Source organism: Panthera uncia, chromosome C2 (genome assembly GCF_023721935.1).
Source record: "Panthera uncia isolate 11264 chromosome C2, Puncia_PCG_1.0, whole genome shotgun sequence".
Taxonomy (NCBI): Eukaryota; Metazoa; Chordata; class Mammalia; order Carnivora; family Felidae; genus Panthera; species Panthera uncia.
This window is the reverse complement of record NC_064810.1, coordinates 102,146,392-102,218,480: the sequence shown is the minus strand read 5'-3', so window position 1 is coordinate 102,218,480 and position 72,089 is coordinate 102,146,392. Positions and strand designations below refer to the sequence as shown.

At 36.5% G+C, this 72,089-nt stretch overlaps 2 protein-coding genes across 4 annotated transcripts; one reads left to right on the top strand and one right to left on the bottom strand.

The window, feature by feature from the left end:
* The first annotated feature begins 11,749 nt into the window (after positions 1 to 11,749).
* On the top strand, positions 11,750 to 57,992 carry SMC4 (structural maintenance of chromosomes 4). Its single transcript, XM_049628622.1, has 24 exons — positions 11,750 to 12,046; positions 13,191 to 13,334; positions 14,216 to 14,394; positions 14,835 to 15,026; positions 16,508 to 16,684; positions 24,297 to 24,461; positions 24,726 to 24,853; positions 31,615 to 31,755; positions 32,572 to 32,722; positions 34,073 to 34,237; positions 36,763 to 36,996; positions 37,969 to 38,154; positions 39,974 to 40,135; positions 45,188 to 45,413; positions 45,731 to 45,810; positions 46,612 to 46,764; positions 47,965 to 48,091; positions 52,631 to 52,820; positions 54,069 to 54,213; positions 54,485 to 54,658; positions 55,097 to 55,279; positions 55,427 to 55,659; positions 56,188 to 56,371; positions 56,849 to 57,992. The coding sequence occupies exons 2-24, from the start codon at positions 13,196 to 13,198 to the stop codon at positions 56,999 to 57,001; spliced, it is 3,867 nt and encodes a 1,288-aa protein (XP_049484579.1). The 5' UTR covers positions 11,750 to 12,046; positions 13,191 to 13,195; the 3' UTR covers positions 57,002 to 57,992.
* Positions 57,993 to 58,531: 539 nt separating this feature from the next.
* Positions 58,532 to 71,284, bottom strand: TRIM59 (tripartite motif containing 59). 3 transcript variants are annotated; one of them, XM_049628626.1, is made up of 4 exons: positions 71,025 to 71,284; positions 70,100 to 70,580; positions 69,069 to 69,145; positions 58,532 to 61,815 (listed from the first exon to the last, which is right to left on the bottom strand). In XM_049628626.1, the coding sequence occupies exon 4, from the start codon at positions 61,810 to 61,812 to the stop codon at positions 60,601 to 60,603; it is 1,212 nt and encodes a 403-aa protein (XP_049484583.1). In that variant the 5' UTR covers positions 61,813 to 61,815; positions 69,069 to 69,145; positions 70,100 to 70,580; positions 71,025 to 71,284; the 3' UTR covers positions 58,532 to 60,600. The 3 variants fall into 3 exon arrangements, with proteins under 3 accessions (XP_049484583.1, XP_049484584.1, XP_049484585.1); XM_049628627.1 differs by lacking the exon at positions 70,100 to 70,580; XM_049628628.1 differs by lacking the exon at positions 71,025 to 71,284 and having other exon boundaries at positions 69,073 to 69,145; positions 70,100 to 70,991.
* Positions 71,285 to 72,089: the final 805 nt, after the last annotated feature.

Genomic DNA, 72,089 nt, shown 5'->3' with positions numbered 1-72,089 from the left:
AGAGAGGCCAGTTAAGATTTCACTAATCCACAAGAGAAATCAAAGTGGCTTGAATGAGGAGGGTAGTAATGGCACAAATGGTATGAAGTGGGCACATTCTGAAAATATTTTGAAAGATGATTCCACAGGATTTGTTGATGTATTGGGTTTAAGAGAAAGAAGAGCCAAATAATGACTCTAAGGTTTCAACAGGTAGAATGTAGTTGCCATTTACTGAGATGAAGAAGATGGAGCGAGAAACAGGTTGGAAGGAGGATATCAAAAATTCTGTCTTGAATTTGTTAAGTTCAAGGTGTCCATTATACATCCAAATGGAGAATTCAAGGAGAAAATGGATATCCAAGTTTGGAGTCAAGAGAGAGGTCAGAGCTGGAGATCTCAATGAGATATTAGTTTGTGGATTATCAGCACAAAGATCATATTCAAAACCACAGTGTAAGATAAGACTTAGAACATAAAAATGTGGTAGCTTCAATGGTCTAGAAGTCCTACGGAAGTCTGAAGAATTGTCAACATTAAGATTCAAGAGGAAGTGGGGCACCTGGGTGCCAGAATCTTCTGGTTAAGTGCCAGAATCTTGACTTCAGCTCAGGCCATGACCTCACGGTTCATGAGATAGAGCCCCACATCAGGCTCTACGCTGACAGCACACAGCCTGCTTGGGATTCTCTCTCTCCCCTTTCTCTCAGCCCCTTCCCCGCTCAAGATAAATAAACATTTTTAAAAAAAGATTCTAGAGGAAGTAAAACAGAGAAAAATAAGTGGAGATACATAGACAATGGGATGCTTAAAACAGATTTGGGGAGAGAATGTAGACATTGGTAATGATAAGGTAGGTTAAGACTGTCAAAGTGGGTGTATGAGATCAAGGAACCAAGAGGCCAGGGAAAGGAATGGATTTATTTGTGGATGTTAAATCACTGAGAATAATGATAATAATAGTGGTGGGGGATAAAGACAGCTAGCCAGGTGCTAAAATATTCATTGAATGAGGAAAAATAGAAAAGAGACCTACAGCTGACTACAAAAAGACAGGATAAAGAATGGTTTAATCTGGTAGGACTCCTTTTAAAGGGACTAGGGAATTTTAAAGAGGAAGAGAAAGAGACTCAATTGTCCAGATACATCAGTGAAGAACAAGGCCCTTTGACATATAGGATTCTGGGAGGCAAAACAGCCTCCACTTGATGAGGCCAGGGGGAAAGCAGTTTCCTTAGATTTAAGGAGATTTCCTTAGATTTAACCAGATTTAGGTTAGACTAACAAGGTAAAGCAATCATTCAGAGTAAAAGTTGAGGATGCAGATTTGGCCAATGACACACCGTGAGTTCAAAAAGGTAGAGTTTTAGATGGGGAGGAACTAAGAGTTTGGGACAGATGGTGGGAAATGGTAGAAATGGCCGGCTGCCCCTCCAATATTCACTCATCCCTGCTTCTGTGGTAGTAGAATCTGAATTTTTACTGTACACCTTGCTACCTAGAGTAAAACTATGTTTCCTAGGTGCCCTCAAAACTAGTGTGGCCACATAGGGCATTAACAATTCTGAAACCCACATGGAGATACTACAGCATCATCAACTTAGTGTCCCAATCTGGGATTTACACTCTGGGGGGTTAGATAACAATGCTCAACAGTTGTGGTTAGCCACAGCAGCAATATGAAAAGTAAATGAGTTACTTAAGGAAGCCATTTTATTAACTCTTATAAAAATTTTATAAATCACAATATAACTGACAAATAAAAACTTGGAAAATAAGGGGTGCATGGGTGGCTCAGTTGGTTAAGTGTCCGACTTCAGCTCAGGTTGTGATCTTGCAGCTCGTGAGTTCAAGCCCCGTGTCTGACTCTGGGCTGACAGCTCAGAGCCTGGAGCCTGCTTGGGATTCTGTATCTTCATCTCTCTCTGCCCCTCCCCTACTCTCTCTATCTCTCTTTCTCTCTCTCTCAAAAATAAATAAACATTAAAAAAACATTTTTAAAAAAAAATTGGAAAATAAAAGTAATACTCCTGGGGCGCCTGGGTGGCTCAGTTAGTTGAGCGTCTGACTTCACCTCAGGTCATGATCTCACAGTTTGTGGGTTTGAGCCCTGCATCAGGCTCTCTGCTGTCAGCTCAGAGCCTGCTTTGAACCTTCTGTCTCCCTCTCTTTCTGCTTCTACCCTGTCCTCACGTGTGCTCTCTCTCTCAAAATAAATAAATAAACAATAGTTTATTTTGAGAGAGAGAGTGAGAAGAGGGGAGGAGCAGAGAGAGAGGGAGAGAGAATCCCAAGCAGGCTCCACACTGTCAGCATGGAGCCCCACACATGGCTCATCTCATGAGCCATGAGATCACAACCTGAGCCAAAACCAAGAGCCCAATGCTTAACCAACTGAGCCACCCAGGCACCCATCAAAAATAAAGACATTAAAAAAATAAAAAGAGTAATACTCTCAAGCCATGTTATCAAGGCCATGTATCACAAAGCAGCAACAAGATAGAAGGAACCAAGATTCTTGACCTTGTGGAGAGTCTTATCAGCCTTGTATCACCTATTCGCAGATAGAGAATAAAGTTTTATCACGTGTAAGTTACCATCATCAATGGCTAAACCTAATAATGAACTAACACAGGGAATTAAGAGTCATAAATGTGGAGACTGATGTATACACGGATGTAAGGTATGCTGGAATAGTTCCAATGGTCTTTCAAGGGAAGGTGGATAGGCAATTTAAATTGTTGCCTTCTTTCTGGAACTGGCCTCTTAGGTAGCTTGTAGTTTGATGCAGCATTTTGTAAGGGAGGAAGAAGCAACCTTCCTAAGAGCACACGGAACTCTGTGGGATTCCTTTTCAATCTGTTAGGATCTACTTCCATGGGCAGTTTAGGGAAGGAAAGGAATTGCAGAATTATAGAGTAAATAAATTTCACCAGCCTTTTCTCCTAATTTTCCCAACCTTAAACTGTGGGCTCAGTCTCTGTACCTCCTCTATAACTACACTCATCACCATGGTGATATCACCTAGTTTCATGGCTTCCTACAAAGTCAAATATATTGACTACATAGTGACAACTTACAATTTCTTATCTCCAGTTCAGACCTCTCCACTGAACCTGACTTTTATATCTAACTGATTATTTGACAACTTATCTGAATGTCTAACAGACATCTCAAACTTGGGATCCAAATAAAACTCCTGATCTTTCCTCCAACTTCACTCCTTCCACAGCCTTACCCATCTCAGTAAATGGTAATTCCTTTCTTCCACTTGCACAGGCCAAAAACTTTAGAATTACCACTGACTCTTACATCCAAATCCAATTTTTAAAAGTGAAAACTTTTACACTTTGTCTTCAGAATATCTGATTTTCACCACTCCCAATGCTATGACTCGAGTTCAAGGTGCTACCATTTGTTAACCTGAATTATAATAACCTCCTAGTTGGCCTCTAACCCCTCATGATCTGTACTCACCATGGCAGCCAAAGTGACTGCTTTAAAATAGATCATGGCATTTCTCTGCTGAAAATACTCTAATGGCTTCCTATCTTACTCAGAGTTAAAACAAAGTTCTTACAATGGTGTTCAATGCTTTTATTAATCTAATTCCTCTAATGGTTAATTTTATGTGTCAACCTGGCTACACAATAGTGCCCAGCTATTTGGGCAAATGCTAGTCTAAATGTTGCTGTAAATGTATTTTTTAGAAGTGTTTAACAGTTACATCAGTCAACTTACAGTAAAGCAGATTACCCTGCATACTGTGAGTGGGCTCCATCTAATCAGTTGAAGGCCTTATGAGCAAAGACCATAGTTTGCTAAAGAAGGAATTCTGCCTCCAGACTGCAACACAGAACGTTTGTCTGAGTTTCCAGCCGTTGGACTCAAGACTACAACATCAACTCTTCTTTCTCTGGAGAGCCCTAATATACCCATTATTTCTCTGACCTCACCTGTTTCCTCACTCTTTTCACTCAAATTGCTCCAACCACATGAACCTCTATTTTTCTTCTAACATACTAAGCATGCTCCTGCCTTGGGACCTTTGTACTTGTATTCTTTGTCTGAAATCCCTGCCCCTCCCCCATAGCTGCGTGGTTTACTCCTCTACCCTCATTTACATCTTTCCCCCAAAGTCACCTCAGTAAAGCCTTCTCTGTATACCCTATTTAAGGCCATTTGCCATATTATGCATTTTACTTACCGTTTCCCCTTCTAAAATGTAAGCTCCTTAAGTGTAAGAATTTTTGTATTTAGTTCATTCCTATATCCTCTGCAACTAAAACCATCCTTGCATACAATAAAATGGAATCAGCAAGCATAGCTCATAAGTGTAGAAGTTAAAGGTATATGAGTGTACATATAATGATATTTAAGTGTAGAGGCTAAAGGAAGAAACAGAATAGTAGCTATAAAGGCCTTTTAAACTAGGATAGACCTCAGTATGTTTGGGAGCAAAGGAGGAAGTACCAGTGGAGAGAGAAAGATTGGCAATACAACAGAAGTAGAGGATAACTAAGACAGCATGGTCCCCCATGAAGTCATTTGATCATGGACACTGATAAACACATAAATGAACAGTTCACAGAAATATATATACAGACCATCAGAAGGCAATCAAAAACATGAAACAAGCCTCAGTTATAATTAAAGAAATGAAAACTAAAACAACTAGATACCATATTTCTGTTATCAGAGTGGTCAAGTGCAAAATACCCAGAATCCAGTGCTGGTGTATGGAGAAACAAATACTCCCATACATTACTGAAGGGCAGGTAAATTAGTGCTAATGGTCATTCATTCTTTTGCTCTCCACTCCAAAACCTTTGACTGCTATGAGTCTTTTCCCCATTATAAAAAAAAAATTATTACCTCTCTAGCCTTCCTTACAGCTAGGACACAGGCAAGTAGCCCAGACTCCGCCAATCTGACACATCTGTGCTTTATTTTGGGTTAGAAGCTACTGATTCAATGGAAGTATCATATAAGGAATCTGCCTCAGGAATAATTCCTAGTCACAGGAATTTATCATATACATACAAATGTACACCAAGATATCTATGCAACTACATAAGCCTGTTTATTACAGAACTCTGTATAGTTCTATCAAAAATGAAATTTAAATGTTTATGACAAATCACACACTCATGTTGTGGATATATGTACTTATAATGTGAAACAGGGTTAGAACCAAGAAACTAGAACTAAGAATTAATGTTAAGAATTAGACTTAACATTGTGCTAATTGAAATAATCCAGTCACAAAAGAACAGATAATATATGTTCCACTTACATGAAGTACCTAGAGTAGTCAAATTCATAGGGACAGAAAGTAGAGTGGTGGTTGCCAGGGGCTGGGGGCAGGGGAGAAGAAGAATGAGAAGTTATTATTTAATGGGTACAGAGTTTCAGTTCTGCAAGATGAGAAGAGTTCTGTGGATAGATGGAAGTGATAGTAGTATAATAATATAAATGTACTTAATGCCCCTGAACTATACACTTAAAAATGGTTAAATGGTTTACAAAAAATGGAAAAAAAGAATTAGATTTAAGAATTAAAACTAAGAGGTAGAATCACTAACAAAATGAGAAAAATTTTAGGCAGGAAAGAGGGAAGGCATAATTTATCAACTTATAGATAAGAAATAGACAAGCCTCAGTAGTGAACAGGAATGTGAAGAATAGATAAAGCACAAGAGCTAGATCATACCAAGTTCTGTTTGGGTCATTTGCATACTGGCTAACCTTTGGGTATTGATTAAAACTAATACCCAAGTCCCTATTTTTGACTACCCAAGTCCCTATTTTTAAGAGCGCAATTTTTATGAACAGTTTTCTAAATTGATAGCTCTGATCAGACTCCTGTGACTCTTTCCCAGGAAAGCAAGGAGGGAGAGAGAGGCAGATCTTTTACTCAGGTTTGTCCCACCATAAAAATACTTGCAGACTTGGGGCACGTGGGTGGCCAAGTCAGTGAAGCTTCCAACTCCTGATTTCGGCCCAGGTCATGATCTCACAGTTGGTGAGATCCAGTCTGGCATCCAGCTCCGCACTGACAGTGAGGAGCCTGCGGGATTCTCTCTCTCCTTCTCTCTCTGCCCCTCCCCTGCTCTCTCTCTCTCTCTCTCTCTCTCTCTCTCAAAATAAATACTTTAAAAAAAAAAATCACTTGCAGACTAGAGCTAAGATTTCTTGCCTGGCAGGGAAGACAGAAGCAGGCTCATCATTTCCAGGGACAGATTCAAAGTCATAACAAGCAAAGGAAGCAGGCTTATGAAAGGCCATAGAGTTCAATTACTAAAGACCTCCAACCCCATCCCACTCCAATTCCTGTATGCATTTGCTAAAGTATATGTGTATGCTGTGGTATTTACATTTCCCTGCAATTCTAGCTATGATTATACCTAGCTCTCGCCAACCAGACTTTTATTATTCTTGTTTGCTATATTTATAATCCTTTTGCAGGGTGACCTGATAAATTCTAGCCTATAAACCATGTGATTCTCAAATCTGGAATAAGAAGTCATCTTTCGTTCATCCTTTTAATTCATCACCTAGCATAAAAGAACCACAGTCAGCAATATGCTAAAGTGCTGTGCAACTATTTAAAAAATGAAATGAATCTGTGTGTATTGAATCTGTATGTATTGATGCAGAAAGATGTCTATAATGTTTAATGACAAAAGCAAAGTTAGCAGTATTATATAAAACACACTTTTTTGTATAAATAAAAAGGGATATATGTTTAAGCTCGTGTATTTTAAAACATTTTTCTAGGAAGAGGAGCAAGACAAAGGAGACCTCCGTGAGGGTAGTGACATTGGGATGAGAAGGGAGGCTTTTAATGATCATTTTATGTTTCTGTACTGTTTAAAGTTTTTACCATGTTCATAGTATTTTATATGTCTATACACTTATATATTTAGCATAGGGTTATCTGATTGGATGATGGCCCAGTTTTCTTTACACATTTCTGCATTTGAAAAAAAAAACTAATAATTTTTTTTCATAGGATCACCATTCTCATTCTCTTTAAAGTCTCTACTGTATTTGACCCTCTTATTGAAACTTTTACCTACTGATCTTCCAGATACTGTATTCTGTTTTCTTCCTTATATAAAATAGGGCTAACAATACCTACTTCACAGGTTGGTTATGATTAAATGTATATAAAATATCCAGTAAAGTGCCTGGAACATAGTAAGAACTAAATAATTATTAGCTATTCATAGTGAAAATTGGTTTTTGTCACTCTACATACATTCACTCTTTTCCTAGCTACAAAGAATTTTTCTCCACTACCCCACTTTTAGCCCATGTGGCTTCAGTGAAGCCAGCATGAGAGAGACTAAAGCCAATTAGAACATTCCATTCCCTTTGCACAGAGACTGTTTCACAGGTGGCCCAGGACTTTTATTCAAATAAATGATGGAGAAGAAAAACTCTCCTTACCCCTGGTCTTTAATTTTAGAAGATTTGAGGCTGGAGTTACCATAGCCATCTTACCACACCAAGGGAAGGGCCTGTAGGTGCCAGAGACCACTATATGAGAGTAATGCCAAGACAACGGAATGCAAAGCAGAGCAAAGAAATCCTGTGTCTTTATTTGAACACTAAATCCAGTGACACTCACCTGATTTTTCGATTATGGAAGCCAATTTATTTTTTCTCAAGACAATTTAGATTAGGTTTTCTTGTTACCTGTAATCTAGAATCCTGAGACATTACATAATCATTTCTTTCTAGATTCTAAGAAGTGACAGTTTCTGGTGCTATTCTCTCTTTATTTACAACCTTAAAAACTAATCTATTTTTATGTTTCAACCATTCACATAGTATCATCTCATCCTATTTTCTTCCCTAACCTATATTCTCTTTCTCTGCTGCCCACTGGATATATCTTTCCTAATTCCAACCTACATGAATAAAAGTAAACTCATTTTTCAAAACAGTCTTTACCCAGAAAACCATTCCATTTCCTCACTTCCTTTTTTTTGTGTTAAGATAGGTGAGAATTTCAATAACATTAATGTACTAATATACGAAGTGCATGTATATACATATATATACACACACACGTATTATACATATGCTTATGTGTCATATATAAAATGTATAATATGTAAATGTATAACATTATATTATCAAGATGAATATACACCATTATCTATGCTGTTCTATAGTCAATTTATTAATCTTTCCTTTTTAAAGATTTTATTTTTAAGTAATCTCTACACCCAACTTGGGGCTGAACCTTGACCCTGAGGTCAAGAGTCACACGTTCCACTGACTGAGCTGGTCAGTCCCAATCAATTTATTAATCTTGAACAAATTCTCTAAGTATTTATTCATTACTTACATAAACCCATGTTTATTTATTCATTTTTATTTATTAATTAACATCTAATTAATCCAAATATTTATAATTAACTAAAACTTGATTAATATTTTTAAAGGTTTATCCACAAATCTAATATCAGACTTTATGAATGTTGAAACCACATTAGAAGACAGACAAAAAACATTTTTCTTTTTTTGGGGAGTGAAAGAGAAAGAGGGAGAGGGAGAGTGTGCGTGGGGGAAGGGCACAAGGAGAGGAAGAGAGAGAATCTTAAGCAGGGCTCAATCCCCTGACCCTGGGATCATGACCTGAGCCAAAATCAAGAGGGGGCACCTAACCAACTGAGCCACCCAGGAACCGCCAAAAACATTATTATGATGACAACAAAACTTAACTGTGCACTTAAGGAATTGCAAATGTGGATTTGAATTCTAATTCCAATTGTTCTCTTTGAATTTATTCTTATTTCTTCCTATGTGGTACAGTTTCACTTTTAAAATGTAAAAAGTGAGGGTTCTGTTCTCAGACTGCCTGAAATTACACATAATGGTTGTTACTAGATGATTTTGGATCAGAAAGATGAGACTTGCTTTACTTTCCCAAATGACTGTAAGTTAGTCATCCCAATCTGACCAGCTTCTTTTTATAATTAAACTGTTAATTTCATGAGAAGTATCCAAAGTATTGGAAGGGATCAATCAAGTCTTTTTTCTTGACTCTAATCTCTTCCCAAATCACTTCTTCACCTGTTCTAAGTGTCCTACTTTCACTTTAGATTTAAGTCTACTCTGTAGCTGTTTGCTATGTCTTTGCTACATCATACAATCTGGCTTAAACATGTTTTAAAAATACTTGTTCTGGGGCACTTGGGTGGCTCAGTCAGTTAAGCATCCGACTCCGGCTCAGGTCATGATTTCACGGTTTGTGGGTTCAGGCCCTGCATTGGGCTCTGTGCTGACAGCTCAGAGCCTGGAGCCTGCTTCGGATTTTGTGTCTCCCTCTCTCTCTGCTCCTCCCCCACTCACACTCTGTCTCTCTCTCAAAAATAAATAAACATAAAAGAATAAAAAAAAAAAAAACTTGTTCTGAGTGGGCATGGTTAGGTTCCACTAAATCTAAAGCCATAGGTAACTTGATTTATTGAAATAACATTTCTTTCTCATCTGTCATTAAGACCTACTGTTATTTAGAGCGATCATCAAAGACAGTAAAACCAAGAACTATCTCTAACTTATTTTTCTTTCTATCCCCTCATCACTAATTCAGGAATTCACCAACAAAGAATAGTATCTGACTGACTTTAAGTGTTTAGACTCTTAACCATTAAAAACCAGAAAAGCTGTATATTTTTCCTCCTAAATGTGCCTGGATTTTTTCCATTCTACTGTATAAGCACTTTTCACCTTCCACATAATAAAGCTATGCCTGATCTACATCTTTTTCCTGTCTTAACACATCCCATATAACTGGTGTTATTTTTTTTTTCTTTTTTATCAAGTCATTCCTTCGCTCAAAATTTTTCTAATAGGTGTTTCCTCTATATCATATCTACCATCCAAAATCTGGCTGTCAAGACCCTTCATAAGCTGATCTTTTAACTTGACATCCCATTATTCATCCTTAGCACATGCCCTAATAAGGTCAGTGTTGTAAACACAGTAATATCAAATGCTTACAGCATATGTGTTAGAGAAAATTATAAATAGTCCTATGAGGTAGGCATTATATCCTGATTTCATGATAAATAGTCTCAGAAAAATTGATAAATTTTGTAAATTATCCAAGCATATGGTTAAAAAAAATGATGGGATTTGGGTTTTGTTATGTTAGTTACATCTTTCTACTACATTGTGATCTGTGACCCTTATACACCACTCAGTTTGGTCTAGTTTTTGCTTTTTTCATGGTTGATCTCTCCAACTCAGGTTTTGTAGTATTTTACAAACTTCAAAAATCCAAATGATTCCAGAAACTTTCAAAGAGAATCACTACATTTTCTTGATATAACCAACAGTCAAATTTTTTTTCATTGAGTTTTATTGTCTATACTTTGTCATATGAAAACAATAATTATTTTTTTCAATTTTAAAGGTATAGTATAGTATGGAGTCAATGCTCCTGCAAACCACACCAGTCTCTCTGAACCTCACCAAATTCTTACAGTTGGCAGGGAGTGTCCTCTACACCCCTCCTGAGAATCACTGAACCTGACATAATGCTCCTGGGGTCAGACTTACAATACTTACTTAGAAGTTAATGTAAATTCATTCATAAAGCAGACTTATCAGTGATTCAGTATGTCAGCCCTAGATATGCAAAGGTTAAGGGGGGTAAAACGGCTCCCAGTTCTCAATGTCAACTACATAAGCATCGCTGAATAAATACTTATAGGAGATAGTCAAATCAACCAGTGGTTAACATAACGGGGGATTAGGATTTGGGAATCTGATCAAAGTGCTGGGAAAACTAACTCCCCAGAAAAATGCACAAACACACGGAATTCCGCATACAACTTAGCGGGGGACCGTGGGAGTGTCAGGAACTCCACTGAATCTCAACCACCTTACCACCAGGACTACAGACTCCAGGTTAAAAATTGACTAACAAAACTAAATTCTCTGGGAACAGGAATATTTGCTTAATAATCCTTACTATACCTTGTACAGTGTAACGCATTCAAGTTGCTTGAGAAATATTTGCCCACTGATAATTTTCTCATAAAGACAATCAGATGACACCGACAAATCATTTCTTCCATTACGAAATCTTTCAAATGATTTTAAAAGCCCGAAATCTCCTTTCACTAGTGACACTAATGACCTAACACCAATAAATTCGAAATTACGTTGCTATTCACATGTAGACTATACTATTATTCGCCAATCCAGGTTTTCTGTTCTTCTTGTCCCTCTACTCCCTCCAAACTCTGGGCTTCCTGCTTCGGATCCCAAAAGCTACGTCCAGAGCCCCACTGCTTCCAGGGAGACGGAAAATAACTGATGCCCTATGCCGCATGCACTATTAAAACAGGTATGGTGGGATCCACTGATGGCCACAATTTCCAAACCCTTTCCTCACTAAGTCCAGAGGTAAAGAGATTTACCTTAAGTTGCAGGAAAGCAGTGGCGATTTTTCCCACAGAGCTGGGACCAGTTACCAAGAAGCCTCCCAACCTCCCTGTCACCATAGTGATTTCTAAGAGCTACGCACACTCCTTCTTCTCGCGATACTACCGCGCCGCGGGTCACCCAAGCCCGCTCTCTCTTTAAGGGACGTTAGGGGACGACTGAGCCCCCCCCCCCCCCCCCCCCGCCACCTAGGGGGTGGAGCCCTACATTTTTTTCCCTCTTGTTCAAACCTCTACAGTTCGAGGTGTTTTGTTTTGTTTGTTTTTTTTTAATATTTTTATAAGAGTACTGTTGCCGTAGGCCTCAGGCAAAACTGTTTCGCTCCGCGTTTTCACTTAGAAACGTCTCCGGCCGCCAGGGTCCCGCCAAGGATTCACGCAGGCGTGTACGCGACCAGAAGATGGCGGTGGTAGTCGCCGCATTTTTTTCAAATTAGTGATTCCCAGAAAGCATTGCGCGCATTTGTAACGAATTTCCGTTCGAGTTTGTATTTTAGGCGCCATTTTCGAGTGAAGGACCCGGAGCCGAAACACCGGTAGGAGCGGGGGTGCTGTACAACGGTTTCCAGCTTTGATCTGACTGGGCTGCCCCGCAGGTAAAGTACTTCTTTTCCTGATCAGGTTGTCACACTCTTACTTCCTGCCCCGTCTGCGGGCGCCTGGAAAGTAGAGGCCTTGAGCTGGAGCAGCCGAAGTCTGGGCTGAGGCTGCCGCCGGGAGATTTCTCTCGCTGTCACCCCTCCCCCCTCGGCCGCCTCCCGGCAGTCGGGACTCCCGCGCGCTTCGCGCGGGCGCCACTTCCCTGAGCTACTTAAGCGTCTGTCGGCGGGGGTGCGGGACTACGCGGACTCTAAGCCTTGCGGATCTCCTCTCAGAAATCCTAGTCTCTCGGGGCAAGGGCGTCTCCCGTGCCCCGGCCCCCTGACCTCTCTCCTCTCAAGGGACTAATCACCGGGTCTGAGCCCTTACTGGTGACCTTTTGTAGTTTATTGTCCAACGAGACTCCGCAGCGGGCCCCGGAGAGACAAACCCCACCACCCCAAGACGATTGAACTGGAGCAGGCGCTGCCTGTGTCCGATTTAGAAGTCGAGAGTGGTCCACCCCAGTCTCCGGCCGCCTTTCCGGGTCGGACGGTGGCGAGGAGACTTGGAAGCCCTCGGGCCGTCAACGGCGCCAAGAGCTAAATGGCGGGGAAAGTGGGCGGCGAGTCGCCCGTTAGTCTTAGGTACCTTAGGAAGAGTTGATGGTCCCTCAAACCTGAAGGTAATAGAACTCTCAACAAAGTCTGTGCGCTTGCTTCCCTAGCCCCGAGAGCGTGGGAATGTCAGTAAATGCCGGCTTATGGGAATTATTTCGTTAGGAAATCAAAGGAAAATATTCTTACACCCTTATACTGTGGGAGGAGGAGGGTGAGGAGCCATTAGGAAAATATAAAGAACTTAAGCAGTTCTATCCTTGCTTGATTACTGAGCACGTCTAGGTTTTCCCACTTGATTCGGACTTAAGACGAATCCCGCCTTTTTGGCACTTGGGTTTTATGTGCCTTGTTTAACGAGCACCCGCTGGCGTCGAGCGGGGATTTTTAAAAGGGTCTCTCGGAAACGGATGGACGGAGTTTCCTCCCGAGTCGGGTGGGGTAGGGGCTTAGTCGGTTGCAACGCGGGGGCCGGCGGGAAGTGTACCGGCCTGGTCCTGCAGCCCGGCGGGCTGACTTGCTCCCGGCTCTCCCCCTGCCCCAGCGACCATGCCCCGTAAAGGCACCCAGCCTTCCACCGCCCGGCGCAGAAGAGAAGAGCCGCCGCACTCCCCGGACGGCACCAGTAGCGACGCGGAGCCGGAACCCCCGCCTGGCCGCGCGGGCAGCCCGGCCCCTGCTACCGCAGGTGAGTACCCCGCCGCGACTCGGCAGGAAAGCGCGATGGTAGACCCGGGTGGGTCAGCGCCCAACCCGGGACTGGCTGGTGTTTGGGGGCGCGGAGGTGAGGGGCTGCGGAGTTGACGTCTGTAGGTCAAGAGGAGCAGCTCAAGAAGCTGGTGGGATTTTCAGAGATTGGAGTGGTCGTGCAATTTCGCTTGTAACGGTGCCGGAGGGGATTGGGGCAAGTTCGTGGCTGCAGTTACGAATTTCTGTTTGTGGCCTTTTATTTCCGCGGAAATCGACATGGTCAGCCAATAGCTAGTGGACTTTGTTCCAGACAGAATTAACTTTATTGTATGTTAAAGTTGTTTGACGCTAACAACCTCCCAGGTCTTAAATTGTTTTTAAAGAGATGACAATTTACTCGAAACTACTGTAGCTTTTGTGAGTACAGGAATTGGATGACATTAGGCAGCCCCTGGGACAGTGCCGCTGGAGCTCTTTGAGTGTCCAAAGTGAGGGTTCCTGGTGCTCAGATACGGAGAAAGTTGGATCTAGAACCTTAGGATTTAACCACCTGTTTAGACGTGGAACAGAGAATCGGGGTGTTGTGGTTTTCCCAGATTTGCTTTATGTTGTAGTGTTTTGACTCTTAAGAGATATATTTTTGTGGGATTTTGTGACTGGTGGCGTTTCTTTCAAGAATTTCTTTTTATATAAAACGAAGCTGAAATTCTCATTTCTCCTGAGTTTAGGATAATACTACATTTAAAGTGGAAAATACAGATTCCTAGGGTTCATAAATAACATTTCCCCAAAGATTAGCAGGCAGTAGTCCTCCGAACTAATTGCACTAATGCAGGCTTTTTTTCCCCCCTTGCCCTCCTTTTCCTTTGGCTGACTTAGAGACACCAAGTGAGGAAATTGATAATAGAAGTTTAGAAGAGATTTTGAATAGCATCCCTCCTCCCCCGCCTCCAGCAATGGCCAATGAAGCCGGAGCTCCTCGGCTAATGATAACTCATATTGTAAACCAGAACTTCAAATCCTATGCTGGGGAAAAAATTCTGGGACCTTTTCATAAGGTAATTGACCATTTTAAATAACTATTAATAGGGTAATGTGTATATTTCAATTTTTATCATATTTATCCTGCTTGATAACACATGGTATGTTTCCTGTGTTTTTTAACAACTGAAATTGGTTTTTGTTTATCCTGGTTATGTTTGGTACCTCTTTAGCTGTTAAGTTTTCCTCACTGAGTAGAATTGGTGAGTTTTTTGTTTGAAGGAACTATTTTCTTTATTAGAATGAATTTTATAAAGAAAATAAGCTAGAATTAGGTGTTCTTTAAAGCGTTGAAGCTTGTTATCGAGAATATGATATAAGTAAACAAGTTGAAATGAAAACTTTTACTTAATAGTTTCGCTGCAAGTAAAAAGGGCAAGCGTTTTAAATTAAAATCAGTATGGTATGACCTTTTCTTTAACTTCAATTTAATTTTTTTACTGTTCTTTTTATGCAGCGCTTTTCCTGTATTATTGGGCCAAATGGCAGTGGCAAATCCAATGTTATTGATTCTATGCTTTTTGTGTTTGGCTATCGAGCACAAAAAATAAGATCTAAAAAACTTTCAGTGCTTATTCACAATTCTGATGAACACAAGGATATTCAGAGTTGTACTGTAGAAGTTCATTTTCAGAAGATAATTGATAAGGTAAGGGACTTCTGACTGTTTTAGTTATTTACAGCCTCAAGTGTGGAACACAGGATTTCCATACATTGCACATTTATTATTTTTGGCTTAAATAGGCTTTTAAAAATTAGTGTATGGTTAAAGCAGAATGGATGGATACTGATTTCGTTACTTCCAAGATCATATTTTCTTTGAGTAGTGGTGGTGGCAGCCATTAAAATATTAAAATTTTTAGCCAGGGCAATGAATTATAAGTAGCTCATGATAGCTACTTTAGAATAAAACATTGAGCAGTTTTAGTATCTTGAGTGCCAACACAGGCTTTCTTTCAGTATAAAGTTATGTTTTTATTGCTTTCAGATAAATTACCTAAACTTGAAAATGTAACCGATGACTAACTTTATCATCTCCATTGTTTTAATTAATATTAGTAGTCTTGTGTGTCTGTAATGTGAAAGAACTCTACTTCAGTTTACCCTTTTAAAACAGGGGAAGGGTTAATACATGTGTTTTCTAGAAAAGGAAACAATTTTAGCTAAAGTGTCTATATTATCTACGTGGTTCTGGTTCGGTTGGTATTGGTTTTTTTCTCATCTAATAATTAACTTTGGAAATTCATGGCTTAAAAATGACTAGTTGGAACCTAAAAATACAGAAAACTCCATAATGAAGCAAGGATGTGATTTGGATTCTAAGTTTTGTATTTTAGATTTTTTTTTTTTAATATAAAGGGCTTTAGTTAAATTTACATGGTATCTGTATTAATTTTGTTTTTTAGTGCTTTTCTATTGTACAATTTAGGTTGGAAAATTAGATTGCCACTAAATCAGGTTTGATTTCATTGCGTATTATAATTATGTTCGATTCGTGTAAATTTTAAAAGCCGTTTGTCAAAATGACAAAGCTTTTAAGGGAAAGCAAGTTTTACTATTAAAGTAGATTTGCACATCATTTTTTAAAATCCAGTTGGTTTTTTTAAAAATTGGGGGAATGTAGTTGTCAGTTCTTTGCAACTGTTTATACCTTCCAATGGCATATTGTTTACCAAAAAAAAAGACAAAAGCTAAGCCAAGTTACGCCATTCCTACCTTCCTTTCTTTGGATCATTTCTTGCAGCTTTTCTAAGTGGACTAGTAATTTAATCTGTCAACATGGTTTAATAGTTGGAGTGAGTTTATTTCAGATACGGTGAGATTCTTTTACCCCTTCAAATACTCTTTTTCAGTCAGTAGAATTTTAGGCTTGTTTGGAAGTGGGTTTTTTGTTTTGTTTCTGTTTGTTTGGCTTTATGGTTTTTGTGATCTATGAGGAAAGGGATCAAACAACTTGGAAACTAATCTTTGCTAAGAGGGTTATTTCTGAGAAATATTGCCAGTTTATGTGCATGTTCAATTGAAGTTTTTAATCCATAGGATTAGTTTCAATATGAAGAGTGAAATTTGGTGCAGATCTGTGACTTAATACCAACAATTGTTTTCTGGTTTTGTTTTTCCACAAAACAGGAAGGGGATGATTATGAAGTCATTCCTAACAGTAATTTCTATGTATCCAGAACTGCCTACAGAGACAATACTTCTGTCTATCACATAAGTGGGAAGAAGACAACGTTTAAGGATGTTGGAAATCTTCTTCGAAGTCATGGAATTGACTTGGACCATAATAGATTTTTAATCTTACAGGTGAGTTTATTAAAGATTTTAGACATCTTCTTACTCGTTACTTTTTTTTCAATAAAGTTTAGAGGGGTATCCCCCTGTTGGATGCATCCTGTACTTTTTGAGGCCTTAAAGTACTGTAGCAGCACATCATGGTTTACATACTACAGTCAAGATGCGAATCATTATTTGCTGCTCTAGAAATTTAAGGAAATTCATTCAAAATTATTTTTTCACTGTAAGACGCACATTTTATGTTTGGATGGACTGACATACTTGTTCCGCTCTAGCAGCACGTAAATATTGGCGTAGTGAAATAAGTATTAAACACCAATATTATTGTGCTGCTTTAGCGTGACAGGGATATAACAGCTATTTGTTACTACTGATTGTATTTTCCTTTAAGATAACATTTTAAATGAGATTCATTATCTTTTTATAGTCCTTTAATTTTATTTTTATCTCTACTAATATTAAATAGCAAAAACATGAAAAGAACTCTGTACACTTAGTGTTTGACAATTTTACTTGAGCACCTTACTAATTTTTTTTTTTTTTTTTTTTTAACACTACAATGGTTAACTAAAAGCTTACCCAAGCTGGTTTTTGTTTTGGTTAGAATGGCCTGTTTGAACCACTAAATACTGAAAGATCAGAAAGTAACTGACATTTCATTCTGAAGTATTACAACTCTTGAAGTCTTTTTAAGGGCTATAAAACTAAGTACCTGGTCTTAGGTTGAATTTTATTAGAAACCCTGTCTTCTTTATTAAAGATATGTTTTACCAGCCTTGCTTGGTAAGAAAAATACTTTTTCTTCCCTATCTTACCTTTAAAAAAAGTTATCAATGTAAAATATGACTTTATCAGGTACATTAAAGTTCCTTTTTGATTGGAAGCTACTTTCTTTTCCTGTGTTCTATCCAGAATCTCTCAAGAGCGTAATAATAAAAGCAAACCTATATTGTGATTTAAAATAGTTGCTGATACTATTTAATAAGTCTTGTGACTGATTTTAAAGTAAGTTGGGAATTTTGATACTAAAAGTTTCATTAGGATAACTGAGTGTTCTCAATTGGTTCTCATTATTCTGGAATGACTTATATTGCTATCTTTTGTTACCAGGCACAGTGCATTTGTAATACTTCTGTAACCCAGACTTATTTGAAAATGAATGTTAGGGGAAATCAGCTGCAGATACAATTCTAAACAATTGAATTTACATAAATGTGGAATTAAAGGTGTGTGTGTGTGTGTGTGTGTGTGTGTGTGTGTGTGTGTGTTTAATCAAATTGAACTGTTTTATGGACCTTCATATTATGGGATTTGGTTTGGTTAACTATGGATTAAAAGTTATTTCATTCTGTAATACTGTATTTGATACTACCATTTTGCAGCAACCTATACTCCTGTTTATTTTTTATTTGCTATTTACTATCCTGGGATAATCGTCAAAATTTTACACCTGTGCCAAGACTCCTTAAAGTGGACTGCATTTTAACCCTTGCAAGGGTAAATTTTTTTCCCCTTGGTGCAGCCTTTCTGTACATAATTCAGTAATAAAGAAAACTAAATAAAGTCACAATTTCCTGAAGAAGTAAAAAACAGTAATTTTTAAATTGTCAACTTTATATTAAATATGTGCCTCTGAAGCACGTAGGATGCTTAAACCATTTGTCCTCATAATAATTTCACCCTTTTTGTGTCATTTTAACAAATTATTTAAAACATTTTTAATGTCAAGGTAAACTTACTTCCCATGTAATAGATTCATTTCCGTTTGATTAAGTTTACAGATAGGAACCTTGGGAGTTCACCTGTTAGGAAAAAGAAACAGGGATTGGACCGGTAGAACTAATGATGCCCTATTTAAAAGATTGAGGGAAAGTGGCAAAATCTATAGATTTTTATTTAGTTCCTTATCAAAAACTTAGACTCTTGCACTAGTTTAAAGCAGTTGGAGGTAAGTAAGAATATGGTTTTTTATTAGTTCTCTCCTACATCTCTCTTAAAAAACTAGCTGGTGGGGCACCTGCGTGGCTCAGTTGGTTAAGCGGCCGACTTCGGCTCAGGTCATGATCTCACGGTCCGTGAGTTCAAGCCCCACGTTGGGCTCTGTTCTGACAGCTCAGAGCCTGGAGCCTGTTTCAGATTCTGTGTCTCCCTCTCTCTGCCCCTCCCCCGTTCATGCTCTGTCTCTCTCTGTCTCAAAAATAAATAAACGTTAAAAAAAAAAAATTAAAACTAGCTGGGATTGGAAGGCTGGAAACTTGGAGTCATCATAATATCAAGAACATAAATGATTAGTTTGAATAAAATGTATAGATGTTTGGCCAGTGGTAGTAATTAACAGCCTAAGTAATCTAAAGTAAAGTGAAAATTTATTTTTAAGATGAAACACCACTAAATTTGGGGCACCTGAGTGGCTCAGTTTGGTTGAATATCAGTGCAGGTCATGATCCCAGGGTCATGGAATCAAGCCCTGTGTTGGGCTCTGCTCTGGGCATGCAGCTTGCTTAAGATTCTCTTTTTCTCTTCCTCTCTCTCCCCCGTCTCCCTCTCCCCATGCACACAATCTCTCATCCTGTCTCTAAAAGTTAAAAAAACAAACAAACAAAAAAAAAACCACTAAATTTTAGAAGCCCATAAGGGTAAAATTTTTTACAGTGTTTAGTTGGTTTAGTGGTTTCTTGAAGTAGGCATTTCTAGTATTTGAATTCATTTTAAATTTCATTAGTTGACTATTCAAACGTATACCTAATGGGGCACTATGCTAAGATGCTGTGAATGTTAGAGATAGTTAAAACCCTGTTTCTTGTTCTTGAAAGCGCTTACACATGCCTTCAGAAAGTGTTAAGATTATAACTGGCCATGGTACTTTTCATGTTTATACATGTCCGCATTTATATATACCTTAATTTGAAAGCCTTTGTCACATTGTAATAACTATTGGTGAAAATAAGTAGGATTTTATTAGCTCTCCATGGCATTTCATGGTAACTATGATTTACAAATGAGGTTTAATTGGTTTTGGTGCATTTGCACCAAATGTTAAAAATTAAAAGAATGTTAACTTTCAAATGTTAAAAGTTAAAAGAATGACAACCTTCATGCTTTTATTATGGTTCAAAATTACATTAAAGATTGCTGTTTCAGGAGTGGTTTTGTAAACCCCTAAAAGCTACAACTGTTAAGGCAATTTTAGTTTTGTCAGTTTTCAACTTCATATGGTTTTTGTCTTTATTATTATAAAACCTGAATTAGAACTTTAAATAGGAACCAAGATTTTTTTTTATTCTACATTCTGCTAATAAATTTTTATTCTCATTTGCTCTTTGTGAGCTACCAGAGGCCAACAAACCAAATCACCAAGGTTAGTATGTGCCTAAAATTAAGTACATCAATAGAAAGGAACCTATACCCCTGTTAGTAATTTTCCAAATTAGTAATTTGGAAGTTGGATTAATTTTTACTTATATTTCTTCTTCCTTTTTCTTTCCTGTATACTTCTAAGGCTGGCATGTCATACAAATTTTTTGGGTTGTGGTCTTTTAGCCTGTACAAATAAATTTGTGCTATATCTAAAGAATTTTTAGCTCTATCCGTAGCACCTAAGTTATCCAAGTGTTTGATTTAATAGCCTCAGCTTGAAAAAAAGTAGGAAGCTACTCCTAAGCAACCAGGATATCAAGCAGCCCACCCACTAAAGCGTTACCCTTGCTGTTGATGTACTTATTTGAGGCAGATACTACCTTGGTCATTTGGTTTGTTGGCCTCTGGTAGCTCACAAAGAGCAAATCAGAATAAAAATTTATTAGCAGAAGGTAAAGGACAATAATAGTATGGTGGAAAATGGAGAAAATAAAAAGATTATCAAGAGAAAATAAAAACTCAAAGCCTAGTAATTTGGGGCCTTTTAGTTTTAATGCAAATACCCATATGAGAAGAATCCTTCAGGTGTTATTAGGAAAAAAAGTTTGATAGCTGTGTACTTGAATTTCTTATGGTTCATGCTTGCTAAAATTTGGATTCCATTTGTATAAGAAGAACATCACTATTTCTCAGATATTTAATCTATATTTTGTAAAATAGATTATCAAAGAAATGGTGTAACTGAATCACAGTATCCTGATTTGTCACACTGTAAGAAGTTAAGATATAAGCCCTTGGTATTACAAATATTGAAATATGTTTGCAGTTTTTATGTTACTCTTAAAAATGATAGTTGATATTTTACAGGGTTGTGTAATGTCTCTAATACAATATGAATATAACTTAAAACCATAGGAAGTTTGTAGTAAATAACAAAAAAAGTAAAACCTTATTCAGGTCTACTGAAGCTAAGAAACTAGAGATAACTATGGAGACCTATAAAACTTTGCAGGCTTCAGATGCTAGCATGATAGTAACTTGAGACTTTGTGTCTTCATGCTACCATTATTTGTGATTTAGAGCCTTAAACTTTAAATTCAGGTTGATGCTTTAAAAATTTTTTTTGAAATGTATGGAGCTTAATGCCCTTTGAAATGTATGGAGCTTATTGCCCTAAGTTGAAACTTAGAAAGCAAATAGTAGCAGGTGGTAAGGCAGGCAAAGGACATCAAGGAACAGAGCCATAAGAAAGGTTCCAGGCTGTAATTGGAATACCATAGTAGTCCTAATAGTCAAGTAACAGGTAGAGGCCTAAATATTCTAATAGCTTGTTGAAGCAGTAATGTGAATCTGACAATTACTGGTTGAAAAAAAATGAGTGCCATTGTAATAATCTAAAACTGAATGTTATGTGGCACTTGTAATGGAACTATTTTGGTTCAGATATGTCCTTAAGCATTTTTATCTTCAACCAACTGTGCAACCTTGTTAGAATGTAAAGAAATCGTAATTGTATATCCGCATTTTAACTAGGGAGGAATAAGTAACTCAAAAGAGGCAGCCACTCTGCTTTACCCAAAGCTAGGCAGTTTCCTAATAGTGTTATTCCATCCTTGAGCAAGTAATTCGGCCAGGAAGTGTGATGCCTTTAGGAATATTTTTGTCAGTGTAAACTGCTACACTGAGTCCTAACTTCTGGCTACCTGAAAAATGTATACTTAAGTAATACTTTATGCCCATTTGACTGTGTTCACGGCATAGTTTTTCATTCATCTTAAAACAGATGTTCAAATTGAATTAGGGCAGTATATTAGAATATCAATGTCAGATAATTTTTGTTGTTTGGATAGTAAACCCAAAAGAGTTAAACCACTACCTCAACATAAGTGGTTCTCGGCTGGGGGTAGTTTCGCATCTGTGTCCCTGGGACATTGATTGTTGTCTGGAGACATTTTGGGTTGTTACAGCTGAGGGTATGGGAGAATGCTATTAGGATCTGGTGTGTATGGGGCGCCTGGGTGGTGCAGTCGGTTAAGCGTCCGACTTCAGCCAGGTCACGATCTCGCGGTCTGTGAGTTCGAGCCCCTCGTCAGGCTCTGGGCTGATGGCTCGGAGCCTGGAGCCTGTTTCCGATTCTGTGTCTCCCTCTCTCTCTGCCCCTCCCCCGTTCATGCTCTGTCTCTCTCTGTCCCAAAAATAAATAAAAAACTTTGAAAAAAAATTAAAAAAAAAAAAAAAGGATCTGGTGTGTAAGAGGTCGGAGATGCTATTAAACATCCTGTGATGCCCACCATAGACCCCTGCAACAAAGAATATCCAGCCCTAAATGTCAGCGTTGCTGTTGATTAACCCTGCCTAGTTAAAAACTGAGTAAGACTCTTCTTCAATGGCTGGCATTTGCCCTGTTGTAATCCAAAACTTTGGACATAATTCTAGGCTTAAATCCTCTCTACGACTTGAAACTAATACTGCATACATTTGGAAGGACCTGATAATTGAAAGAATAAAATGTTTTATATAAATACATAGTTTAGTTTAAACACTTAGTTTAAAGCACTAATTTATACATAACTGAAGGTTATAGAGAAAAAAAACAAGCTCTTTGGATAGTGTTTTACTTCATGTTTGATAATCATGTTCGTTGTGTTGTCAGACTACAGAAGAGTGACAGTATATAAAAATATTAAAAGTTATGCCTTTCAATGACTAAATTTAAGGTGAGCTGTTTTATTTTTAAGGTTGGGTTTTTTGTTTTGGGTTTGGGGTTTTGTTGTGTGTGGGATTTTTAATGTTTATTTTTGAGGTGGGGGGAGGGACAGAGAGAGAAGGAGTCAGGATCTGAAGTGGGCTCTGTGCCAACAGGAGAGAGCCTGATGTGGGGCTTGAACTCACAAGCCATAAGAGCATAATCTGAGTCAAAGTCAGGTGCTTAACTGACTGAGCCACTCAGGTGCCCCTGTTTGTGTTTTGTTGTTTTTGTTTTTAAGTATACTTCATGACCAACATGGGGCTTGAACTCAAAACTCTGAGAGAGTTGCATGCTCTACCAACGGAGCCTGCCAGGAGCCCCAAGGTTTTGTGTGGTTTGTTTTTGTTTACTTTATATTTATGTGGGAGCTTTTGGTAACTTTGACTCTTTGTCATTACATTAACAAGATACACCCCAGGTTTTTGAGGTTTATTCACATTTAAGTATTTTGCATATTTAAATTGAGGAAGTAATAGGTTTTTTGTGTGTTTTTCTTGATTTTTTTTCACCTTTGCTATTTGCTGAAATAAAGGCCTGTATTTTTTTTCTACTTGCCTCTTCCTTTTCTTGTGTTGTAATAGCACAGGCAACTACTCCTGTGAAGTAAAGTAGCAGCATTTTGCCTGAGCATGTTCAGACAAAATTTTCTCCACCATGAAACTAAATGGCTGCCTGGCAGTCAGCCTTGAAGGTTACTGATTGTGGGTTTTTTTTTCTTCTTTTCTGTTTGTAATTGAGTTGCATAAATACAAATATATAATGTTAATCTAAGAATTTTAATCACACTTCAAAGCTGTTATATTAATGATTGCAAATAAAAGTTTTCCAATTTCATATGTACCAGGAGCTTTCGTTAGTTTTCAGTCAGTTGGTTATCTTCTCTTATTACCATGAGGAATAGGTAATTTCCTTTTTTATTTAATGGTCTTGTTTTTAGAAAGTTTTAGAACGTTAAGTTTGAGACATCCTTATAAATCTTAGCACTTCTTGAGGAGCTCATAACCCCAGGTTTATAGAGAAAGTTTAATAATAAACCATCTTGGGACAGGATTCCTACTGCAGTTAAGCCATGAAGGATCTTGAAAATTCTTTGTTTTAGAACAGGAGCTCTAATTATGTTAACTAACAATTGGTAATGTTGCCAAAGTAATTATAGATTATATGAATACCTTGCTCAGTTTTGCCTTATACAAAAGTCAATACTTTTTTTTTTATGTATATATTGAATGAAATTTTAAGCTAGGGAATCTTTCTTTGGCTGTGTACATGTATGTGAATGTATATTATAATTTGGTAAGAGTTTATGTAAGGTAGTATAAACATTTCTTACCATCAGGGAAAATGAAAACTATCAAAAACATTTTTGTTTATATCTTATTAAATTTCTTTAAGCTACTGGTTTCTATCATGTATTTGTTCGTTAGTATTGGGTTTGTTAATTGTTCCTAATTCTCACTTAAGATTGTTGTAGCTAAACATAAAGTGAATGTGTAATACAACTTTTCTTTTTTTAAGGGTGAAGTTGAACAAATCGCTATGATGAAGCCAAAAGGCCAGACTGAACATGATGAGGGTATGCTTGAATATTTAGAAGATATAATTGGTTGCGGACGGCTAAATGAGCCTATTAAAGTCTTGTGTCGGAGAGTTGAAATATTAAATGAACATCGAGGAGAGAAGGTGAATCTTCTATAGATTGTTGTTGTAAATCAGACTGTTTTGTTTATTGAACAAATTCTACTGAGTCAAATACTAAGTTTATAATCATATTTATTGAAAAAATCTTTACTGTTTTAGATTGAATTTTATATTTCTTATTTACCTTTAATTGAGCAGTGTTTTATTAATATGGTAGATATTTTTGCCTCATGTTGGTATATTTGAAATTCAGGTATATACATGTGCAATATATTTGAATAATCCATACACTTTAAATTTTTGTAGTTAAACAGAGTTAAGCTGGTAGAAAAGGAAAAGGATGCCTTAGAAGGAGAGAAAAACATAGCCATTAAATTTCTTACCTTGGAAAATGAAATATTTAGAAAAAAGAATCATGTCTGTCAATATTACATGTAAGTACATTAATTTATCAATTTTTATTAGTTTCTGACATTAAGTAAGCCCTTTTATCTGTATTACAGAAAAATAAAGACTAAAGTAGAAAAAAACTAAAAATTGTTTTGTAATGAATATGTTAAATTAATTTTTTACCATAGTACTAAATGGTAATTGGTTTAATTTTTATAATTTTAATTCCAGTATAATTAACATGCCATTATATTGGCTTCAGGTGTACACTGTAGTGATTCAACAATTTTATACTCGATTGAACAATTTTATACCCTGTACTCATCATGATCAGTATACTTTTAATCCTCTTCACCTCTTTCATCTTCCACCCACCTCCCCTTTGGGTAACCATCAGTCCTCTTTAGTTAAGAATGTCTTTTTTGGTTTATCTTTTTTTTCTGTGTTTGCTTCTTAAATTCCACATATGCATGAAATCATATGATAGTTGTCTTTCCCTGACTTATTTCACTTAATGTTATATTCTCTAGATCCATCCATGTTATTATAAATGGCAAGATTTCATTCTTTTGTGGCTAATACTGTGTGTGTGTGTGTGTGTGTGTGTGTGTGTGTGTGTGTGTGTGTGTATCACATCTTTTCTATCCATTCATCTATTGATGGACACTTGGGCTGCTTCCATAGTTTGACACTTGTAAATAACGCTGCAGTAAACATAGGAGTGCATATATCATTTCAAATTGGTGTTTTCAGATACTTTGGGTAAATTGCAGTAGTGGAATTACTGGGTCATACGGTAATTCTAGTTTTCAATTTTTTGAGGAATCTACATACTGTTTTCCACAGGGGCTGCACCAGTTTGCATTCCTACCAATAATGCATGAGTGTTCCTTTTTACCCCACATCTATGCCAACATTGTTATTTCTTGTGGTTTTGATTTTCATTCCCCTCATGATGAATGATGTTAAACATCTTTTCACGTGTCTTTTGGTGATCTGGATGTCGTCATTTGAGAAATATCTGTAATGTCTATTTGGTTTTTTAGTGTTGATTGGTAGAAGTACTTGCATAAGTTCTTTATTTGGATACTAACCCTTGATCAGATATGTCATTCACAAATATCTTCTCATATTCAGTAGGTTCTCTTTTAGTTTTGTTGATTGTTTCATTTTTTGTGAGGAAGCTTTTTATGTCTTCGCAATAATTTAATTCTGTTTTTGCTTCCCTCCCCTCAGGAGACATACCTAGAAAAATGTTGCTACTGCCAAAGTCATAAAAATTACTGCCTGTGCTCTCATCTAGAACTTCTGTGGTTTTAGGTCTTTAATCCACTTTGAGTTTGTTTTTGTGTATGGTATAAGACAGTGATCCAGTTTCATTCTTCTGCATATAGCTGTCCAGTTTTTCCAATACCATTTGTTGATACTGTCTTTTTCCCATTGCATGTTTTTCCCTACTTTGCCAGAGATTAATTGACCATATAAGCAGGCATTTATATCTGGGCTCTCTGTTCTGTTCCATTGATGGATATGGCTGTTTTTGTGCCAGTACCATACTGATTTGATTGCTACAGCTCTGTAATATGTCTTGAAATCTGGGATTGTGATACCTCCCGTTTTGTTCTTTTTCAAGATTGCATTGGCTATTCGGAGTCTTTTGTGGTTCCATACAAATTTTAGGGAGTATTCTGCTCTGAAAAATGCTGTGGGTGTTTTGATAGGAATTGCATTAAATCTATAGATTGCTTTCGGTATTATGGACATTTTAACAGTATTTGCTTCCAGTCCATGGGCATGGGATATCTTTCCATTTGTTTGTGTCATCTTCAGTTTTTTAGTTTTATAGTTTTCAGAGTACAGGTCTTTCACTTCCTGGATAGTTTAATTCCAGGTATTTTAGTTTGTGGTGCAGTTGTAAATGAGATTATTTTTTTTAGTTTCTCTTTCTGCTGCTTCATTATTAGTGCATAGAAATGCAATGGATTTCTGTATATTGATTTTGATCTTATGATCTTAATGAATTCTTTCATCACGTCTAGTAGTTTCTTGTTTAGAGTCTGTTAAGGTTTCCATATATAATATGTCATCTGCAGATAGTGAAAATTCTACTTCTTCCTTACCAATTTGCATGCCTTTTACTTCTTTTTCTTGTCTGATTGCTATGACTAGGACCTCCAGTACTGTGTTGAATAAAAGTGGTGAGAGTGGACATGCTGAACTTAGGAGAAAAGCCCTCCAGTTTTCCCCACTAAGATGTTTGCTGTGGGTTTTTCATATAAGTCCTTTATTATGTTGAGTCTTGTTCCTTGTAGACCTACTTTCTTGAGGATTTTTATCATGAATGGATGTTGTACTTTGTCACGTGCTTTTTTTGCATCTGTTGAAATGATCATGTGGTTTTTATCCTTTTTATTCATGTAATGTATTGTGTTGATTGATTTGCAAATGTTAAACCACCCTTGCATCATGGGAATAAATCCTACTTGATCATGGTGAATGACTTTTTAAAATATATTGTTGGATTTGGTTTGCTTAATATTATGTTGTACATTTTTGCACCTATGTTCATCAGAGATCTTAGCCTGTAGTTCTTTGTAGTGTCTTTACCTGGTTTTAGTATCAGGGTAATGCTGGTCTCATACATAGAATGTATTTGGAATCTTTCCTTCCTCTTCTGTTTTTGGAATAGTTTGAGAAGAATAAGTATTAACTCTTCTTTTAAGTGTTTGGTAGAATTCACCTATGAAACTGGTCCTGGACTTTCATTTGTGGGAGTTTTTTGATTACTGATTCAATTTCATGGCTGATAATCAGTCTGCTTCAAATTTCCTAATTCTTCATACTTCAGTTTTAGGAGATTATGTTTCTAGGAATTTATCTATGCTAGGTTGTCCAATTTGTTGGCATATAATTTTTTTCATAACATTGTCTTAATAATCCTTTGTATGGTGTCGGTTATTTCTCTTTCATTTCTGATTATGTTTGAATCCTCTCTCTCTTTGATAATTTTCGCTAAAGGCTTATCAATTTCATTGATCTTTTCAAAGAACCAGCTCCTGATTTCATTGATCTGTTTGTTTTTACATTGATCTATTTTGTTTTCACTCTAATCTTGATCATTTCCTTCTACTGATTTTGATTTTGTTCTTTTCTAGCTCTTTTAAGTGTAAGGTTACATTGTTTATTTGAGATTGGTTTTGCTTCTTGAGCTGGGTCTGTATTGCTCTAAACTTTCCTCTTAGAACTGCTTTTGCTGCATCCTAAAGATTTTGAAAACACTGTGTTTTCATTTGTCTTCATGTATTTTTTTTTTTTTTAATTCTCTCTGATTTCTTGGTCAACCCCATTCATTGTTTAATGAATGCTATTTAACTTCCATGTGTTTGTGTTCTTTCCACATTTTTTCTTGTGGTTGGTTTCTGTTTCATAGTGCTGTGGTCAGAAAAGATGCATGGTCTGACTTGTATCTTTTTTAACTTATTGAGGATTGTTTTGTGACCTAAAATGTGATGTGTTCTGGAGAATGATCTGTGTGCACTTGAAAAGTGTTTTCTGCTATTTTAGGATGGAATGTTAGGAATACATCTGTTAGATCCATCTGGTCCAATGTATCTTTTGAAGCCACTGTTTCCTTGTGGATTTTTGTACATCAATGGATAGATGTAAGTGGGGTGTTAAAAATCTACTGTTGTTGTATTACCATTATTACTTCCTTTATGTTTGTTAACAGTTGCTTTATGTATTTGGGTGCTTGCTGTTGGATGCATAAATATTTCCAATTGTTTTTATCTTCTCCTTGGATTGTTCCCTTCAGTAGGATTATATAGTGTCCTTCTTTGTCTCTTGTTACAGTCTTTGTTTTAAAGTCTATTTTGTTTGATACAAGTATTGCTACGCTTTCTTTTCACTTCCATTTGAATGATAATTGCTTTTCTATCCTTTCAGGTTCAATCTGCATCTTTAGGTTTGAAATGAGTCTCTTGTAGCAGCATCTAGATGGTCTTGCTTTTTTATCCATTCTGTCTCCCTATGTCTCCCCTATGGGAGCCTGCAGTCCATTTACATTCAAAGTACTTATTGACAGATATGTACTTGTTGCCATTTTATTACTTGTTTTATGGTTTTTTCTGTAGTTCTTTTCTATTCTTGCTCTTCTCAAGAAAGCTTGCCAGCTTTCGTTAGTAATATACTTGCATTCCTTTCTCGCGCATTAAGTTAATGGTCACATCAGTGCACCCATTCTTTACTCCTTTCCTGCCACATTTTGGGTATATGGTGCCATACTTTACATCCTTTTATTTTGTGAATGCTTTGACTGGTTTTCATAGATATACTTAATTTCCTGCTTTTGTACTTCATACTTTTCTTACTGACATTTCTTGTCAGGCTGGTTTAGTGGTCATGAATTCCTTTAATCAAGTTTGGGAAACTATCCTTCTGTTCTAAACGATAGCCTTGCTGGATAGAGTTTTCTTGGCTGCAGGTTTTTTCCGTCAGCATTTTTTGAGTATATCATGCCACTCCATTCTGGCCTGCAGTTTCTGCTGAAAAATCTGCTAATAGCTTTATGGGGTTTCCATTTTATGTAACTTTTCTCTTTTTAAAAGATTTTAAAAGTCTTTATCACTACTTTTTGCTATTTTAATTACTATCTGTCTTGGTGGGGATACCCTTGGGTTTATTTTTGAGGGGCTCTCTGTGCTTCCTTGATCTAGATTTCTGTTTCCCCAAGTTTGGGGGAGTTTTCACTATTCTTCCAGTGCAATTTCTGCCCCCTTTTCTGTCTCTTCTCCTGAGACCCCTATGATGTGAATGTTATTTCATTTGATGCTGTTACTGAGTTCCCTAAGTCTCTTCATTTACTATTTTTTTCTCCTTTTCAGTTTGATTGTTTTCCATTACTCTGTCTTCCAGGTCAGTGATCCTTCTGCTTCCTCTATTCTACTATATATTCTCTTTAGTGCATTTTTAGTTTCAGTTGTTGAGCTCTTCATCTCTGATTGGTGCTTTTTTAGGTTTTCTGTCTCTTTGTATTGAGGGTCTCAGTGAGATTCTCCCCTCTTTTCCTCAAGTCCAGTTAGGATCTTTGTGAGCATTACTTTAAATTATCAGGTATATTGCTTCTCTCGGTTTTGTTTAGCTCTCTTGTGATTTTGTCCTGTCCTTTCATTTGGGACCTATTTCTGTGTCACCTCATTTTGTCCAACTCTCTAGGTTTTCCTGTGTGTTAGGATAGTCAGCTACGTCTTCTGCTCTTGGAAGTAGTGGCTTTATGAAGAAAAGGTCCTATAGTGTCCTGCAATGCAATGTCCCGTGTTCACCAGAACTTGGCACTTCAGGGGTGTCTCATATGTGTTGCATGTAACCCCACTGTGGGTCTGAGCTGCATGTGCCTTCAATCCAGTCATGTGCAATGGCTCACTCTGCCTGTTGGGCAAGGTTTGTTCCCTGTGTTGTTAGTGGGCCAGTCTGGGGCCACTTGAGTCAGACAGGCATTTGCCAGAGATGCAGTAGCACCAAACTGCAGGACACTTTCCCCATTGTCCCTTGAGAAGTTTTCATTGGTGGGTAGGGCCTGCAGCCAGACCAAATGACTGCTCCCAGCCCACTGCTGAGGCTCAAGTCAAACTGGTATGTGTGGTTACCTTCCCCTCTCCTCAGGACAGGTGGCACTTTGGTGTGGTGCTGGCTTCTGTCTGTGCTCCTTGCACATTGCCAGGCTTGTGGCACCACTTTGGATAGGCTTTGGCCAACGGCATGCTGGAGGGGGCAGGACTGGAGGAGAATTGGGGTGGGGGTGGGGGTTGAGGAAGCTCTTCGCAAGATAGATGGAGAGTATTGGCACTGCACTGGTTCCCGAAGGTGTCTCTGTATCTAGGCTGGGAGATAGGGGAGAAAATGGTACCTGCCAGCTCTCTTGTTTCTCCTTAATATATCTGCCCTCCGGCACATGCTCTGAGATTAGTAAATAAATTTCTTTCACATATACTTCAGTCTTTCAAACTGTTGATTCTATGTTCTATCTCCATGGGACTTTTTGTTGTGCTGTCTCTTTAAGGGTCGCAGTCTCTGTTTCCTTTCAACCTCCCATCTGATTTTTCCAGGTGTGACATCCCACTGATTGTAAGAACTCTCAAAATTAGTCCCCTCTAGTTTTTAAAGCCAAATGGGGAGTTGTCTTCCCCATGCCTGGGATTCTTGTAGTGAGGGTCTGTTTTTCTCCCTTTTTCATGCTCATAGCATTCCTGCCTCCGAAGAACAGTTCCAATGAGTCCCTTTAGCCCCAACCACCTTCTCCACCCTTCCCACCCTCTTTAATGTGGCCTCTTCTCTACATGTAGCTGTGGAGGATGTTCTGCCAGTCTTCCTCATTTTCTGGGTTTACACTGATAAGGGTGTTAATCTAGTTGTAGCCTTGGGACAAAGAGAACTTAAGATCATCCTACCTGCCACCTTTCCCTGAAGTCCTCAAAGTTGACTTTTAAGTATTCTACTTTAAGTTGGGAGGTGGGTTCACAAGTGTTTATTAATGTACTTAATAGTTCTACACATACATTCTCTATTATGCATGTAATAGCCAATCTAATTTTGTTTGTATGGAACCAATTTTGTTCCTAATTCTAGGTTTGACCCTGAATTAGGTCTGTACTGCAGTACCCCCTGTGCCTCACCCTGTAGCCCTAGGTAATTAATTGTAAATTGGTTGTAGTTAAGAATACTGTAGAAACCACTAATTTTACTAAGTTATTACACAATTTTAGAAATGGCATTTTAGGATCTCTGATTTTTATTTTCCTTTTTCTAGTTATGATCTGCAGAAACGAATTGCTGAAATGGAATCTCAAAAGGAAAAAATTCATGAAGATACCAAAGAAATTAATGAGAAGAGCAATATACTGTCAAATGAAATGAAAGCTAAGAATAAAGCTGTAAAAGATGTAGAAAAGTAATAATCTTTTGGAAAGTACTAAAGTGTTTAGGTTGTTGTTTTTACGTGTATTTTTTATATATATATATATATATACACACACACACACACACATATATATCTAAACTTTATGCCAGCACATAAATGTAATGCCAGCTGTAATTTGCCAACTTATAAAATGGTCTCCTTTTTCAGAAAAAGAATAAAAAACCTAATTGCCCTGCATCCAGTTGATCATCACAAATTCAGTGCCCAACACTGGTCCTAAATTAACAGAAGATGCTGCCTCCTAGTGGCAGAACACAATAATACACGGCAAAAAAAAAAAAAATTTAACCTGGCAGCTTAGTTGTCTTAAGAATAAACAGTCCACACATCTTAAGAATTAGGTTACTCTAATTCTTAATTAGTAATTAGGTTACTTTTTTTTTTTTTTTTTTTTTTTTTTTAAGTTTCATCATGACCCTTCTCTATGCCTTCTCACAGTATTTGGTGACACCAATGTCTCTTACCTATGTGATTTTTTTTTTTTTTCTTTAAAATGAGTTTTACATTGTGGTAATGTATTTCTATACCTTGACTCTATAGTAACCAGGAAATGTAGTATTTCCCATCCAGTTTAGAAAGGCAAAGCAACTCTTGTAATCATATTTTAATGGCTCCCTCAAATTTAGTGGAAGGAGAAGACCAGTTTGAAAATGGTTAGCTCTAGAATCTTACCTTGTAAGAGCTTGGACACATTTACAGAGGCAGTGTCCCAGGCAGAACATGTAGCATGACTTTGAAATAAATGAGTATCTAAAATAGTGACTAATAATTCTCTTTATTTGTTAGGAAACTGAATAAAATTACAAAATTTATTGAGGAAAACAAAGAAAAATTTACACAGCTAGATTTAGAAGATGTTCAAGTTAGGGAAAAATTAAAACATGCTTCAAGTAAAGCCAAAAAACTGGAGAAACAACTTCAAAAAGATAAAGAGAAGGTAGGTTTTGAAAGAAATCTTACAAATTTCATATCTGAATATCAGATTTAATTTTCATGGATGTGCCACTCCCTCATTTTTTAAGCAAATGAGTTAGGATTCTGAATATTAAGTGTTCTAGGATTTATCTCTGATTGTGACTTTTTTTTTTCTCCAAAGGTAAATTTTGCATTCATTGGCTTTGAGATTTAGAGTTTATGTTTCTGTGGCATATATTGTTGGGAAAATACTTATCAAGTCACCAATTCTATTTGATAGTAAACAACATAGTTTTCCTTTTCTTAATGTAATGGTTTAAAGAGATGTTTTTGGTTATGTATTCTGAAATTTTAAAAACATTACCTGCCTCCTAGAGAGTATCAGAATAAGAGTTCTCTCTTGGAAAGGAGGGAAGGGGAAACTCAAAAATCTACAGAGGGTGGATTAGCTATTCTGAGGTTTTAAAAACGATTAAGTTTGGAACAGAACGCATTATTTCCTAGGAATCAGTCCCTAATGATCAATTGGCAGTCTTTCAAACTATTTTCATAACTAACAGATATTAATAGATATGACATCTAAGTCCCTTCTCCCAAAAAAGGCTTTGTACCATATAATTACATGTTAGTTATAATATAGGCTCTCCTTTATGTTGTATTTTTCCAAATGCATTTGTTTACAAAATACTTTCCACTCAGTATGGGAATAAATCTTGGGCAAATCAGTGTTTGAGGGTCATCATTTTTGGGAAATGTTGAACTCTGGTGCTGGATAATCTGAACAAACCAACGTGGATTTGAGGGTAATGCTTAAATTGGACAGACTAAGCCAACTGTAACTCTTATAGAGGTATTAGTCTTTAGGCATCAAATGTCAATAAGTGGTTATTACCAAAGGTATTAATGGAATAAGATATTACTCCTACATGGTGACTCTGGAAGGGTAATGTGAAAGATTTTAGGATTTCGGGGAGGCCACGGGGTGTAAAAGTCATCCATGGTAAGTTTCAATATACCATGAAGGACAGTTTAGGAAATTCCACATAGCCAGAGTATATTAATTGGTGAAGAAGGATAGTTATAGCCTGAAAGTAGAACAGAAGGAAGAAAGACCTGAACGCCAGCCAGGGAGAATTCTCTTCCATAACAAATGAGGAATTCATAGAATTTACTGTTAAATTAAGAGCACAGAAATTGCAGTAAATGGTTAAGAAAGTATTTGCTAAAGCCAGCTAGTTCAAGTCAAATTACAAAGGAAACCACAAAGACTTAGAGGATACTGAGAAATGCTTTTAAATAAGCCAAATACTGATGATACTGGATAGCCTAAAGGTACATGCTCCTCCAAGTTTAAATTGTTTTACAATCTTAGGTTGAAGAATTTAAAAGTATACCTGCCAAGAGTGAGAAAATCATAAATGAGACAACAACTCGAAATAGTGCCCTTGAGAAGGAAAAAGAGAAAGAAGAAGAAAAATTGAAAGAAGTTATGGATAGCCTTAAACAGGAAACACAAGGGCTTCAAAAAGAAAAAGAAGTAAGATTCTTTATCAGTTGGTGTCTAGGTGACTTTTTTTTAACTTGAAGAATGTTTTTGTGTGGTAATAGTAAAAACTCAACTGTTAGAAAAATTTTGGACTTACAATATCTAGCATTCATAAAAATAGCTTAAATTCTTTTTGTTTTCTACTTTCCCATTTAAAGAAAAAAGTTAAATGAGAATTTATGGTGGAGGCAGGAAATGCCCTTATTTGATTTCATCAAATAGCTTTTTGTCTTCTCTTAATTAGTTAACACCTGTAAAAACATGGAACCACACTAACCACAAGTTGATAAGTACCTTTCTTTTCTCCTGTAGCACTTGTATAATAGTTTATGGCTCTTGAGTCAGTTCTTGGTTTGAAATCCTACATCAGTCATTATCTCTCTGTATAGGCTGTTAGGTCTCAAAGTCCTCTTTCTCAAGATGGAAGAAAATATTACCCATCTTGTGAATCTTTTTAAAAATAAAATGTACATACTCTTACATAAAGTGCCTAGAAAGTAAGAAATTAATAAAAATATTAGCTATTTTAGCACTTCATTAATAGGAGTATGAGGTTGTCATATTGATATGTCTTATCAACCCAATGAGAGTATAAAGCATGAAGCTTAGCTGTCTTTGTTTATATTCACAGCCTTTTTGACAGAACTGAGTATGCTGAGTAGAAATTGTAAAAGGTGCACCTGGGTGGCTCAGTTGGTTATGTCTGACTTGATTTGGGCTCAGGTTGTGAGTTCAAGCCGCACATTGGCCTCTGCGCTGACAGGGTAGAGCCTCTTGGAATTCTCTCTCCTCCTCTCTCTGACCCTCCTGTGTATTCTCCCTCTATATCAAAATAAATATATTTTAAAAAAGAAATTGTAATAGATAATACTAATGAGTTGAATTGATTTATGTTCCATAAGTTATGTAAGATTTAAGTACCTAAGTTATAGACTTCTATACAAACTTTGTTAATTGTACTTCAGTAAAGTTGTATTGGGTTTGTGGGCTTTTTAAGCTACAGATTTAATAGATTCTGTTTTGGAATGGGGCATGTTCTAATGCCATACTACAGAACTTTATAACATGCCCGTGTGATAAAATGGCAATAGGTAATGCAATAGCTTTCATGAATAGTATATATGGATACAGATTTTCACATTTGCTCATCTAATACATATTGAGTACTTCTGTGTATCTTGGCAACGTGTATTAATGACAAAGCCAGGACACCCATCCAAGTGTCTTCATTCCTCAATATAGTAGCTAAAAAGAGGTTCTGCCACTTGAGTGATTGCATGACTTTGAGCAAGTTACTTAAACTGTAGCCTGTTTCCTCAAAATGAGCATAATTATGATATTCACCTCATGAAATTGTTATCTTCAAGAATTCATATATAACATTCGTAATAGGCCTAGAACATTGTGAGCAGTGTGTACTTGTGTGTTAGTGTTCATGGTTTTTACCATTTGACATTTAAACTGATTATCTGATGATTTTGCACATAACCCCATGGTCCTGGGTCTGTTCCCTTATGTGCAAAACAAAAGGATTAAGCTTTTGTAAGTGCTTTCTTACGCCATTATTCTAATAAATAGATCCTTTCTACATAGTTATGGTAGCCCCAAATTTCTGCTCACTTGTCAAATATAACCAGTTTCGAGTATTACCTGGCCTTAACCTCTAAAATTTACAAAGGTTCATGGGGTGCCTGGGCAGCTCAGTCAGTTGACCATGTGACTCTTGATTTCAGGTCACGATGTCACAGTTTGTGAGATCAAGCCCCTCGTTGGCTCTGTGCTGACAGTGCAAAGCCTGCTTAGAATTCTCTCTCTCCCCCTCTCTCTGTTCATCCCCTCTTCTCTCTCTCAAAATAAATATATAAACTTTAAAAAGTAAAATTTACAGGGGTGCCTAGCTGGCTCAGTCATTTAAGCGTCAGTTTTGGCTCAGGTCATGATCCTACAGTTTGTGAGTTCGAGCCCCGCGCTGGACTCTGTGCTGACAGCTCGGAGCCTGGAGCCTGCTTTGGATTTTGTGTCTCCTCTCTCTCTGCTCTTCCCCCATTCATGCTCTGTCTCTCTCTCCTTCAAAAATAAACATTAAAAAAATTTTTTTTAATTAAAATAAAATTTACAAAGATTCTCAACATAAATCTACTTGAGGAAACTTTCTGCTGAATAGTCTTTACACTTAGCCATTTCAGGTAAGGTAATGTGGAATACCATGGATCTAGAGTTTACACTCAAATTTTTGTTTTTTGAACACTCATTTTTGTTGGTGTTTTAATTTCCAAAAAGCATATTTACATCTAGTTCATTAAGTGCTTGTGAAATCAATTGGGAAGAGACTATGTACAGTGAACATTGGCAACCCGGCAAAAACTATTAGTGTGTTCAGCTTGTAAGAATTATTTATTTTTATGTATTATGTTTGTAGAATCTTTAAAGTTGAATTCAAGATGTATGGTTTCCGTTTCAGCTTAGGTTTGAAAACATGTATTTCAGATTTAATGGAGTCCATCGTATTTTAACAGAGTCGAGAGAAAGAACTTATGGGTTTCAGCAAATCAGTAAATGAAGCACGTTCAAAGATGGATGTAGCTCAGTCAGAACTTGATATCTATCTCAGTCGTCATAACACTGCAGTGTCTCAATTAAGTAAGGCCAAGGAAGCTCTAACTGCAGCATCTGAGACTCTCAAAGAAAGGAAAACTGCGATCAGAGATATAGAGGCAAAACTCCCTCAATCTGAACTGGAATTAAAAGAGGTAAATCTTTGCTTCTGTATTTTTTCTGAATATTGTTTATCAATCCAAGTTTTCAATTTATATGTTTGTATATTTATATTTTTTAATCTAAATATCTGAACTGGCATAAATGTGTAAGAATGAATATATAAACCAATTAGTGTAATTTTTTCTGATATTGAATTTATGGAAGTCATCAGGGAATTTCATGACCAATTAGAATTTTAATGTAAACTTAAATTGTATTCAGTGACCACTTCTGTCTTGTTGGTAATTCAGTTTATTTGGGGGGTAAATTATATTTGTAACTTGAGCTTTTACTTTATACTCTTGACTGGTAATAGAGGTAATAATTTAAAGCCAGGAGGGAGGAAGAATGTCAGGAAAAGTGGTTGGTCTAATTTAAGAGATTGAGAAACTGAGAGTTTGGGGATTTATGTACGTGTGTATGATTCCTTTTGTTGACAGCCTGGCATTTTTGTATAGCAATAGTGCTGTTCACCTACCATATTCCCTTTCATTTCAAAGCTATGATTTTTTAAAAAGAAAATTACATATATAATAAATATCTTTCATTATTTAGAATGCAAAGCACACTATAACCATAGTCCTGCCCAGTCCCTTAAATTCTGGGTCCTATACCAACGTCTGTTTTTGATTAGTGCAGACCTTAGGAATTGGAACACACTTATGCATAACTTTGTGGTATGGAACTGAGATTTCCACACACTAGCTCTACTCGTTCTATCAATCAGTTTACTACTAGAACCATATTGCACTTAGGGTCCTTGTTATTGACCCAAATAATTTATATTCCTTTAAAATAGAAAACCCATCCATATTTAGAAACCCACACCCAGCAGTTTGGAAGTTTAGTTCTGGTTCAAGTGTTTTTTATTGGTCGTCTTTTTTGAGGCATTACAACTAATTCTATGCTATTAGAATTAGGTTGGGCGTATGTTTCTGGGATTCATTTCTTTTTCTCACTTTTAGAAAGAAAAAGAACTTGAAAAACTTACACAAGAAGAATTAAAATTGAAAAGTTTGGTTCGTGATCTTTTCCAAAAAGTTGAAGAAGCAAAGAGTTCCGTAGCAATGAATCGAAGTAGAGGGAAAGTCCTTGATGCAATAATTCAAGAAAAAAAATCTGGCAGGATTCCAGGAATATATGGAAGATTGGTAAAGTAGATTTATTTAGAAATGGCTCAAGATACTGTAAATAATTTTCTTTCTTTGACTTAACTATAATACTGAGTTGCTGTAACATTCATTTTTGTTTAAAAGACCTTTTTGCTCTTAGTACTCAGTCATGGTAAAATTCTTTGTGGTATGGATTATCTCATATTAAACATAGTTCTTTATCTTTTAGTTTTAGATAACTACCATTTAGTACCAAGAAGGAAAAAAACTAGCAATGATAAGGAAATTTAACAAAACCACTTTATTCTTTTTTTAAAAAATAAAGAATTTGATAAATTCTGGATTTTATACCATTATACTGAAGATTGTGGCTAGAGTTTAGGGAAATCGGGATAAGGCAGAAACCCAAGGCTAGCAATAGTGGAGACCATTACTGCTCTTGAATTTGAAGAGGGAAGGGAGCTGTAGCCATGGCTACAGGGTGGCCAGAAGGAAATGGGGAAAATATTTCAACCCCCTTCAACTCCTACCCTGCCATCTCTAGCTGTTACTTCACATTTTCTAAAGCTTAGAAAACCAAGGAACCAGTTAGTGCAGTCCCTGAGTCAGCCTTCCAGAGAAAGGAGAAAAGAGAATGATTTGTAAGTGCAAATGAAAATTACCGAGCAGAGTTGCTTCCATGTCTCCAGGCCGTGTGACTTACACCTTATTTACTTGGGAGACATAATTTGAATCTCTTCTTTTGCTTTCAAAGAAAAAGCTAGTCTGTATGAATGCTGCTTCATGGCTAATTAATAGGTTGATAAACAGGCAAATATGTTTTATGGGGACTTACATAATCTTAGCTGGCTTTCAATAGTTCAAAAAAATTTTTTTTTCTGTTTACTTATTTTGAGAAAGAGAGTGCACACAAGCTGGGGAGAGGCAAAGAGAGGGAGAAAATCCCCTAACAGGCTCCATGCTCAGCACAGGATTTGATCTCCCACTGTGAGATCACAACCTGAGCAGGCCACTTGACCAATTGAGCCACGCAGGCACTCCAATTTATTTATTTATTTTGTTATTTTTTAGAAAGCAAGCAAGAGCAAGGGAGGGAGAGAGGGAATCCTAAACAGGCTTCACACTGAGTGTGGAGCCCAATGCAGAGTTTGATCCCACGACCCCAGGATCATGACCCAAGCCGAAATCGACTCAAATGCTGAGCAGTCGAACCACCCAGGAGCCCCCAAATTTCATTATTTTAGGAAGTTATTATTTTGCTTATGCTGTAGTGCTTTTAAGGTTGACAGATTTGAAAATCTTTACATTGTACGTTTTTGTTTTCATGAAACAGTTCATTTTGTGCTCATTAAAAATCCAAACTTTGCATATCTTAAAAATTTTTTTAAAGGCGCATTAAAAACTAGTAGTGATTGAAAAAAGGGGAAGGTTGAGTGAGAGGAACACATATTTTTCATTGTGTACCTTTTGTGTTTTTAAAAACCATGTGTAGGGGCACCTGGGTGGCTCAGTCGGTTAAGCGGCCGGCTTCGGCTCAGGTCCATGATCTCACGGTCCTTGAGTTCGAGCCCCGCGTCGGGCTCTTTGCTGACAGCTCAGAGCCTGGAGCCTGTTTCAGATTCTGTGTCTCCCTCTCTCTGCCCCTCCCCCGTTCATGCTCTGTCTCTCTGTCTCAAAAATAAATAAAACATTAAAAAAATTTTTTTTTAAATAAATAAAATAAAAATAAAAACCATGTGTAAGTATAGTTTTTCAAGTAAAAGTAACTTGAAAAATATGTAGGAATTATAATGAAATGATCCTGTGCCTAATTATTGATTGTGCAATGATTTTTTTTCTCCCTGCCTCTTATTATTAGGGAGACTTAGGAGCAATTGATGAAAAATACGATGTTGCTATTTCATCCTGTTGTCATGCATTAGACTACATTGTTGTTGATTCTATTGATACAGCTCAAGATTGTGTGAACTTCCTTAAAAGACAAAATATTGGAGTTGCAACCTTTATAGGTTTGGATAAGGTAGGTATTCATAATAAGCTACCTCTAATTTAATTTTAAAGTACTAAATTGTTTTCTGTATTTGAACTCTAGCTTTTTTCTTTATAGTTATTTAGTGAACAGCTGGTAGGTTTTAAGGATATTTTAGGCCGTGGGGTTATATAGTTGTAAGAAAAAACCTTGCAATGCCTCCCTTAAAGGAGGAATATACATTCTGATATTAGAGTGACTGATAGCTTGGCGTTTCTAACTTCCATCATCAGTAACTGCTTTTAATAAAACAAAAACCTTTACAGAGATAGAATTCACGTACCATAAAATTAACTATTTTAAAGTGTAGAGTTCATTGGTTTTAGTGTATTTATAAGATTGTTAAATTATGACCACTAATTTCAGAATGTTTTCATCACCCCAAAAAGAAATCTCATACTCATTCCCAGTCAAAACCTATCTCCTGCCACCTGCAGTTTGTACTCTGCTTTTTGATTTACCTGTTGTGGATATTTTGTATAAATGGAATCATACAGTCTGTAGGTTTTTGTGTATGTTGTCTTAGGTTTTCAAAGTTTATCCATGTTGTAGCACGTATCAGCAGCTCATTCCTCTTTATTGCCAAATGATGCTCCTTGTGTGAATATACCACATTTTGTTTATCCATTCGACAGTGGTGAACATTTGTGTTGTTTCCATGTTTGGGCTATTATGGCTAATTGCTGTTATGAACATTCATACACAGATTTTTGTGCATACCTGTTTTCAGCTCTCTTTGGTTAATATCTAGGAGTAGAATTGCTGGGTTACCTGTTAACTATTTAACATTTTGAGGAACTGCCAAACTCTTTCCCGTTGTGGCTATACAACATCCTACCTGTAATGTATAGTTTCCAGTATCTTTACATCCTCACCAACACTTGTTTCTACATCTATTTTATTATAACCATCTTAGTGTTGGGTATGTAGTGGTCTCTTACTGTGGTTTTGATTTGCATTTCCTGATTACTAATGTTGAATATTTTTTCATGTGCTAATTGGGCATTTGTTTATCTTCTTTGAAGAAGTATCTATTCAAATCCCTTGCCTATTTGTTCATTGCTTTATTTGTCTTACTAGTAAGTTTTAAGAGTTTTTTCATATATTTTGGGTGCAAGTCTCTTGTCACATATATGTTTGCAGATGTTTTCTCCCATTCTGTGCATTGTCTTCACTTCCTTGACAGTGTCCTCTGAAGCACAGTTGTTTAAAATTTTAATCATTTTGTCGAATTTTGTTTTAAATGTTTTGTTTAAATGTTCTTATGTTTTGTGTGTCATATCTAAGAAACTACTGCATAATCCAAGCACATGGTGATTTACCTCCTGTTTTCTTCTGAGTTTTGTGGCTTTAGCTTTTACATTTTGGTTTTTAGTGCATGTTCAGTTAATTTTATAACACAGAGTAAAGTGTACCTCTACTCTTAGATGTAGATATCAGTTGTTTCAGCACCACTTGTTGAAAAGACTATTCTTTCCCCATTGAATTTTCTTGGCATCTGTCAAAGATCAACTGACCATAAATCTGAGGGTTTATTTCTGAATTCTCCATTTGTCTATGTATCTATTCTTATGAGTACCACACTGTTTATTTTAAATTATTTTACTTATTTTTTAATTTATATCCAAGTTAGTTAGCATACAGTGCAATAATGATTTCAGTAGATTCCTTATTGCCCCTTAGCCATTTAGCCCATCCCCCCTCCCATAGTCCCTCCAGTAACCCTCTGTTTGTTCTCCATATTTAAGCATCTCTTATGTTTCATCCCCTCCCGTTTTTATATTATTTTTGCTTCCGTTTTTATATTATTTTTGCTTCCCTTATGTTCATCTGTTTTTTATCTTAAAGTCCTCATATGAGTGAAGTCATATGATTTTTGTCTTTTTCTGAGTAATTTCACTTAGCATAATATCCTCTTGTTCCATCCGTTTAGTTGCAAATAGCAAGATTTCATTCTTTTTGATTGCTGAGTAATACTGTATTGTATATATATACCATGTCTTCTTTGTCCATTCTGTCCATCAATGGATATTTGGGCTCTTTCCATACTTTGGCTATTGTTGATAGTGCTGCTACAAACATGGGGGTGCATGTGTCCCTTTGAAACAGCACACCTGTATCCCGTGGATAAATGCCTAGTAGTGCAATTGCTGGGTTGTAGGGTAGTTCTATTTTTAGTTTTTTGAGGAACCTCCACACTGTTTTCCAGAGTGGCTGCACCAGCTTGCATTGCCACCAACAATGCAAAAGAGATCCTCTTTCTCCTCATCCTCGCCAACATCTGTTGTTGCCTGAGTTGTTAATGTTAACCATTCTGACAGGTGTAAGGTGGTATCTCATTGTGGTTTTGATTTGTATTTCCCTGATGATGAGTGATGTGGAGCAGTTTTTCATGTGTCGGTTGGCCATCTGGATGTTTTCCTTGGAGAAGTGTCTATTCATGTCTTTTGCCCATTTCTTCACTGGATTATTTGGTTTTTGGGTGTTGAGTGTGATAAGGTCTTTATAGATTTTGGATACTGAACCTTTATCTGATATGTCATTTGCAAATATCTTCTCTCATTCTGTCAGTTGCCTTTTAGTTTTGCTGATTGTTTCCTTTGCTGTGCAGAAGCTTTTTATTTTGATGAGGTCCCAGTAGTTCATTTTTGCTTTTGTTTCTCTTGCCTCTGGAGACATGTTGAGTAAGAAGTTGCTGTGGCCAAGATCAAAGAGGTTTTTGTCTGCTTTGTCCTCGAGAATTGTGATGGCTTCCTGCCTTACATTGAGGTCGTTCATCCATTTTGAGTTTATTTTTGTGTATGGTATAAGAAAGTGGTCCAGGTTCATTCTTCTGCATACTACTGTCCAGTTTTCCCAGCACCACTTGCTGAAGAGACTGTCTTTATTCCATTGGATATTCTTTCCTGCTTTGTCAAAGATTAGTTGGCCATATGTTTGTGGGTCCATTTCTGGGTTCCCTATTCTGTTCCATTGATTGGAGTGTCTCTTCTTGTGCCAGTACCATATTGTCTTGATGATTACAGCTTTGTAGTATAGCTTGAAGCCCGGGATTGTGATGCCTCCTGCTTTGGTTTTCTTTTTCAAGATTGCTTTCGCTATTGGGGTTCTTTTCTGGTTCCATACAAATTTTAGGATTATCTGTTCTAGCTCTGTGAAGAATGCTGGTGTTATTTTGATAGGGATTGCATGGAACATGTAGATTGCTTTGGGTAGTATCGACATTTTAACAGTATTTGTTCTTCCTATCCAGGAACATGGAATATTTTTTCCATTTTTTATGTCTTCTTCATTTTCCTTCATAAGCTTTCTATAGTTTTCAGTGTATAGATTTTTCACCTCTTTGGTTAGATTTATTCCTAGGTATTTTATGGGTTTTGGTGCAATTGTAAATGAGACTGATTCCTTGATTTCTCCTTCTGTTACTTCATTGTTGGTGTATAGGAATGCAACCGATTTCTGTGCATTGATTTTTATATCCTGCAACTTTGCTGACTTCATGAATCAGTTCTAGCAGTGTTTTGGTGGAATCTTTAGGGTTTTCTATATAGAACATCATGTCATCTGCGAAGAGCATATGTTTGACCTCCTACTGGCCGATTGGATGCCTTTTATTTCTTTATGTTGTCTGATTGCAGAGGCTAAGACTTCCAATACTATGTTGAATAACAGTGGCGAGAGTGGACATCCCTGTCTTGTTCCTGACCTAGGGGGAAAGCTCTCAGTTTTTCCTCATTGAGGATGATGTTAGCAGTGGGTCTTTCATTTATGGCTTTTATGATCTTGAGGTATGCTCCTTCGATCCCTACTTTCTTGAGGGTTTTTATCAACAAAAGGATGCTGTATTTTGTCAAATGCTTTCTCTGCATCTATCGTGAGGATCATGAGTACCACAGTCTTAATTACTATAGCTTTGTAATAAGGTTTGAAATCAGTAGTTCTCTAATTTTGTTGTTCTTTTTTTAATTAATTTTTTAATTTTTTATGTATGTTTATTAATTTTGAGAGAGCATGTGAGCAGGGAGGGGCAGAGAGAGAGGGAGAGAGAGAATCCCAAGTAGGCTTTGTTCTGTCAGCACAGAGCCCGATGAAGGGCTCAGTCTCACAAACCATGAGATCATGACGTGAGCTGAAATCAAGAGTTGGATGCTTAACCAACTGAGCCGCCCAGGCACTCCTAATTTTATTCTTTTATATCAAGATTGTTCTAATTTCCATATGAATTTTAAGATTAGCTGGTCAGGGGTACCTAGGTGGCACAGTCAGTAAAGCATGTAACTCTTGATCTCTGCTCAGGTCATGATCTCATGGTTCTTGAGATCGAGCACCCCTTTGGGCTATCCACTGATGGTGTGGAACAACCTTGGGATTCTGTCTCTCTTCTCTGTTCCTCCCCAGCTTATGCACACTCTCAAAGTAAATAAACTTTAAAAAAAAAAAATTAAAGATTAGTGGGTCAGTTTGGGGGGGAGAGGGAAGGTAACTGGGATTTTGATGCAGGTTGAATTGAATCTATAGATCAATTTGGGTTGCCATCTTAACAATTTTAAACCTTAACAATCCAGGAACTGGGGCTGTCTTCCATTTATTTAGGTCTAAATTCATACTATAATATTTTACAGCATTTAGTGTATAGGTCTTTTGTTGTTAAATGTATTTCTAAGTTTTTTGGGGTTTTCTGTCTTGTTTAATATGATACGATAATTGGAATTTTTTAATCCCACTTTTAAGTTATTCATTACTAGTGTGTACAAGTACAATTAATTTTTATACATTGATCTTGTATCCTACCAATTTGCTGAATTCATATTAGGTTTAATAGTTTTGTGTGTGTGCATTCCCTAGGATTTGTATATATAATATCATGTCATCTGTGAATAGAATTTTATACTTTTTAAATAATGGTGAAATAATTATGCAGATATTCAGAACCTTGTATACATGTTCTTACATGTTACATGTGTATATTATGTAAGTAATACCCTAAAGAAATGATACATTCTGTTTTTCTTTCCTTTTTTTTTTTCTTTTTTTAACTTTTAGATGACAGTATGGGCGAATAAAATGACCAAAATTCAAACTCCTGAAAATACTCCTCGGTTATTTGATTTAGTAAAAGTAAAAGATGAGAAAATTCGCCAAGCTTTTTACTTTGCTTTACGGGATACCTTAGTTGCTGACAACTTAGATCAAGCCACAAGAGTAGCATATCAAAAAGATAGAAGATGGAGAGTGGTGACATTACAGGGGCAAATCATAGAACAGTCAGGTAATGAAAGTGTTTTTCCTGGGGCGCCTGGGTGGCTCAGTCAGTTAAACATCCAGCTTTGACTCAGGTCATGGACTCGCGGTTTGTGGGTTCTAGCCCTGCATCGGGCTCTGTGCTGACAGTTCAGAGCCTGGAGCCTGCTTCAGATTTTGTGTCTCCCTCTCTCTTCTGCCCCTCCCCAGCTTCTGCTCTTTCTCTCTTTGCCTCTCAAAAATAAATAAACATAATTTTTTTTAAAATTTTTTAGTTCTTTTCCTGACATTGAGTTTATTTAATCTTGTTGGAATACAGCTAAGTCTGACTTCTCTGTTTTATAGGTACAATGACTGGTGGTGGAAGCAGAGTAATGAAAGGAAGGATGGGTTCATCAGTTGTTGTTGAAATCTCAGAAGAAGAGGTGAGCATATATAAAATTAGAGTCAGACTTTTTTTAAAGCCTTCTGATGTGTAACATACATACTATAAAATTAAGCCTTTTTAAGGATACTCAGATTTTAAATTAACAGATTGGATTTTGTATAAATGATATATGTAAGCTGTGGGATTTTTTAAATGTAAAATCCTTTAAAGTTCTAAAAATAAAACATGTTAATTTAGAAAGTATGTGCTCAACATATGTATCTTTCTAATATTACATTTGGATCATATGGACATTTCATAATTTAATCAATCATTATTTAACATTTAATGTTTTTTCACATATAATTGGTATATTCCATGATTGTTTTTTCTATTTCAAAATAAGTATAGCAAAGATTTCTGATATGCATTTCCAAGTTTTATTTCAAAATATTTTACATGCCCACAAGTATGAGAACGTCAAGATGCCTAGAAAAAATTACTGTGTTCCGTTATCAGAACACTATACTTTTTCCTTGGATACTGAGCTTTTTCCAAAGAGGTGTACCTTGATTTTTTTCCCCATATTTTGAAATAGTTTATATCCTTCCACTTAAAATTTTGAATGGTATAAATAGGTGACTGTGCAACACTTAAAATTGTCTTTCCATCTGATTCTGTGATACAGAAATTAGTTTGACCATCTCCTAAGCTTTAGGATTGGGGTTTGGAATGGGGATTTTGGTTTTGTTCTAGGCTTTAAAATCAGAAGTTGGGGTTTTCTTCATTCCTAAATTGATTTCGCTATTAATCTGAAATGACTCTTAGAGAAAACTTATTTCACTGGTACTCTTTGTAGGTAAATAGAATGGAATTACAGTTGCAGAAAGACTCTCAAAAAGCAGTGCAAATCCAGGAACAGAAAGTACAACTGGAAGAAGCAGTAGTTAAGTTAAGGCATAATGAACGAGAAATGAAGAATACACTAGAAAAGTTTACTGCAAGCATCCAGGTACTCTTTTATCAATATTAGCTAAAGCTATTGGAATTCAGTAGCATTTGGCAGAAGCGTTTTGTTGTTTGCTTATAATTTTAGAAAATAAGGGAGAAGAATGGTTCTCTAGGTGGAAGGCCTGTCTCTTGATTTCATTTCCCTGAGTGTTAAAGTCCCTATTGCAGTTTTCCTCCAGCCACGGCTGTTCTTTGTTTGCATTTATACACCTTGGAAATGTGTCTTCCCTTAATATCTGTGTAACCCTTTAATTTCATTCTCTTTTCAAAGTAGAATGTTTCTTAATTATGAAAAAGCAGTGCATACCCCACTGATTTAAAAAACAAAAAACAATTTGCCGGAAATATCCAAAAGATGATTGCCCTTACAGTTTATGTATATTCTTCAACTTTTTGATATAAATACCTAGTCTGTGTTTATGTCCTATATTTATACAGATATGTGTATAGATTTTTACTGAGTCATGTTAATTTTTCTTAGTAAATTGTGGTTTTCTTTCCAAGCCAATGTAAATTTACTTTTACAGCTGCATTTGAGTGTGTTCTTTATGTCACAATTTGATAAATGCTTTTCTATGTTATTATGAATACTGCTATGTTTAAAATATCCTAGTTAGAGGCTTCTGGCTGGCTCAGTCAGTGGAGCATGCAACTCTTGATCTCACTCTTGTGATTTCGAGCCCCACATTGGGTGTAGAGATTACTTAAAAATAAAATCTTTAAAATAAATAAATAAAATATCCTTGTTTGGTATATCTTTATGCACCCAATTATTTCCTTAGGTTAGATTCCTAAAATTATGGTTATTATCCACTATGTGTACAGTGTTAAAGGTATTGTTGTATGATGCCAAATTGTCTTCAAATAGATGGTTCCAATTAATTTACTTTTAGTAGCATATGTAAATAATTATTTTTCCAAGTCTTTGAAAACTAGGAGGTCTTCACTGTGTTTTGAGTTTGCTATTCTGTACCTAAAAGTGGCATTTTAACTTGTATTTGTGATGAATTACAAATTTCATGTGTTTGTTGGCCATTTTCATGTTTTATGTTAACCATTCATGTTTTCTGCTCTTTTCCTATTAGTATTTGTCTTCTTCTTAAAGATTTTAAGTGTCTTTTTTTATTCAAAGTGTTTAAGGCAAATATCATTGTTATAGTAAGTTAAAATAATGATCTGTAATGTTAAAACATTTCTGTAGCGTTTAGGGGAGCAAGAAGAATATTTGAATGTCCAAGTTAAGGAACTCGAAGCTAATGTGCTTGCTACAGCCCCTGACAAGAAAAAGCAGAAATTACTAGAAGAAAATGTTAGTGTTTTCAAAAAAGGTATGTGTATGTGTTTAAGGGTACACACTTCCTTCTTTTTTTTTCTTTTTTTTGAGATTGCCAAAAATAGGTTTTTAATATTTGAAATGTTTAAAATGGTTTGTAGAATAAAAATAGCAGTTGTGTACTTATGTGCACGTCAGCTGCTCTGTTTTATAGTTTCTATTTTTTTTTTTTTTTTTTTTAATTTCTTTTTGAGAGAGAGAACGCACAATTTGGGGAGGGACAGAGGGAGAGGGAGAGAATCCCAGGCAGCTCCAACACAGAGCTTGACCCCACGAACCATGAGACTATGACGTGAGCCAAAATCAAGTGTTGGAAGCTTAACCAACTGAGCCACCAGGCACCCTCTATGATCTCAATCTTAAAAGGTTATAAAGTAAGTACTACTAAGTACTTCATTTAGCCAATAAGAAAACTTAAGGCACAGAATGGTTTATATAATTTGCCTAAAGTCGTCATATATATAGCTTGTAGAGGAATTGAGGACCAGAGCAATCTGATTCCAGAACCAGTGCTCTTAATTTTATACTTTGTGTACTTTGGCTCAGTCTTACCCTTCAAGATAATAGTTATTTTATGGATTTAGGAAACTGAGTATCTGGGGAAGCTAAATCACTTTAAAGCACACAGGAAATAAGTGGTATACACATGAAGAAAAAGTCTTTGAAAACTTAAAAAACATGTTTTCCTTCCAGAACTTTTTTCTTTTGTACATGTAAATATTGTAAGTGTTCTACCAGTATACATAAAGCAAGAAAGGGAATTCATAAGCTTATAGCCAAAATTGGCTTTGAAATTTAAATCCCCTGATCATGCACTTGAACAGCCCTGCTTCTCTTTTCATGTTAGCTTCAATCAAACAGATGTGCATCTTATTGCAGGAGGGGGAATGATAGGTTATAATTAGATCCCTTCCTGGCTTACAGTATTTTAGGTAGTGAACAGCAAACACAGCCTTTTGTCACATCCTCAGGAAAGACCCCTGTTACAGTTTAATTTGTGAACCCAGGAGGGCACATACTGATTGTCCAACCAAAGAACTAGTTGGGGGCTAGGGCGCTTGGATGGCTCAGTCAGTTAAGCTAAGCATCCGACTTCAGCTCAGGTCATCATCTCACAGTATGTGAGTTCAAGCCCCATATCAGGCTCTGGGCTGGCAGCACAGGTCCTGCTTTATATCCTGTCTTCCTCTCTGTCGACTCTCAAAAATAAATATTAAAGAAAAGAAGAACTAGTTGGGGTGGACTTGTAGTAATTATTCAAATGCTCCAAAAATGAGTTTTCTTCCAACAGAAAAAGAGATAAAAAGATATTAAGTAGACCTACTTTGCACATTGAATATTCACCAGTACCCATATTAACTTTATTTTTTTTTCTCCCAGATCTTTCTTTTTTAAGTTTATTTATTTTGAGAGACAGGCTAGGTGGGTCAGAGAGAAAGAAAGAGAATCCCAAGCAAGCTCCGCACTGCCAGTGCAGAGCCTGACACGGGGCTTAAACTCATAAACCGCAAGATCATGACCTAAGCCAAAATCAAGTGTCGGACAGTCAACTGACTGAGCCACACAGGTACCCCTGTCTACATTTTTAATATTAAGACATTCACAGGGTGCCTGGGTGGCTCAGTTGGTTAAGCGTCCCGACTTCAGCTCAGGTCATGATCTCACGGTCTGTGAGTTTGAGCCCTGTGTCGGGCTCTGTGCTGAAAGCTCAGAGCCTGGAGCCTGCTTCAGATTCTGTCTCCCTCTCTCTCTGCCCGTCCCCTGCTCATGCTCTGTCTCTCAAAAATAAATAAACGTTAAAATTTTTTTTTTTTTTTTTTTTTTTTTTTTTTTTTTTTTTAAAAACATTCAGCATCTGCTGCTGGCCATGACCAGGTTTGTTTAAGTGCCGGTGATTGAGCAGTGAACAAAATGAAGTCCTCTTTTTAAGGATCTCACGCTTCAGATTAGGAAGCTAAACAAATACATTGCTTTTTGTATTGGGTGGTGCTGAGTGATAATAAAATCAGGGTTCACAGGACAGGGTGGAGATAGGGAATCACAGTGGTTAGACAGGCCTCTACTAGAGAGACTTAAGCAGAGAGACAACAGAAGTATGAGTGCTATGTGATACTTGGGAGAAGAGCATTTTAAGATCATAGAGGTACATAGGCCCTGAGGCAGGAGTATGCTAGGAGTCTCCAGGAACACAAGGAAGCCAAAGTGGCTAGCGGAAGAATCCAGATAATGTAGGGCCTTATAGGCCATGTCTCTGAGAGAAATAGCCACCAGAGTGATGTACGGTGGAAGCGGCATCATGTGACAGGTTCCCCCCCGCCCTTGCATTTATTTTGGATCTGTATTTTGTTCTTGCAGACACATTAGCTTAACTCTTTCTCCACACAGTATTTGTTGTGACTGGTTTGGTGGTACCCAATTGTTAGATGAGCAGCCAAAAACGTATGTGTGTCATTTATAACAACATTTTCACAGAGACTACTGGAATCTGTATTTCATTCTTATTTGAAAAGGAAGCTTTGACTTTATTAGGAGCCCTATATATATGTATATAGCTCCTCTCATGGAAATACTGGCTATTATTAATAGACTAACACTATTGGGTAATATCAATACTGTTAATATCTTCTGTGAAGTACTCATTTCTGCAAGTATCTCTTTAAAATTAAATTTCATTTTAGAATTTAAAATTAATTTAAAATTAAAAATTTTTTAGAATAGCTGTTTATAGAGAATGGGGGGGGAGGTGGTTATAGAATAAAGGCTTCAAACTTATAGATTACATATGCCACATAGTTTTTCCTTCTACTTCTAATAGACATGCTACTATAGATATTAAAAAAGAAATGCATGGTAGATACATACTTAAAGAAGAAAATGTTCTGAAAGTTGGAATCTTTCCAGGGGCATTCTGGCCCACCCCCAGTATAAGTTGTGGTGCCAGCACACATAGTAGCTGGTGTTTTGACCCATAAGTGAGCAGAGCACGCAAGTAGCTTAATGGAATTTTAATTTCAGAGAACATTGCCACTGTGAGCAAAATAATTCATTAAATAGAGTATTTTGGGGGGTGGAGAGGGATTACGAGTCTTGGCAATATAGAACTTTTAAATGTGTGTATTTAATAACCTTAGGATAAAAAGACGCTACAGAAGGCCAAAAAGAAGACATTAGTTGTTTTTTGTTTCTGGAGCCAAGTGGTGATTTCAGAAATGTAAAAAATGAGTTGTTGGAATCCAACTCTGATAATGTAGGACAAAAAGGGGAAATGGTAAATTAATGAGATATGTAGACTTGTTGGAATTAACAGCCTACCTGACGAAGAAGAGACAGTGGAGGGGAAGCAGTCATTAAGTCCTCAGGCAATCCTGTTTTCAGCAAATCCTGCCTGCCTCCTATGCCAAATGCCCATATTCCTCCTGTAGGAGCTTTGTGGGATTCTTTCCATAAGTTAGCATTTCTGTTTACCTTTCTAGACATAAGATAGCTTGAACTCATCTTTTTGCCACCTGTCATTCTTTCTATATTGTATAGTGATCAGAATTCAAATATGGAGAAGAGATTCCACCCTGGCTAGTGTAATCGGGATCTGTGTAGTGTATGTGTGTGTTTAAGAGAGTATTAGACTGTTTACAGAATCACTGGGTGGGATAACTAAAGAAGGAAATTCTAGGTTGAACATCTAAGAATGATATCTAGAGCCATTCTGTAGAACCATCAAAGGAACTATACTGCCTCTTTTATAATTGGAAAGTCATGTCTCAAATTGGGAAGATGGCACTGCAACTACTAACAATAGAAGCACATTGCATCCGTTCTAATTCACGCCATCAAAGTTAGTGCTATTGCCTGTCAGTATTCACAGAGCTTTTGACTGAACACCAGAATTTCTAATGCCACCAAGAAAATACAAATTTCTGTCACTGCTTGCCAGCAGAAACATGTTCATCACGTATGCCTTACAAATTATGTGAGTTTTTTCAATTGAATGGACCCTAATTATGTCTGAAGCCTAGATATGAGGGAATCTGAGAAATCAAATTTTAGTTTTCTGTGCCATAGAGAAAACTGCCAGTTCATCCTCCCTCCCCCACGTTGTTACAACATGTGAGGGAATACTTTAAGTTAGGTTAGCAAAATAAAACAACCACAGTTCTTTTTTATCACAGACAAGTTAATAGGCACATAGTCTGAGGGCAAAAATCATTATGAGACCAGTAGTCAGTCAAGGAAGTACGTAAGAAAAAGTTGCAGAGATTTTTGGAAAATGCCTGAGGGCATGAAGCCATTAAACAGGGTGTGCTTATGGTTAAGCCAGGTAATTTAACCATGTGTTATAATACCATTTGTTCTGACATGGGGTATTCTAGTTTATTTTGGGGGGAGGTATTCTAGTGGGTTTTTTGAGATTCACTTTGCCCAAATTTGTAAAATTTCTTTTGCATGCATCAGGTTAAGTCATATGACTGAATAAGGTTACATCTAACAAGTGATGTGTGTGAACCTAGAAACATGGAGTTCTTTCTTTTTATTTCAGAATATGACAGTGTGGCTGAAAGAGCTGGTAAAGTAGAAGCTGAGGTTAAAAGATTACACAATATCATCGTGGAAATCAATAACCATAAACTCAAGGCCCAACAAGACAAACTTGATAAAATAAATAAGCAATTAGATGAATGTGCTTCTGCTATTACTAAAGCCCAAGTAGCAATCAAGACTGCTGACAGGTAGAGTATGTGTACTACCTAACTTGTCATCTTGCTACCTCCACTGTGGAAAAGGGGTTTATATTTAAATGTAATGCCCTTCAAACATTTCCACTGTTATTTATTAAGCCTGTCTGACATGTTTTTACCTAACAGGACTTTAGTAAAGGGAAGCCCATAAACATTTATTTTATGACCATTTTTGTGTGTGTTTTAAGTGGTAAACAGGTATGCCGTGACATACAGAACTCCCCAGTTATTGTGTGCACATAAAAATTAGAGTTTTGTTTCTCTGGCTTAGAGGAATAGATGGTTGTTAATTTAAATAGATTTAGATCTTAGGAAAATAAGAGGTAAAAACGAGACCTCTTGGCAAAATTGTCTTGGCAACTTTCTAGTTTACTTGATTATTCCATTGTCCCAACTCAACAAAAAGTTATTAACCATTCATAGATTTTGTTTTTATTTTTTTAAATTTTTTAAAATGTTTGAGAGCGCGAGCGGAGGGAGGAGCAGAGAGAGAGGAAGACACAGAATCAAGCAGGTTCCAGGCTCTGAGCTGTCAACACAGTGCCAGATGCAGGGCTCAAACCCATGAACTGAGAGATCATGACCTGAGCCAAAGTCAGAAGTTTAAACGACTGAGCCACTCAGGCGCCCCTCATAGATCATGTTTTTAAATTAATTTTTAGAATATTTATTGGTGTTTCTAAAGAATTAGAGCTAAATTTAGGTATACAAAATGTTGAAATGTAAACAACTGTTTCTTTTATCTTAAAATTATAACAGATTGCATATTGATTATCTGGTTCATTTGTGTATTTGGTTCGGAGATAAAGCACTAATAAGCCATTTGTTTATGTTAGGAGCAGAAGTTTGCCTAAACACATTTGTCAAAGTAGAAGTAACTTTTTTAAGGGAAAAAATAGTCCTTGTTGCCCTAACTGGGAGGTAATTTTTTATTTGAGTGTATAACTTCATGGGTATAGAGATTTAAGAATCTCCAGTCTGATAAGACAAAATAATAATTCAATGGACAACTTTGCTTCATGATCTAAGTTTCATCACCTTATACTGAGAGGTTAATATACAACATCTCAGAAGTGTTATGTATAACATAAAAACCAAGGATGGTTTTAGTAAATCATTAATTTTAACATCTGTGATAGAAAAATGTCTCATTAATATCATGGCGTTTGTTGGTAAGTTGTCAGAAGCAAGATAAATCACACGTTACTACATCTTTAATACATCATTTTGCTTGTTTAGAAATCTTAAAAAAGCACAAGACTCCGTCTTTCGCACAGAGAAAGAAATAAAAGATACTGAGAAAGAAGTAGATGATTTAACAGCAGAACTAAAAAGTCTTGAGGACAAAGCAGCAGAGGTTGTGAAAAATACAAATGCTGCAGAGGTAAGATTTGAAGACAGGAGTGAATGGTATTTGAAGCAATTTAAAGGGTTGGGATATGTGACATCAGCTTACACAGTAAGCACACAATAGGTCAAAACTTTTATAGCTGTATTGTACAATAAAAATGAGTACTGTATTGTAACTTTTCTGTAAATAAACTGTAAAATGCATGGGATATAGGAAGAGATTGCAAACTTCATCTCTAATGTGAAAATACCTGTTCTTTCCATTTGGGAGGGTCCTACCTATAGTAGTTCTTCTTGGTTTCTAGGAATCCTTACCAGAGATCCAGAAAGAACATCGTAATCTACTTCAAGAACTAAAAATAATTCAAGAAAATGAACATGCACTTCAAAAAGATGCACTTAGTATTAAGTTGAAACTTGAACAAATAGATGGTCACATTGCTGAACATAATTCTAAAATAAAATATTGGCAAAAAGAGGTAAGATTGTTATCATTTAGTTAAATATAACTTTAAAATATCCTTTATGAAAAAGAGCTGTTTTTTGTTTGTTTTGTGTGTGTGTACTTTTGAGATGTTATGATTCTTAATTCCGAGAGAAAATCACTAGATTTATAGAGAACATAGTAACATATAGTAATTGTTATATACAGAAAAATCTGAATAATGGGTACATTACTCAGCATCTTCACCCCAAGGCTGATTCAGAGGTTTAACAGAAGACTTCATGAACACTTCGGAACACTAGAAATATTTTTCTTGGAGTCTTTTGAAAAATAATTGCTACAGAAATTAGCCACAATTCCTTAGAATATATTGTTTTAGTAGATAGGTAATTTGTCATGTTGATATAATTTTTTTAAACAATAAATTACAGTTCTGTGACATCCCTAATGCTCATCTACACTGAACTTTTAGATTTCAAGAATATCATTGCATCCCATAGAAGATAATCCTCTTGAAGAAATTGCAGTTCTGAGCTCACAGGATCTTGAAGCAATCAAGAATCCAGATTCTATAACAAATCAAATTGCACTTTTAGAAGCCCAGTGTCATGAAATGAAACCAAACCTTGGTGCCATTGCAGAGTATAAAAAGAAGGTATGAATAAACTGTTAATGATTTAGTCAGATTCTTTTTAGTCCTTAGCCTAAATTGTCAACTTTAATTTTATATAATTAGCAGCATTAGCTCTCATCTCAAATGAATAACTGAATAGGTATTTTTCTCATGATATTTTTTTCATAGGAAGAATTATATTTACAGCGGGTAGCAGAATTGGACAAAATTACTTGTGAAAGAGATCATTTTAGACAGGCATATGAAGATCTTCGGAAACAAAGGCTTAATGAATTCATGGCAGGTTTTTATATAATAACAAATAAATTAAAGGAAAATTACCAAATGCTTACTTTGGGAGGTGATGCTGAACTGGAGCTTGTAGACAGCTTGGATCCTTTCTCTGAAGGAATCATGTTCAGGTTTGTAATTAGTACTGAGTTTTGGATCCTCTTGTTAACATATCTCTACATATTCTCCAGACTCTATATTTTAGGGGTGGGATGTGAAGGTTAGAGCTACAGCTTGAATGTTTTATTTGATGATAAATACTAATTCATTTACATACGGGCGGTTTGTTAGCATAAATCTTGGGCAAGCGGCAAATATTTAATTTTACACAATATTTGTCTAGTTCATCTTTTAATTTTTGAGCCATTTCAACTTAACATCAAGATTTTAAAATTGCAAAGCAAAAACATATGTGCTGGAAATGGAAGAATAGCAAGAAATATTTACTGACTTGCTATTTAAATCTTAAGATTTTGGTAGATGTTCCTGTGTATTCATCCTCCAATAACATTTTTATAAAATAACCCCAAAAAGTTTAGATTTGTGAAAAGCAAATTAGAGATCCCCGAGGAAGGTGGTAGAAGCCATTTATGGAAAACCGACCATGAAGTCGTTACCTGTGCAAGTAATTTGACTAATAAGAGATTTTCTTAATTCAGTGTTCGACCACCTAAGAAAAGTTGGAAGAAGATCTTCAATCTTTCAGGAGGAGAGAAAACACTTAGTTCATTGGCTTTAGTATTTGCTCTTCACCACTACAAACCCACTCCCCTGTACTTCATGGACGAAATTGATGCAGCCCTGGATTTTAAAAATGTGTCCATTGTTGCATTTTATATATATGTAAGTAATCATTTAGAGGTTTTTGTTCTGAGAATTTTATTAGGTTCCCTAACAATACACATGGAATTCATTGACTTATTTCTTACTTTTGAGCTTTTCCCCTGTACTTTAATTCCATGTCCTATGATATCAGAGACCAGGTCCTTTATTTGAACCAAGTACTTCCTTTTTGGACAAGTAAAATATAAATTGATAATGTAAAGTAGCAAAAAAACACAACTAGAATCTCTGATCTTCTGCCTAGATATTATCTCCACTAGAAGACTTCTGGCAACCATGCTTCCAAAAATACCCAAATGCTTCTCTTATCTACTGTGTCATGAATTATCCATGCCATCATTCATGTTCATGTTAATTATCAAAGTAATGTTGAATTGCAAAAAAAACCATTTCAGGGAAGTCAAATTTAGATGTTGATTACAGGAATACTTGTTATTACTGAACACTTCTAACCTATTTTTTTTTTTTCCTCTTTAGGAACAAACAAAAAATGCCCAGTTCATAATAATTTCTCTTCGAAATAATATGTTTGAGATCTCAGACAGACTTATTGGAATTTACAAGACATACAACATAACAAAAAGTGTTGCAGTAAACCCAAAACAAATCGCATCTAAAGGACTTTGTTGAACTTGTTTATATCCAGGATTCCTCAAACTGAATTCACATAGATTCAGCCTATTGTATTATTGAGATTTTCTCTTTGTAAAGGATTATAATATGAAGTACATACTCCTAAACTGGATCATGTAACTGGTTTTTATGCTATTAGGAGACATGTTATAAGTCTAATAAAATATTCTCTGTACCTGCTTCTTAGGCTGTAAGAATCTGACAGTTTGGTAAACAGCAGCAGGCTATGGAGAAAAGTAAGATGCCTGCAGGGTGAGGTGATTTGTCCTTAGTCCCAAGTTGTTGCCAGCAGAGTTAAAATTAAAAGGAAGTTCATTGATGAGCAATAAAGTTCTGAACTAGAGCATGTTAACCAAGAGGCAGCAAGCATACCATCATGCATCTTTGACCTACACGGGAAAAGCCTACCAGCTACTTAATTGAATAAATTCTTAAGGTATTCTATTTAATTTACTAATTTAGACAATCATTGTATCTACAGCCCAAACACTGGGAATGTTTTGTTTTTTTAAACCGTTGTGAATTCTGCATGATGAGAAGTTAAATATTTTATGTGCTTTTCTAAAACTTGTGTTTAAAACTTCCAAGAGAACCAGCAAACTGAGACAGTATCTGAGATAACTCATCAGTTGAAAAGGAATGAATACCCACTATCTTTGCCTCATAAAAATATGTAGGGGTTAACAGCTTCCTTAGTATAAATGGAAATTATATGCTGTCTATCCAATTACCAGGGGTTTTTTTCCCCCGCTTTAATTTTCTACACTGCATTAGGTCAGTGTTATAGTGCTACTGAAAGTTGGCAACCACTTGGTTTTCAAGAGGAATTTTTTGGTATTGATTAAAAAGTCTTTGCCCTATTTGATTTCTAGATATTGATCCTAAGGAATTAAAACTAAAAGCTCTCTATTCAATGATTGTTTAGGTACTAAAAAGATCCAACAAAGATGGTTTGTATCATAACGGTCATTAAATATGTAAATACATTGCTCTGTCTCTCTCTGTCCCCAAAATAAATAAAAAAAAAAAAAAAACGTTGAAAAAAAAAAATTTAAAAAGGGGCGCCTGGGTGGCGCAGTCGGTTAAGCGTCCGACTTCAGCCAGGTCACGATCTCGCGGTCTGTGAGTTCGAGCCCCGCGTCAGGCTCTGGGCTGATGGCTTGGAGCCTGGAGCCTGTTTCCGATTCTGTGTCTCCCTCTCTCTCTGCCCCTCCCCCGTTCATGCTCTGTCTCTCTCTGTCCCCAAAATAAATAAAAAAAAAAAAAAACGTTGAAAAAAAAAATATGTAAATACATTAGCATGTACTTAAATAAAGTAAAATCTGAAACTCCAGTATGGTCATTTGTTTTAAATCAAGATTATATAGAAGGGAAAAGTAAAACTATAATCATGCTTTTTCAGTGGGTGAGAGTAGTGGTAAATGGAATTTAACTCTTACTACATGTAGAGTTAATTCCCATAACCTATATGAATTCCAAAGATACCACTCCTGAGTTTGAGCACCTTATTGTGACACTCAGTGCAAGTAAAGTAGCAAAATAAGTTTATTAAAATATTTTGTTATACATAAAACTTAGAAATATATCAAGATTATATACTTTAAATTTTATAATTTCATACTCCTGGTAAAAATTACAAAACAGGCAGCATGTGTAAGAATCAGTTATTTGTATTCGGGACTATGTTCATGCATACTACATAAAATTTGTAAATAGTTTTGTCTACTAAGAACTGGCAAGTTACAAAATGTTTGTTTGTCAAACCTAAAATGTTCATAGGTATATGCTTCAATTTTTAGTTATAAATGATTCTTAGATATAAATTAGAAGCCTTAATTAAAAAAAAAAACTGGCTTAAAGTTTTGATACCATGACAGCAGGACTTTCAAAATAATTATCAAAATAATACATGGGTTCTCCCATATGCTGGCTGTATGGCCTTGGACAAATTACTTTGGGGTCTGTTTCCTTATCTATAAAAAGTAGAATACCTACTTCAGTAAGTGCTTGACCCATAATAGCTAACAAATATCAGTGCTTACTAATTAATACATGTACTCAAAAAATACATGGCATTTGTGTTGTGACTAAAATTTAATGTAACTTCAGCGTAAAGTTACTATGTTGTATATTTCAATACTTCAATCTCTCTCCCCTCCACTTCCATTAATACCCTGCAAATGTTCTTTGCCCACATGACTATTGTGCTAGATAATTCTAATCATAAATTTAATACAGCCAGCCATTTTTGTGTTAAGACTTCTCAGTAGGGGCACCTGAATGGTTCAGTTGAGCATCCGACTTCAGCTCCGGTTGTGATTTCACAGCTAGGGAATTCGAGCCATACGTCAAGCCCTATGCTGATAGCTGAGAGCCTGGAGCCTGCTCATGTTCTCTCTCAAAACTTAAAAAAAAATAAACAGGAGTAATTTAGAACTATAGTCATATTAATTCATGACATTTTATATGTAACCTAGGACCAGGAGCATTCCCTAATATGACCTGAAAGTCTGAGCTAGGTAGGACTCCTAGGGAATGGATCCAAGAGCAACAGCTGATTTAGGATTTCTGGAAAGCAAATAACCTTATATTTACAGTTCCATGGACAAAAGAGCCAAAAGTCCTACCACAAGCACGATTCCAGTCCCTGTTAATAAGGGAACTAATTAAAGGAATTTGACTTAATAACTACACAGACTCCCATTTAAGCAAAATTCAAGAAAAGATTAAATTATTGGTACTTTGATATTCACATAAGCAAATCGCAGAAAACTTAAGACCATTTTTAAAACGAATATAGTTAACATGATGCCACCTAACTCTAATGAGGATGGAATATATCAACAATATACTATTCTAATAACATGTTTTTAGAGCTTTTATCCAAAAATTGGTAAGACTAACTAAAGCACTAACCAAAAGTCAAATTTACACAAACCATAAAGACCATTATTTGCAAGGTCACTGTTCCCTAACACATTTCCAAAATCAGCAGTTTGTTAGGAATGAATGTTGATAGATTTAATGCAATGTTTATCTAAAATACATTAATGTATCATGTATGTTTGATCAGAAATAACCTTAATGTAAGCAATCCCTTACCACTTTTAGACTGCTGCTTGAATTTAAACCTCTACTCACCCTCCTGGTTTTGCCCAAAGGCTCCGGGGCCACATCAAAATAAAGGTATATATGCACTTGAGGGATTTTGCCATCTTTTAACCTAAAAGCTATGTATACATAAAGAACTGCAACACTAACCAACCACTGCAGCATGTGATGTAAAAGAAATAATAATGATAAAAGACAGGACTGGTACAGAAATATTTCAATGTCACAGCGATAAAGTCAGCGTCAAGCAAAATAAAATAGGATAATGTATTAAGTAGTTACTAGATATTCTAGTTTAGACACATTCTGTGTCTAAACATATTTCCATCTAAGACACATGGATGGTTTAACATTTCTATGTATTTGTATTTGCAACTCTGATAATTTAGTTTGCTATTTATCCATGCTACCCTATTTCTCCCTTTAGCAATTGTTGGTCTCTGCTGTACAGAATAAGCCTATTTAAGCAATTCAGATTTGAATTTTCAATGAGAAAATATTTTCCACATGCATTCCTTCAGTAAATATAAAGTGTGACATAGCATATTCTTTAAATCATGCAAATTGTTAGATAAACTTTGGTAAACAGATAGAGAGACTTCAGAAAAACATATTGAAGTGATTTCATTTAAAAAGGTGATTATGTGTTGGTTAAAAAAAAGGATCAACATCAGTATTACTGAAATTAATGTAACTATAACGATGTTTAAAATCTTAAAAAATTCGACTTCTTTTTCATCCTTATCAGGCCAGGAACATGGCATCCTCTTTGAAGAAATTTTCATTTCAGGAATGAGAAGTTTCTTAATTTGTCCAATTTCTGTTCTGCTCCAATCTTCTTTCAATATTTGGCTTACTCGAGGATAAATTTCAACAGGGTAAACCTCAGGAAGTGGTCTTTGTTTCAAAATCTGTACATGTTGGCGGATATCATCAACTTTTTCAAGAAATTTCAGTGGAGACTCTTCCTGTAAAGATGTTGTCAGTGTCATTAATTCAAGCTGCTGCTCTCTTATTTCTTTCATTCTTTCAATTTGTGGAGTGTATTCTTGATTAATCAGATTGCTAACATTACCAAGAGCAGCTAGGAAGGTTTTTTTTTTCTGTTCTAATGTATCACTAAGTTCCTTAAAATACTGGAGAACAACTTCCTTATCACTTTGGACCATCTTCTCTGAATGAGATTTCTGTTCTTCCAGCTTTTCAATAAGACGAGTAAGATCTGTCCAGTGTGTGTCAGTTAACTGTTCAAGCAGTTTTTGAGGTGTATCCTTTTCTTTCAGATAGGCACTCTGAAGATCATCTATGGGATGACCATGATGTTGACCTATGGTAAGGCAATGACCACAAACTAATTTTTTATCTAGGAGACAGTAAACATTTAATGGTTGTCTGTAATGTTCAGGACAGGTAACGATATCTGGATGGTCTTCTTGCTGGTACTTTTCAATTATAGCCCTTAATGCAAAATTAACAGGTAAAGATTCAATACCACTTGGAGCAATTTCAATAATACTTCTGCAATTGGGGCACTTGAGTGGAATTCGTAAAGGTCTCCATATATAAAAGTTCCCAGATGCTTGAAGAACATTTTCCAAGCAATTTCTACAAAACGTATGAGAGCATGGTAGTACACGAGGATCTTCAAAAATACTGTAACAAATGGGACATGTTAACTCGTCCTCAAAATTGTGCATTTCCTGTCAAGAGAAAAAAATACTTTAAGCCTACTTACAACAAAGATACCTGTATATACTATGTAAAGTTTCAGGTGTTAACCTCAAAACTATTAATATATTGTGCTTGTCATTTAAAAGACAATAAGATGTTTAAGATTTTTTAAATGCAGCCTTCTGAGTAATACAACTCCTAATATGTAACAGACTGATCATTTTTAAAAATTTACTCACTTGGGACAAAAAAACATGCTAAACAATTCTAATTTATAATTCTTCAATTAAAGTTATTTAAGTTTGCTGCTATGCAAAAGTAAAATGCAGTCTTCTACTGAAGTCTACTTAATGATAATCTGTGCAACTTTTTACATTCTAAGTGCTAAAATCAAAACTGCACAAATAACTGGAAGTCCTAGCCACAGCAGACAGGAATAAAAAGCATCCATATTGGTAAAAAAAGTTAAAATGACACACTACTTTATATAGAAAACCCTAAAGACTCCCCCAAACTGTTAGAATAAATGAAGATTCAGTAAAGTTGCAGGATACAAATTAATGTTGTATTTCTATACGTTTATTAACAAAGTAGTAGAAAGAAATTAACACCCACATTTACCAGAATAAAATACCTAGGAATAAGCCAAGGAGGTAAAAGACCTGTACTCTGAAAACTATTCAACACCAATTGAAGAAACTGAAGATGACATAAATTGAAAAACATGCCATACTCCTGGATGGGAAGAATATTGTTAAAATGTCTATACTACCTAAATCAATCTATAGCTTCAATGTAATCTCTATCAAAATACCAACAGTACTTTTCACAACTAGAACAAGCCTAAAACTTGTATGGAACCACAAAGGTCCCTGAGTGCCAAAATAATCTGCAATCCCAGATTTCAAACAACTACAAAGCTGTAGTAATCAGTATGATACTAGTATAAAACCAGACACAAAGGACAACTGACATGGGCAATCTATGGACAAAGGAGACAAGTACATACGATAAGGAAAAGATCATCTCTTTACTTATATTAGGAAAACTGAACAGCTATGTGCAAAAGAATGAAACCACCACTTTCTTTACACCATATACAAAAATAAAGTGGATTAAAGACCTAAACATAAAACCTGAAAACTCCCTTAAAGAAAACAGAAAATAGTCTCTGGGACATCAGCCTTGGCAACGTTTTACTCGATAGGTCTCAAGAGAAACCAAAACAAATAAATTACAACTACACCAAAATAAAAAGTCTGCCCAGCAAATGAAAAGGCAATGGAAGAAGACATTTGCAAATGATACCTGATAAGAGGTTAATATCCAAAATATATCAGGAACTTCTTTAACCCAACACCAAAAAACAATCCAATTAAAAAATGGGCAGAGGATCTGAATTAACAGTTTTCCAAAGACATCCAGATGGCCAACAGACACGACACAATGTTCAACATCACTGCTCATCAGGGAAACGCACCTCAAAAACCACGAGACCTTAAGTTTGTCAGAATGGCTAGTATCAGACAAGAAATAAGTGTTGAGGATGTGGAAAAAGAAATCCTGCATTGTTGGTGGAGTGTAAACTGGTGCAATCACTGGACCCCAGAATGGAGGTTCCTCAAAACACTAAGAACTGAAATCCAATACAACCCAGTAATTCCACTACTAGGTATTTATCCAAAGAAAATAAAAACACTAATTCAAAAAGATATATATACTTCATGTTCACTGCAGCATTATTTGCAATAGACAAGATATGGAAGTAACACAAGTGCCTATCAATAAGTGAATGGATAAGATCTGGTGGGTATGTACATATGTACATATAGATACATGTATTTATATATGTATGTGTATAATACATATAGATACACAATGGAATAACAATCAGCCATAAAAAAATCAGATCTGGCCATCTGCAACAAACCACATGGATGGACCTAGAAGGTATTATGCTAAGTGAAATAAGACTAAATACCATGTGATTTCACTTACATGTGGAAATCCAAAAAAACAAATAAGCAAACAAAAACACCAAAACAGACTCACAAATACAGAGAACTGGTGGTTGCAGGGCAGGCGTGGGTGGGATGGTGAAATGGGTGAAGGGGCTTAGAAGGTTAGGAGCCTTACAGTTGTAGGATAAGTCACAAAGATGAAAGATACAGCATCGGGAATACACTCACTGCATGGTAGCTGCACTTGTGTGAGCATAGCATAATATATAGAGTTGTTGAAACACTGTATTGTATACCTGAAACTAATGTAATATGCATCAATTATACTTAAAGGTTAGGATTTTTTTTAATGATGCAAATACAAGCAAGATTAAACATTTCACCTAAATAACAAATTGGTATTAGCAAAATTATAGTCTTTAATTCAAGAGAATTCATATTCCCAGTTGGCTCAACAACAGTTTCTAAAAAAAAAAAGTATTAATAATTTCTCTAATTACTGCTACTATAAATTTCCTAGCTTCTTGAATTGAAATACTAGTATGCTTAAAGCCCAGAATCAGCATAGTGTAATATTCCAAAGTAGTAATTTGAATATTTGGAAGGGGAAAAAAAATTTTTTTAATGTTTATTTATTTTGGAGAGAGACAGTGCATGTGGGGGATGGGCAGAGAGAGAAGGAGACAGAATCTGAAGCAGGCTCCAGGTTCTGAGCTGTCAGCACAAAGCCCGATTCAGGGCTTGAACCCTTAGTCCTTCCAATAAAAATCAGTTTTCAAGATGAAGTGTTGATTGGGGTTAACTATGAATTACTGACCAGTAGAGTGTTAGTGGTAAAGAACATCCTCAGTCCTCTTTCCTTAGTGAAAGAAACCCAGCAGTGGTAACCTCTTGGCAAGATATTTTTGACATTTCCAACAACAGAAGCCTGAAATTTTGCACCCTACCTCCTCTTAAAGTCTTAGTTTGTACCTGTTTTCAAATGCAAGTCACAATCTTCAGGACCTACTTAGCCCTGATAGAGAAAGATCAAGTTACACCACCATTTAGAGAACCTTAAAGAGCAAAACAAAAAAATCCAAGTCCCATTCATGTAAAATATAAAGGTTACACCAAATCATCCTCTACAAAACTAACTTTTAAAAGTTTAAGAAGACATCTACAAATAATTCTGTACTTTTAATTATTAAAAACCTCTTTAGATTTTTTGGCTCTATGCTCTTTCATCATTTTGGAAATCAAACTCTTATTCAAGTCTCATTGGGCCCAGCCTCCTCCCCAAATTAGATCCCGTATTAATCTCACTGAATGCTGTACTGCCAATTTATAGCACTTAACTGGAGTTTATTTAAGAGAATTTTGTAACATTTGCCTATATATTAAGATGTAAGCCTGCAATAAGGGCAGGAATTATGTCTAAACACAGAACCTGACACATAGTAGGTATTCACTCAATATTGGTTGAATAAATACTCCCTCTTAAGACAGCAATGTTAATGAAATGTCAGATCTTAGTTTTGTTTTTTAAATAGCAAAATCTCTATTTTGTTTAGGAAGAGCTATAATAGGAGAGTCTACAAGTCTATCAAAAAATACTCCATTCAGATTGACAATATTCAGAACCCTAATGGGCCAAGATGTGTCACATAGATAGTAAGCTTAAACTGTGAAGCATTCCAGGAAACTAAAGTAACTGGGCAACAGTACAGAAGATGACATTCACTGCAGGTAAATGCAAATGAATGCATGTTGGGAAGCCTTCGTGACAGCTCTAATCACACAAAAACCATCCATGAAAAACAAACCTGTTCTCAGAGGACTTTAGTGATGTCAGAATTCATAATGAAGGAATAAACAAAACAGCACTTTGCAGGGAAAAAAATAACATTTGAGCAGTAGACACATATTCAATTTAGATTTAATATTATTTAATGTTTTAAGTACCAAAATTAGGCCTAAAACAGAATCTAACCCTTCCCTCCAAAGTCCCCTATTTGTCAAAAGCTAGAAAACATTTTCCCTGAGAACCCATCTGGGGACCCCAAAAGCTCAACTTTGTTTAGAATGAAGATATTCACAACATTATTGAAAGAAAATGTCAGCTCTTGAGTTCACATAGAAAGCAAATATGGTCTCAAAAGTTAACTTTAATATAATTAGAAATTTGTGGATAACATGAAGATACATAAATCAAATTCCACTCTTGGAATTTGGAAGACTACCCTCTTGCTGAGTTATTAAAAACGGGTTTTAGGCAATAAATTTATGACAAGTCAGAACTGGTTAACAGAAGCAAGCCTTGCTGAAAATAACTCTGTAAAATAACTGGTTATTGCCTGAGAAACAGAAGATATGGGTGGTTATCATGCTTAGAAGCTAATTCTTCCAAAAACTAGTACAGCATTTCATGCACTAGAAGTTTTCCATATCCAGCCCAGACTTTTGGGGAGGGTGGAGAGGAGAAAAAAACTTCACCTATGTATATTTTCTAGGATGAGTATCTTAGATTTAGCTATGCTGTATGTATGATATAACACTGGAAACTAGAAGGCAGTGAAGGAATGGCCTCAAAGTTCTCAGGAAAAAATGGCTTCCAACCTAAAATTCTATACCCAGAAGAATAAATTTTGAGGGTAGACTGAAGACAGTTGACATGAGAGGCCTAAAAATGAACACTCATCCACCCTTTCTAAAGAAGCTACCTCAGGGAAATTAGAAAAGCAAGAATTCTCACTCCGTTAATGGTGAAATTAAATCCAGGACAACTGTGCAGCAAGTGTAGGGAACAAGTCATCTGGAAGAAGATGACAGATCCAAAAGGAAGGTCTTTGAGAAATGGAACTGACAGACTTCTCATCTGAATATAAAGGTAATGACAAAACTAAATTTTGGGAAAAGTGACTGAATTACATGGGGCACCTATGTGGCTAAGTCAGCTGAGCACCTGACTCTTGGTTGGCTTCGGTCATGATCTCATGGTTTGTAGAATCAAGACCCCACGTTACTTGAGCCTGCTTCGGATTCTCTCTCTCTGCCTCCCGCCCCACCATCTCTCTCAAAATAAACAAAGAAAAAAAAAAGTTTGCCATTTGTTCTGAAGATAGATAATATAACAAGACTCCAAAACCTAACAAACACAAACTAAAAATCAACTAATTTCAAAAATGGATACTGTCCTAAAATCCCGAACACAGTATTAGCAAAAACAAATCCAGAGTACATTAAAAGAATACAGAACAATGACCAAAATGAGGTTCTTCCCAGAAATGTAAAATTAATGTAATAAAAAGGAAATTATTAAGTCAAAGGAGAAAAACTGTATGATCATAAAGGATGTGGAAAATACACATAATAGACGATAGTAAACAATTCACAAAGATAGAAAGTGAAATAGTGCTAGAGGGAGACAAGATGGAGAGTTATTGTTTAGTTCCAGTTTGGGAAGATGGAAGAAGTTTGATGCCAATGGATCGTGACAAGTTGAACAAAAATGTGAATGTACTGAATGCCACTAAACTGTATACTTAAAAATGGTTATAATGGTAAATTTTATGCATATTTTCAACACAATAAAAACTTTCAAGTTTTTGCCTATTATCTAGTCTTTCCTCTGCAAAATTAATTGTAGAATCTATTTATATTATTTTACACTTTTAGAAAGCAAAGAAGTAAAATAAAAGTAACCCATGTAAAATGTTTTCCTCCAGTGAGTACTAAAACCCCCCAAACACTAATAACTTATTTCCAGATTTCCTGCTTCCCTAAAGTCACCAAGAAATAAATATAATAAATCTTTTTCAGAAAAAAATTTGAGGCTAAATCATCTACTTAAAAGTCATTTCACAAATTTCTTGTGTTTCAGTGTCAAAGATAAACACACTTCTGAATTTCTAAACTTTTTATGCAGTCTTTCTCCAGAAAGCTGATTTCCTATGGAGCCTCCACAATGTCCAACTAGCATATTATGGATGGTCAGTACACATAATAGATTATGGAGAAATTAAGCAATACAAAAAAAAAAAAAATATTTTCCATTCTATTAACAGTTTAGTGTGTAAACTACTTTTTAAGTTTTAATTCACTAATAATGCCTTTCATCTCTACACATGAACAGTAATAAAACATCCATTACATTTTACAACCTCTGAAGAGAAATTATGTTTACCACATTATAGAGTTAAGTGACTTGCTCTAGAACTTACAGTGTGAGTCAGCTATAAGTCTGGAAAAATTTTGATTGGGTCTCACATATTTTGGCCCTGATACTACGCATATGTAATGCAATTTAAGATTACTTTAGAGGTGCCTAGGTGGCTCAGTTGGTTCAGCATCCGACTCTTGATTTCAGCTCATGTCATGATCCCAGGGTTGTGAGATCAAGCCCCACATTGGGCTCGGTGCTAAACGTGCAGCCTGCTTAAGATTCTCTCTCTGCCCCTCTCCCCAGTTTGCATTCTCTCTCCAAACTAAAAAATAAATAAATGCTTTAAAAAAAAAAAAAAAAAAAAGATTACTTTAGAAATACTACAATTGTGCCATCTATATACATAGGGCAAGATTTTAAAAATACTTTTATACACATAAACATACAAAAATAATGAAGGATTCCCATAACACTTTCAAATTAAAAAAAAAAAAAAAAACATCCTATGGTCAGACAGGACTTTAACTCTGCCCATTTGCACTGTTCTTGTATTTTCACATTAACCTATTTCCCCAACCTAAAAAAAAATTATATCTATATCATATATATATATATATATATGCGCAATTTAACCAGGAACTGAAATGAGAAATTAAGGTTTTCATTGCTTATTCCATAATACTTTTCACAGTGAAAATCTATTTGGTGGAAAACATCCAGCAATATGTCTGCTGAAAGGCAACGTTTAATATTACCTAAAATCAAAATTTCACCTTGCCAGACTAGGTAAATTATGGTACCTTACTTCAAAGGATAGCTATATAATCATCAAAAAAATGCAAACCAGTATGTAAATGGATAGTAAAATGGTGTCCAGGTAACAATAAATGCAACCTGCAGATCTGTATGTATAAGATGATACCATTTGTGTTTAGATGTACACAAATCCTTGTAAAATTTCTGAAAGAGTATACAAAAGTGACTAACTTCAAATTATAAGTCAAATGAAGGAGTTGTTTACTTTTCATTTTATGCTCCTCCTAGACGGCTTGAATTTTATACAACAACACGTCTTTTTTAAAAAAATTAAAGAATCTCAACTTACACTTGAAATCATACACTTAGTAAAAATTTACTGAAAATTTATTTTGTATTCACTTACTGGTTCAGAGCTTACCTACTTTGTTGATCTTCTGGCTTAGGACTGAATATACTTTATCTTCTCCAACTTTTTCAGATTCTTTTATTCGTATTCTAAAATTAAAATAATTTTATCTGAATGTTTTCAATTTAATTCTCAAAAAATGTATTAAATATGACATCATAGGAATGGTTATTTCACTCTGATGTTTATCTCCTCTATGCCTCATTGTGTTTTTACAAAAATAGTGACAAATATCAACAGTTGGTGGAGAGGTATCACCTGTACCTTGAAAAGCCCAACAATTCTGTGACCAAATAAATTGTCACAAAGGACCTCTTTTTGTAACGTCAAGTATCTTACGAGCTCTTGAAAATGTTAGCCAACAATGGTGATGACGGAGCAAACATTCACGCTCATTTTAGACTGCTTAAAGTTAACTTGAAGACAAGAAACATCCATGGGACTGAAAGAGCTTGCCAGCTTAAAATAATAAACTCTGATTTAGGGTATCCCATCATTATTACGTCCGTACATCTCTCAGTTCTGCCATTTAAATGTTGTGGGACCCTGGGTCAGTTTTTCCCAATGCCTCTCAGAACTGAGGTTTCACACTTGTAAAATGGGCATAATTACACCCACTCTGTTAAGTCTCAGGAGAACCTCTCACAACGAAGGGCCTCAAAATAACAGCCTTCTCTTTCTCGAAGGTTAACGACAAATCCTCCCGAGCCTCCCTCCTAATGCACTTCCACGGCCCCGGCGCCCTTCGCCCCCCAACCACGCAAGGCAGACCAGTTCTGTGGAGTGCCGCTCCTCACCCTCCACCACAAAGGGCTGCTCCCTCACAGAGAAATGCAGTCCACAGCGGAGGGAGGAACACGAGATTCCCCAAACTCCCCACCTGGGACAAGAGAGAATAAATGCAGTACTCATGCCCACCATCTCCATCAGCAAGCCCCTGGACTCTCCTCCAAATACACCCAGTATACCAGCCTGTGCTACAGGGAAAGAACAGAGACCCAAAGTCGCATTCTCGGACCCAAAGGCACGCTCCTTAGACTCACCCCGGGGAGGAAGAGACAGAGCTACTCCACAGGCAGAAACAGCTCTACGGCCTCCAGGCTAGGCGTCCCCGAGATGCTCTGCGTCCCCGCCCTCCTCCGCCCTGAGGGATTTCAGGTGCCCAGATGGGGCGGGGCCTCGCGGAGCCTCAGGGCGCAGGCGCAGTCTCCTGGCAACATTCAACTGCGTAGCATCCGCCAATGGGAAAGAGCGCGGGGCCCCTGTTCAAAAGTAAACTGCTCGCAGCGCCTGCGGAGGCAGAGACGTAATTGCGAGGGCCTGGCTCCAAACTCTGGGCCAGCTTCCTGCACCTGCGCAGTAGGCGCGGGCCCGGCTCGCAGAAGCTCTGGAGGCACGCGGTAGGAGGCGCTTTAGTGCGTGCGGGCGCTTCTAGCGGCCAAAGTCGTGGGCTGGGCTCCCTCTTGGGGCGGTGAGATGTCCGCGGCTCCGGGAGAGGTGGGGCCTGGCGGTGGCTGACAGTTTCTACAAGAACGTTTCATAGGACTGTGTTTTACTTGGAGCCAATCCGGCACGTCCAGATTCTGGACTTGGACGCGCAGCGTCTCCCTTTGTTACCTCACAAGTTCCCGGTAGCGGGACGTCACCGACCCTGAGGGCACACGCACACCGGTGCGCAAGTTCCATCCCCCCGCCCTCCAGTCGGACCTGGACCCTAACTGAGTACCTGGCTGAGCCTAGGGGAGGGGTCTTCTGATTACCTACAGTTTTCTTAAAGAGAACTTACTCTGTGACAGCTAGTGGGACTACAGGACTCATCAAAGACCGTCTCCCTAGTCTCCCCCACCTCCTTTTCCAACTTCATGAAATTAATCGACTAAAGATGACTGTTGCTCAGAATTCCTGATTTCTGACTCAATCTCTTCACCCTATTTCACCTTCTTAAGCCCCTAGACTCAGAAAACATACAGTTCAGTAGTCCTCTTCCCTTTATTCTTGAGAAACTTTATCCAGCTGTAGCTCAAGACTCATCACAGCTTCCATCTCTTTAACTGTACTGAGAAGTCATGTACCGCTCTGCCAAATAAAACAGCCTTGGTATACTGTATATTGCCAATACATTCAGGTATTAGGCTCTCATACATTAAATTATAGAAAAATATTAAACATAACATAAAACAAGATAATAGCGTGAGTCCCAAATTTCAGATGTCTTCACCAATCCAGTTACTGAAAGTTTTGCTTATGACATATGGATTCTGCCAGTATCCCAAGATTCCCACCGTTACATGATGGTATATATTCATTTCAGCTTTATTATGCATATACATTTTCTATCTAAACACTGGTGTCATTGATAGATTTTTAGTTTTCTGTCAAAATAATATGGATATCGTTCCTTAGCAATAAATGCACTATACTTCTATAAAAATTATTCTCTTTAAAAGAACTGAACCAGTAATATTAACTATGGATTTGGGGTGATTATGATGAGTCAATGTAGATTCATCATTTGTAACAAATGTACTATTGTGGGATCTTGGAATGCAAAGTCCAAGAAAGAATTCTTGAAACATTGTGTGGTACAATTTCGTAAGTTTATTTAAGTAGCTGGGGGTCAGGACCCATGGGCAGAAAAATCTGCACTTTTGCTCTTTGAAGTTGGTGGTTATATGCTTAGTGCTCAAGGGGGAGGGGATGTACATAGAGTGTTAAATCATAAATGTTTTCTTTGAGGGGCGCCTGGATGGTTCAGTCGGTTAAGCGTCCGACTTCAGCTCAGGTCACGATCTCACGGTCCGTGAGTTCGAGCCCCACGTTGGGCTCTGTGCTGACGGCTCAGAGCCTGCAGCCTGCTTCAGATTCTGTGTGTGTGTGTCTCTCTCTGCCCCTCCACCACTCGCACAGTCTGTGTGTGTGTGTGTGTGTGTGTGTGTGTGTCAAAAATAAATAAAGATTAAAAAAAAATTTTTTAAATAAATGTTTTCTTTAAATTTCTACTCCTAAAACTACTTTCCCAAGATTTCTCTGGTA

What these genes read in the sequence shown, in the direction of transcription:
- TRIM59 (XM_049628626.1), bottom strand. Translation starts at nt 61,812, where the DNA reads ATGCACAATTTTGAGGACGAGTTAACATGTCCCATTTGTTACAGTATT.
- SMC4 (XM_049628622.1), top strand. Translation starts at nt 13,196, where the DNA reads ATGCCCCGTAAAGGCACCCAGCCTTCCACCGCCCGGCGCAGAAGAGAA. An exon ending in GCTGTAAAAGATGTAGAAAA is followed by an intron (nt 31,756 to 32,571) that starts GTAATAATCTTT and finishes TTTATTTGTTAG; the next exon opens with GAAACTGAATAAAATTACAA. An exon ending in GCAAATCATAGAACAGTCAG is followed by an intron (nt 45,414 to 45,730) that starts GTAATGAAAGTG and finishes TCTGTTTTATAG; the next exon opens with GTACAATGACTGGTGGTGGA.